Genomic DNA, 72089 nt, shown 5'->3' with positions numbered 1-72089 from the left:
CTCCATCCTGCCCATTGAGAGCGATCTGGAGAGGTAGAGGTGTGTCTTCACAGGCCAATCTGCAGCAAGAGACGCCCGAGTGCCCCAGCTCTGAACAAACAGTGGCCACAGAGGGCTGACGTCAGCCACCGGGTTGGCACGTCAGCCAGGTGGGCTAATCTGCGGGGGCAGATAACCTTTGCTGCAGGCCAAGCCCGTGCCAGCATTCAAATTGGACCGCCCTGAGCTCCTGCACTCATGTAACCTCTCCAGATTTTTATTTTGGTTTGGTTAGCATTGGGTTGTTTGTTTTTGTTTTTTGGTGTTTGGGCTTTTGTTTGGGGGGGGGGGGGTTTGTGGGGGTTTTTTGGTTTTTTTTTTTTTTTTTAATACCCTACAGTAACCTCGCTAGAATCCAGACAGGAGCACAGCCTTGAAGTCCACAGGCAGGCTCTAGAGCCAGACCACCCAGGAAGGAAGTTGGCTCTGCCCTGCCCCAGCTGTGTGACCTTGATCCAAGTAACTGACCTCCCGGGGCCTCAGTGCCCTCACCTCATCTGTGAAATCTGTGAAATGCGGGTAACAGTAGCACCCAGCTCGGTGGGGTGTCTTGAGGATGAGCAGGGTAAAGAACAATGGCTGGGGCCCAGCAAGCCTGAGCTTTTATCACCCAGAGCGCCACGGGACCTGTCACAGCCCATGACACTGTTATCAGTCCTCACAGTGGAGGAGCATCCGGGGTGGCTCAGTCCATTCAGCGTCTGACTCCTGGCTTCAGCTCAGGTCCCCATCTCAGGATTTTGAGATCCAGCTCCTTATTGTCAGGCTCTGCTCTCAGCAGGGAGTCTGCTTGAGATTCTCTCCTTCTGTCCCTCTCCTACTCTCTAAAATAAATCAATAAGTCTTTTTTAAAAAAAAATTAAAAAACATGACACACTGTACGTTAACTTTTTTTGAGATATAACTTGCATAGAATAAAATTCACCATTTCAAAATATATTTACTGCATTGTGCAATCATCCCCACTGTTTAATCCAAGGTGTTTTTTTATTTGCAAAAGAAACCATCCCCAAAGCAGTCACCTCCCATCCCCCTTCCCATTATCCCACACCAAGGAATCCACTTTCTGGCTCCATGGAGTTGCCTGTTCGGGATATTTCCTATATATGGAATCTTAAAACTTGTGGCCTTTGGCAAAGATGATTTTATTTTTTTTTAATTTTATTTATTTATTTGACAGAAAGAGAGATCACTAGTAGGCAAAGAGAGGGAGAGAGGAGGAAGCAGGCTCCCCACTGAGCAGAAAGCCTGATGCGGGGCTTGATCCCAGGACCCTGGGATCATGACCTGAGCCTAAGGCAGAGGTTTTAACCCCCTGAGCCACCCAGGCACCCCCAAAGATGATCTTTTAGAAGAAGGCTTTATACTTCGGAAGGGAAAGAAGAGGCTCCCACCAGCCTCCCTCCCCACAATAAGGAAGTGTCAGCCACATTGGCTTGCAGTAACAGCTTCTCAAAGGGCTGCCAGGAGGGCACTCAGCTTGATGCGGGGATCAGAAATGGTTTGAGATGGAAGCGCATTTTCCATTCCACATCTCACAGCAGAGACATGAGTCAGCAGCCCCTTTTATTGTGCCACCCGCTTCTTCCCTAGTCCATCTGCAAAGATCAGCAGTGTTCCCCAGACAACCCCAACTCATTACCAACCAACTCCCTCCCGTGACAGGAGGCCTACTCCCCCAGACCTGACCTGGATGAGCAACTTGCGATAGCTGCATAAGATGAACAACTGCTCAGGTTCAAGGAAACCCAGGCTGAGAACACCCACGGGCTTAAATACACTGGAAGCAGTTCTTCCTTTAAAATATATTGAGGCCAGAGACACCTGGCTGACTCAGTGGGTTAAGCAGCCAACTCTTGATTTCAGCTCAGGTCATGATCTCAGGGGTCTGGGATTGAGTCCTGAGCCGGGCTCTGCACTCAGTGGGGTATCAGCTTGAGGTTCTCTGGCTCTCTCAAGCAAATAAGTAACTCTTTTTTAAAGAATAAAATAAAATATACTAAGACCTTCCTTTGGCCTGAGGGGTGCCATTTATTTAACTGCATATGAGGAAGAAAACTCCAGCATTTCTCTCAGACAGAAACAAATAATACAGAATAAAGGACGCCCCACTCTCATTTCCAGTTTGAGAAGAAAACAAAGGTACATTTCATTAGTTTCTCAAACCTTTGAGGTTTTGTGGCAGAGAATCCCAAGACTGAGGGAGGTCATGGAGGTACGCGTCCAGCCATGGGTTCACAGAGGATGACAGCATCAAGGTCTGGGCTTTCTCAATCTAATGGGGATTGGTGGGGCTATTTGCGTTTCTCCGTCTCGCTCTTCTTCAGATATAAAACACTGGACCCCAAGACCCCTCCAGCTCTAAGAATCAAACAAGTTTCTCTCACTAATTAATTGGCATGATTAATCTTACTAATTAATCTCACTAATTAATTGAATGTAGCACCCACATGAAATCTCTCTGCTAAGCACTTTCACCTAACCAGACCTCAGTCAGGGAAAGGAAAGATTAAGTGGCAACTTCCGGTCTGGGAGCTCCTGCTCATCAGATCTGGCCTTGAGAATTGACTAATCGATCCCAGAATGCCACTGGTGTGTTCAGCCACATGGTGATTTGACTGAAATAGAAAGTGTTTTTGTTTTTGTTTTTTAAGGTTTTATTTGTTTATTTGACAGACAGAGATCACAAGTAGGCAGAGAGGCAGGCACAGAGAGAGAGGAGGAAGCAGGCTCCCCACTGAGACGAGAGCCCGAGGCGAGGCTCCATCCCACGACCCTGAGATCATGACCTGAGCCAAAGGCAGAGGCTTAACCCACCTTTGCATTTTAATGGTTGTCACCACAGCCACATTCTAACATCGCTTTCGGAAAACCAACATCCATCTGAAGTCTGTAAGGTCCATGCCCACTGACAGTCAAATAGCAGAAAGGAGCATGGAACACAAACTGTGGAACTAAGCCCAAGTAACAGAGCTAATTATAAAATGGCCCTAGTAGTATCAGGCTAGTTGCCATCAGTGTCTCATTGCCTTTTCTTATTGGCTGACTTGGAAAATGTTGTTTTGTTACCTGAGTGGACTTTGCCTTTCGTGCCAATGGCCAAGAGCCCCACAGCCTGTGTTGTTTCTCTGATTACGTGATTCCTCAGGCCAACTGGGATTTCTTTCTTCTAGATCAGACCTTTTTATCAAAGGACCCAGAGATGACCTCTGCACATTCATTCCTTTACAGCACTGAGGCCATCAATAAGCAGTGAGGTCACATTACACTCTGGCTGAAAAGGGCTTAGAGGCCTACCGAACACAGTGTACCTACTTCTAAGGCTGGGACTTGCCCCAGTTTCTAACTTCTCTAGAACCAAGACTTCAAAGCACTCTGGACATGTTCGGGAACAGATCTGAATATCACACATGTGTTTAAACCGCTCTTGGAAATTAAAAGCAACTTGCATTTCCAGTTTATAAACAGTGACTTAGAGCAATAGAATTCACAAACTAAAAGCAGAGCCCTAATCCTTTTGGGCTTCTTTTCAGATTTTCACATGATTTTGTTTTCCAGTCCATTTGAGCAAAACAAGAGAGATCAGCTTTCACCGTAGTCAAAATATTTTCATGAGCTGACAGAAAATTCTCCTCATGAGGCAGATAAGAGGGTATCCGTGATGTCCAAACAAGGTCAAGCAACCTTGAAGGTCAACAAATGGTTCTCAGCGGGTTGTCTTCAACCTCTCTCCTCTTTAATTGTAACAAACACAATTTTTGGTCTTCCAAGAGTTGTCTTACTGCAAATGCCCAAAATTGAAAATCTCACTCCCTCTACTCATGTTCATAAGCTTCCTCATCTTGGAGGAACCCAGGGGGACTGTGTCAAAATGATCGTTGTCAGAGGAGAAGGAATTAGAGTCAGAGAAGACTTCATTCTGTCTTCATTCTGTCTGAGTAAAGAAGACTTCATTCATTCTTCAGTCCATCAACAATATTCATTGAATCCCCACTGACTGACACCCAATTTGCCATCTGCAGGGAAGCTGCTGCATTTGCTGCTGGGAAAACAAGACACAAAGGTTCTCCTTGAATCCAGCAAGGACGTGGCTTGGTCGGGGGGGCGGGTATTGCTGTTTACACTGGAGCAGGTGGTAGAATTTTATGTAAACTGGTCTTCCTTTTTCAAGGATTCAGGGTGATCATTTTTTACTGAGTATCAGATCATTGTCAACAATCCTCCAGTAAAGGTCAACAGAGGAAAAGTACGAAGGACCATATTTCGTCTTAATGGACTGATCACGCCTCTGCTACTCTCGTACTTAGAAACTCCTTAATCAGTTTTATCCCTCTTGGGGAGGATGCAAGTAGTGTTACTTGCAAGCACTGGAGTGATTTAATTTCATTATTTTAAGAGTATGTACAAGAGGGGCAGCATTTGTCATCTGAAACTAAGCTAAGTGCTTGTGTGCATGCTTTTCTGCTGAGATTACAGATGTTGCCTTTTGTTTTTTAAAGCAAGGAATACATTGAAAAATGGACAACCAAGCAAGCATCTAAAGTTTTGTGTGTGTGTGTGTGTGTGTGTGTGTGTGTGTTGTTTGTTGTTGTTGTTGTTGTTGTTGTTTTCAATTTGAGAGAGAAAGAAAAAACACAAAACAGGGAGAGGGGGGAGGAAGAGAAGCAGACCGCCTGCTGATCATGGAGCCCAGTGCAGGGCTTCATCTCAGGACCCTGAGATCACCACTTGAGACAAAACCAAGAGTCAGACACTTAACTGACTGAGCCACCCAGGAGCTCTGCAACCAGGCTTCTAAAGCCAGAGGAGACTTGATAGATCCATTTAGGCCAGGCTTTCTCAGCCTGGGAGCTGTTGTCACTTGGGTCCAGATAGTTCTTTCGCAAGAACTCCCCTGTACACTGTGGTCTACTTACCAACATCCTTGCTTCTCTCTGCTAGATGCCCGTTGTGACAAATAGAAATGTCTCTCTCTCTAGACATTGCCAAATACCTCTGGGGGATAAAATCCCTCCTGGTTGACAACCACTGACATAAATGAAAAGTTGTTGGGATATTTTCTTGTTGTTTGTTGGGAGGGAGGAGGGACGGTGTAGAAAAGTAACCTGCTAAAGGATCTGAAACCCATTTCTAGGAATCAAAACATTTTCCATTCTAGAAACAAAAGAAAAGTGCGATTTGTACAGAAAGCTAGGAGTTCTAACGCAGAGCTTCTGTTAACACAACACAGTCTTGCTTCACAAGCTCCTGAGGAACAATGGGCTTATGTGAAAGGATGAAATAAATTGTGCTTATCCTTCTCTAGATACCGTGTTTCTTACCCTCAGTAGTCCACTAAAAAGTAAATCAAGCCAATTCTAGACCAAATATAAAGTTGGTCCATTTTTTTGCTTTTGGCATTCTAGAACATATTGAAGACTGAAACGAGAAAGACTAAATCATTAATTTCTTAGGCTGTTGTTCTAATCCCATACAGCTGATGACTGGTTTGTGACTTTCCAAATATATCTCTACCACTAACAAAATGTATGATTGTGTTTCATTTCATGTATTATAAATACAATAGGTAAGATTCCATATCCAAGTACCTAGGCAGATCAAATTATCTCTTTTTTCACCTTGTTCTCCTTCCCTCCCATCCCAACACAGACACAGGCACTGAGGTGTTTTGTTTTGTTTTGTTTCGAGATTTGTTAATCTAGTTTTGATTTGCTGTAACTATTAATTTTATCCTATGGCAATAGTTCTCTTTTTTAAAAAAATCAGGGAATCTCTCTCTTACCACCTCTTTAGACAGAAACTTAACTTGTGAAATAAGGCTCCTCTCTTCCTCTTCCCCTGGAAGCTGTCCTTGCAGTGTTTGAAACCACTGACATAGAGAAGAGAATTAAACTTTCAAATTTATAGTTACTATAGACAACACAATGTGTAATACTGTAAGTGAGGTTCTTGAGGACTTTAAGTTCAAAAGGACGACTTTTATATAAGGCAAGTACTCAATTAGCTTCAGAAAAAAATTCATAGTTAGATTCTAAGAGAAGGATAGACTAACATTATAAGGAAGAACAATTCTCTGAGGTTCTTAAAAGAGTAAAAATGACTGCAGTGAAAATTCTGTTTATTGTACAGAGCCATTATTCCATGTAGTTTGGTTAGAAGTCCTCATTAAATATCAGTTCTCTGCTGTGAGAAGTCACCTCTCAGTTCAAAACCATACAGGGAGTACACTGAATTCCCATCTTGCCAATCCATGACCCATCAACCTCGTTTTTAGTAGTTTCTCCAGCACCCTACCACCTCGGTCACCCAGGACACGTACTGTGCTTTGGAATTCTCTACAGAGGCTCCATCTGATGTGAATTACCACCTCCTTGTCCCCATCAAGTCAACTGCCATGTTGTTTGGTTTTATTTTTAATTTAGCCTCAAACTTGCCTGATATCTATCCTGAGAATTTCTCTCTGGAAAGAGTTCTGCCTCCTTTTAGGGCCCTTGGACTTTCTGCATTGAGCTGAACTAAAACCATTGTCTTGCCTTTTCATTTTCCTCAAACTTGAGGAAAGTTTCCAAAGAGAGGTGAATCACAGGGTCATTCCTGAAGGACAAATTCCCCAAGGAAAAGACCCTATTTTTTTCTCCTTTATTCCCTACCTTTTGGCTATAAGAGATACAATAACTTTTCAAATAATGCTTGATAAAATAGAATTGCACATATAGTTAAAAAACAAACAATGGATTATTATGAACCCAGTCATAAACAGGCCAGTCATGGTAATAAGAGCTTACTCAGTTGAGAACAGAGGATTTATGGTTAATTTTATGTAACAACTTGACTAAGTCACAGGGTGTCCAGATGTTTGGCCAAACATTACTCTGGGTGTTTCTGTGAGGGTCTTTCAGGATGAGATTACCTTCAAATTGGTATACTGAGTAAAGCCAATTAACCTTCATAATGGGGGCAAGCCTCATCCCAGCAGCTGTCACCTCACTAGAACAAACCTAGAACACTAGAACACTGACCCTGACCCAGGTATGAGAGAATTCTCCTGCCTGATCGACTTTAAACTTGAACTTCAGCTCTGCAGATTTTGGACTCAACAATCCCCATAACAGCATAAGCCAACTCCCTAAAATTAATTAATTAACTAATTAATTAATTAGAATATGAATATGACCCTATTGGTCTGTTTGTCCGGAGAGCCCTGAGTAAACAAAGAAGAGTTACCAACCATCACAGGACCCTAGGTGAGCATGACAGATAGGTCTGTCAACTGACCCAGCCCCTGAGAAAAGAGCAGCAGAAACAGAATGTATGAACCACCTCAGCTTTTTAGCCCAAGAGGGACTGCCGACATCACGGCAAGGAAATGACACACAGGTCTACGGGTCGCCACATCCACAGGGGCAGAAATGGGCCAGTTTTGTGGGACTTGAAGCTCAGACTATGTGTGTTATGGGGGAAGGAGGGTTTTTTTTTTAAGAAAAAGAGTCCAAGGGGCGCCTGGGTGGCTCAGTGGTTTAAGCCCCTGCCTTCAGCTCAGGTCATGATCCCAGGGTCCTGGGATCGAGCCCCACATTGGGCTCTCTGCTCGGCAGGGAGCCTGCTTCTCTCTCTGCCTCTGCCTGCCGCTCTGCCTACTTGTGATTTCTCTCTGTTGGTCAAATAAATAAATAAAATATTTTTTTTAAAAAGTAGAAAAACCATACATAGAGGAAAAAAAAAGAATCTGAAATAACAAAATTCTTCAGAAATATATAAATTCAGTTGAACCCACTATTTGGGGACCTTCCACAGCCTTGGGGGGGGGGGGGAGCTCACCTAAGGGACAGGCCCTAAAGTTTCAGTTTCATTTAGTTGATGGTAAATCCATTTCCAGATGGGAAAATTGAGCTGGATGACCCAGAATCCTCCACCTGATAATTCTGGCTCAGAGCTTACCCAGCTCCAAAGTTGAGAAAGAAAGAAAAACAGAAGGGAGAATGAGGGCCACTGACAAATGTTGACAACTAACTTTTGAAATTATTTCCAGACTTCAATGAAGTAGCAGATGCCCTCCTAAAATAAAACCAAGTCACAAGTAAAAAAGATATATGCATTTAAACAAAGAAAAAAAATCCCCTAAATAAATAAAATATGGCTCATAGATACAAATGAAATGGCAGCTGCTTACAATCCTGGCAGATTGTCAATTTCCAGTCAAATGAATGCTAGGAATATAGATAGTGACTTCATCTCAACTCTGAGACAAGGGCACTAAAATTGGCTCACTTCAAAGTTGCTCAAGCAAACCTAATCATTCACACACTGTATGTGTTGATAAATGCAAGCTGTGGAGGTAAAGAATGCTAGTTTCTTGTTTTTAATTCTTGCAATGAAAAGAATGGATTGGTTTTCTGGAATGTCTTAAGAGCCAATAAATGTTACATTTATATCATGAAAGATAGTTTCAAAGTTTTGTTTACTGGAGACTGGGAGTTCATTTTGGTGAAAATTGATCCTACCTCTTCAAGAACCAGCATGCTTCCATCTAAATTTCTTTTGAATTGAACGCAGGTTATTTGAACTGCGATGGAGAAATAGTTATTCTGTTCTCTGCTACAGCCACAGAGCTTCTTGCAGATTCCATTTCTTCATCTTGACCCTCAGAATCTTAATTTATGAATGAAAGATTCACAGCTACCAAAAATAGTCACAACTCTCACCTTGATTCCAAAGATAAGGTATTCTGGGTCAAGGGAAGACAACATGGATTGTTCCGAGAGATCTTGTTTCTCTGCTCTTGTTGATGAGCTAGTACAGAGTGGAAGATTGCCAGGTCCTCTTCTCATCGGCCTCAACCAACACAACCACCATCACCAAAGAAGAGCAGGCAAGCCCTCCTTCTCTCCAGAGGAATGTAAAAATGGTGGGCCCTCTCTTGGGAAAAGTGATACCATTGAGGAGTGAGGTGTTTATCTTTGCTATAAACCTCCCTGGGATAAACCTAACCATGGAAGGCTGGCCTTGCTTCTGTGCTCATTACACACTTCAAGTGTTCTTTTCACTCATTCACAATTACAGAACCTAACGGAAAAAGCACAAATATGCAGACCCAGAGCTTCGGGAACAGGAAGGAGGGAGCGAAGGAAAATACAAGTGAACTTTATGACAGTGATTTCAAAGCCATTAGAAATAGTGACATGTCATCCATTAGAATGTCCTCTCACTTTAGTGCCATTACAAGTCCCTTGCTTGAACCAGTCCTTCCCCTACCTCAGAATAATGTGCATGGTGAACTTGTAAAGGAATGAGCTTGTTCCATACACTCCACAGACTGTATGTGTGTGTACACACGTGCAAGTGTGTATATATACATACATGCATATATATCCACACACATACAGACAAGAATACGCCATTGATTCTCATTATTCATGGTAATGATGCTCTATAAAATCACCTCCAGCACCGAATTCCTGAATACCGAAGCATTGATCCAAAGGAGAAATACACGGTATACAAGGTTAGATTCCTGCAAGCTTCTGGTCATATTTTCATCAACATATCAATATATAACTTTGTTTTATGTGTGTATCTGTTTAAAAATGCCTTATTCAATGTGTGTTGTTGACTCATTAGCATTGAACTCACAGCCAACAGCACTATACCTCATGACGAGGCTTATCAAATGCATGTATCTTCTCTGAAAGGCACTTCAGCTTTCTTGTGCTTAGAAACATTAGCACTTTAGCACTAAGTTTGGGAACTGTTTTAAACAGCGAAATCATCAACAAAAAGCACAAAAACATGGCAATAAACAGAGCATGCAAAGGACACTTATTTATTGTATTAGAGCTAAAACAGAAGGCAGAACATTGCCTTTGTTCACCCTCAGCTGGGACATGAACAGTGAGCAACTCCAATTTGTCACCCCTCCATGTATGTCCATAAATGAGAGCAAAAGCACTGTGAGTGTTAATTTTGGGGTTACCAATAAATTTTAATGAGTAGGTGAATTCACAAATACAGAGTCAGCAAATAATAAGGGTTACCTGTGCATGTATGTGTATTCATAAAGTTGGTGTCGTTACTTTACAGTTTTATTATGATTTAATCAATATTTATTGATACTTATTATTAGCTACAGGGTTCTGTGGTAGATATTCAGAGTACAAAAACATATATAACTTACAATAGCTTTCCTCAAGGAGTGCAAAGATTATAGGGAATCAAACACTTATGTATAAATGATAAAGCCAGAAGAAAGCCTGAGTGATAGAGATAATACATGTTATAAAAAGTTACACAGACTTTATTGCTGTTACAGGTATTTCATTAATTATTTTCTATATAGTCTTTTTAGGGAAAATAAATTAAGAGTTTAGATCTGTACCGTCCAATTGTGGTAGATACTAGCCCACTTGTGGCTAAATTTAAATTGAATTAAATTAAAATTAATTAAATTGAATATTCGGTTCTTGAGTCTCACCAGCCACATGTCAAGTGCTTAAGAGTGACACACGGCTAGTGATTACTGTATTGGACAGTGTAACTACAGAACATTTTCATCAACACAGCAAGTTCTGTTGGAAGGAAGGAAGGATGGAAGGATGGAAGGAAGGAAGGATGGAAGGGAGGAACGGAGGGAGAGAGGAAGAGAAGGGGAGAGGGGGAGAGAGGGAAGGAGGAAGAAAGTGCTGCTGGACAGTGCTCATTCAGGTTTTCTAATTTGTATGTGCGGAAAACCAAAGAGGGAAAAATCACCAAAGGCACAAAATTTCCCACTTGAAATTACTGAAACTATAAATTATATAGAATTTTTACACAAAGAAAAGAAGAGTTTGAAGCTTATCATTTCTTATAAACCGGCAATCTTTTATGGTAGCAGCCCAGAAACATTGTGAACTATCTACAAGGTCTTCAGATAACAGTTAAATAAGCAATTTCCTGACACAGAGTCCTCAAATGAGGGCTTATTGCATATCAAAAATAAACATATTCCATGTTTCTGACTGTCTCCCTCATTTGTTAGTGAATTTTCTCAGAGAGGCGCTGAAAGTTCGTATGTCCTGGGTAGTTCCTGGAGAATGAAGCAGAAGACACATGTTTAACCACAATTCTATCCATTTCTCACTTTAAACTTTGCCACACAACAAAGTTGTGTGGGGATAGAATTGTATTTCATTCACTTCTGTGAGTTTCCCCCCAGAAACTTCCAAAGGTCTTCCCACCTTTGGGTCTCCAGGAACCTCAGTAGCAGTAGCTTCTCCAAGACATATTCCTCAGGGTTCCAGTGTTGGAACGGCCGCCATCTTATGAAGGCATGAGAATGGTCCCCTCAAGGCCATAGGGCCTGGGCTTTAACCAGAAGTAAGACACAGATCTATTACATTTTTACAAATAAAAAAGAGCGTTCCGTAACACTTCAAGGTCCAATTTCATTTCCAAATTCCGTCCTCATTCCCACCCCAGGTTCAGAGGTATTTCTCCATTTCTCCTGTCTGGGGGAGCTGGGGGCGGGGTGCATAATGGTTCACTTCCAGTATCTTTCTATCCTGCACTTGGACCTTTAGCTTTAAGTTTAGAAGATCAAAATTTACTGTCTTTTTTCTCAAGTGCAGTCCTGACAATTTCCCCAAATCTCTCAACCACAGTGAGATATGGGCACAAGAAGAAGAAAAGAGCATCTCAGGTTTATTATCCCACCACAGACATCAACCTGCAGAGCGAATGTTTCTTTAAACAAATTAGTTTTCAGTTTTACTTGATACCAGGTTGTCCCAATTCCTAAGCAATTTCCTACCCCGTTATCATCAGCAGCCAGAAAGGATATAAAGAAGGAACTAACCTGGAGACAGAAATGCATATTGGATCAGATCAATATAACAAATATGCCCATAGTCTATAGTTCAACCTCGGATACTTCTTTCATTGCCCTGATCTACACTACACTTCTTTTAAAATAAATAAATAAATAAAATTACTTCATTTTGTCCTGAACTTCTGAATTTACCTTCAGAGACTGCTGACAAAAAAAAAAAACTAGAGAAATGGAGTTTTTATTCCTGAAACTTAGAAGAAATATTGCCTTCCATTCACTGCTTTAATCTGAGGGGCACCTGGGTGGCTCAGTGGGTTAAAGCTGCTGCCTTCAGATCAGGTCATGATCCGAGGATCCTGGGATCAAGCCCCACATCAGGCTGTCTGCTCAGCAGGGCGCCTGCTTCCTCCTCTCTCTCTGCCTGCCTCTCTGCCTACTTGTGATCTCTGTCTGTCAAATAAATAAATAAAATCTTTTAATAAATAAATAAATAATAATCTGACACACCAAGAGGTTGAATTTTTTTCTTAATCTCTATTATTCAAGAGATGTTGCCAACCTCTGATAGATTTAGTTTTTAGAAAGAAAGAATGCAGATTTCAAATGTGATTAAATTAAAGGATATTAAGTTAGAGACACAGGCAACCTGCCTCAGCTAGTAGTAGGAATTTAACATACTGCCCTAGAAACAAGTCTTCTTCAAAAGAAAGAATAAAAATTTTTAAACTAAGTCCTGAGTATAAACTTTCTGGGCATGACATTTTTTGTTCCGAAAAATGCTTTTCAGCACAACTAGTGTTTTTCCAGTAATGGAACATAGCTATACAGCTATAAGCCCTCACCTAGGACATAAAAAGTGGTTATCATTCAAAAATAGAAGACAGCAAATTGAGTAAGCAAGTTTTAAAAGATGATAGTAGCAACCCTTTCATTTTACTGGTACCCAGTAAGAGGATTCATTCCGAGGATGAATTCCATCTCCAGGTATTGTATCATGCAGGAAGCAACAGACTGAGGTGTGATCAGTCGTTTCAGGGGTGAGAGAGTCTGATTCTTCATTTTCCTCTCTTGTAAATTACAGATGGGCAGAGTGCATTTCAGGTGACAATGCTGTCAAGGGAGGAAAAGATGCTGTCCTATCCAAGAAAACATCCAAGATGTTTTCATGTGCTCCTTTTTTTCTCAGACTCCAGCCATGCGGCATTGGGTTTACAGTTTGAGGGACGTTCAGTCTCAGAGCCTGCAGTGACCACTGTGTGCAGGAGAAGGAACTCAGGTGCTCCCTGGTCTCTACCAGACAGTCCTGGGTGTGCATATCATTTCTACATCAATGCTGCTGGAGTCTATTATACTTGGCATCCTTTAGATTAGGATCTTAACACCTACTATGGGTGATTTTCTCTTAAAGAATGTATAAAACATTATAGTAACAAGGCAGATATCTTACAGGGTGGGTTTTTAAATGATTTTATTTCTTTATTTATTTGACAGAGAGAGAGGAGAACATAAGCAGGGGGAGGAGCAGAGGGAGAGCGAAAAGCAGGCTCCCAGCTGAGCAGGAAGCCTGAGGCAGAGCTTGATCCCAGGAATCTGGGATCATGAGCTGAGCAGAAGCCAGATGCTTAACCCACTGAGCCACTCAGTCACCTCTAGGGAGTGACTTTATACTGATACAAGTCTCTCATATTTACCTAGCATATCTACTTAGTGTACACACTTAGAGTATTTAACTCTCCTCCCCTACAGGACGATATTACTTTGAGTACAAATACAAAATGAAATAAATAATAATAGTACTCAGAAAATAAATCCAGAAGCTAAATATGTCTTCTATTGAACTTTGTATACATAATCATGCCAATAAACATTAAAGAAGTGATTTGGACAAAGCTGAAACATCCATAGAAGTTCAATTTTTGCTTCTAAATCATACCATTAATGTTTTATTTCTTCATTTGGGGGTTTAGTTTTAAACAATTAACAATTAAAAAGAAGAAGAAAAGTCTATTTTAAAGCTCTTTGTCAAGTTCAGAAAACTATATCATGTAGGATGAAATCTGTACTAACCAAACAAAATGATTATACCCTACACCCAGCACTGTTTCGCTGTTTCTCATTTAAACATAAATAAAGACAAAGTGGTGACAAAGGATAAAGAATTGAAATAATTCAAGTTCTGTTTCTCCCTCTTTATAACCTCTGTACCTCATTGTCTATTTCAAATCTACTACTTCAGTGCAACGAGCGTTAGAACCTCAGGGGTTGGAGACAGAAACTTTGTCAGGAGTGAGCTCAAACAAATCCAAACTATTGTGAACTTAATCTAGAAAAAGCATGTGTGCGGAACCCACATATGTTGGGGGCCAATGAGATCACTGGAAATTCTCCAAATTAATTTCTATGTACAATGTGAATGTTTATTAAAGGACAAGTAATAAATACTTGTGAATTTAGAGCTAATATATGTATATATTATTAAAATTTAGTAGTAAGCATAAAAATTGTTTACAACTTAAACCAACAACAGATTTTTTCTTTCCCAAGGAGCATTTCATCACTGATATTGTTTAGAATTGCTAGCACATGGTGGTGATAAAATGCAGGCTGACCTGCAGTCAGTTTTATTACTGTTTTTAAATTCTCTATATACAATGGACTTCCATATTGTTGCACAGAGACCTGACTGCTCATAGCACCCCACACTGGCTTCCACTAATGGATTTTTAAAAGATTTTATTTATTTGTCAGAGAGAGATAGAGAGCACAAGCAGGGGGAACGGCAGGCAGAGGGGGAAGCAGGCTCCCTACTAAGCAAAGAGCCCCTTGCTGGACTCCATTCCAAGACCCTGGGATCATAACCTGAGCCGAAGGCAGACCCTTAGCAGACTGAGCCACCCAGGTGTCCCCCACGAATGGATTTGAAAGAGCATGTACCTACAGAAACTGAATTTGCACGCAAGTTAAAAAATACCGGAATAAATTCCCAATGGGATAAATTCCCATTGGATTTTTACAGTTTCATTTAATGATATAACATGTAGGGGATCATGGCATGTACTTCAGGAGGTTTGGAATCAACTGAAAATTTAGCTAGTTTCCATAATAACTTACTCCTTTCATCCCAGAATTTCTCCAAACGTTTTTGAAACCTATTTATATTTTCATCAGGGGCCCCATTAGGGGGTCACAAGTACTGTACTTTTATACCTGCTATTTATTTACTACTTCTACTTATTGTTTTCTTTGGACTTTATTCTTTCAAACTTTAATGGCCAACTTGCGGGTTCTGGATTCCATCATTCAGTTATACAGTCTTGGTCACATTTTACAAGTATCTTCAGAGAACATCAAGGGAAACCAAAGAGGTTGTTCTCTCATTTTTAGATAATATTTTCACCTTTTCCTCACGTCGCTAATGAGACATAAAAATGAACTGAGAAAGGAGAAAAGCCAACCCCCTCCCCTACCCCTCGGCTATAACTCAGGTTTATTTGCAAGAGGCCAACACGTTCAATAGTTTGGAGACTGTGACTAGGATCCCAGAATCACAAGGCTGCCTCCAATTTGCATTTTAAACCTGGAGTGATCACACGACAATTGTACCTTCCACCAAAAACACAAACACACCTGCTATGTTCACCTGCTAACTACTTAGTATCCCCATTTTGTCGCACAATGACTCTACTGATAAACAACTTTACTATGGCTAATATTTTAACCTATTACATTCCCACCGTAAGACCAATGTGTTCGTCCAATCTGTCTATAGCTGGATATAAACAGTGGGTTGCTGGAGTCAGCTGGTACCAGCACCCAAGAGCTGATGCTTAGGGAGCATCTCTCCCCAATTTATATTCAGTGAGGTCAAACTGGTGGTTTGAAATTGGCCGTGGTGGAAATAGTTACACCACAGAAAATGACAAATGCCATAAAACAGCCACCCCCACCAAGAGGGCTAGTCTTAAAACACTGGCCAGCATACCCTTGCAGATACATACATACACGTCTGTGGTTTTTGTTTTTATTTTTGTTTTGTTACATCTGTTATTATGTCTCACAGGGAACCTCATTCCCATCCATCCTAGCCTAGCCTGCATGCACCTGGTGGAAACCACAAGAAGGCACATGCGTGAATGATTAAAAAGGTACAAGAGTCCACTGAGAGATGCACAATGGTGACCTTGATTACTTCCTCGCTATACAGTAGCAGAAGAAGAGAGGATGCCAGAGTTTTCCAGAATACATGCTATTGCTTTAGTTAGCCAATATGAGAAAGCAAATGTCCTCTGAGCTGTGAGGATGGTGAAGTGAGGATACCATTGGCATATTCAAAGGTTTAACTGAGAGAACATTTCAATGAAGACTATTTGCAAAGCGGTAGGCAGCCCTGAAAGAAATAATGAGCCATGATGAAGCAACAGAAGGATGGGAGCAACTACTACTCCTAAGCCTGAGGGGAAAAAGGAGGAGATACACGTCCTGGAGCCAACCACAGACAGAGAAATTTCCAGAACTGTGGCCAGTCGTGCAAGGGCAGGGGGAGATAAATGCCCAGACCTCTCTCTCTCTCTGCCTCCCTCCCTCAACCTCTCCATGGCTCCTATTAGCCAAACCAGCCAGACAGCAACAGGCAAGAGCTCCAGTGACAGGGTCCACTGAGGTCATTTCCCAAAGCATAGGGCACGGCACCCAAAAGCAGAGGGTGAGGCTGGGGAATGGAGGAGAAAGCAAATAACCACCACCACCACCCCCAGGCTCCTAGGCTTTCCTTTCCTCTCTTCGTTTTGCATTCCTTCTCCTACCTCCACGTAGCCCCCAGACAAGTAGGGAAGGAATCACTTAGCCATGCACTCTCATGTTTTCGAAAATAAAAAGATCTGTTTTTCTCACTCTGATGAAAAGAAAGACCCTGAGAGAAAGAAAGGGTTCGGAGGAGCTTAGCCTACCATGGCTGTAATTCCAAGCAACTCCAATCCCAAAGCACTTTTTCACATTTTACTTAGAAAAGCCATATAGATTTCAAAGTGCAGAGTAGAAGGTCGGTGTCCACGCTGTCAAGGGGAAAAAAAAAAAACATAGGACTAACATGGCAAGAATTTCTAGAACCGTCTTTAACAGGCGAAAGGAAGCTAAGACAAACCCTTCCTTGACACAGAAGTTTTGCGGGGCCCGACAAATGGACCATTATTCCGGCGTTTGGATCACTCCGCAGGGATGTGTTAAGGGCGTTTTCTTCACTCCAGCTTGGCACGGAATCATGGATGAGCCGCTACAACTTTCACGTCCCCCCTACAGGCACAGGGATAAAGAAAATGCATTTTAAGATTATAAAAGCTGTTACCATGTGCTAGCCCTAACACTCAGTAAATGCTCGGTAAAATTATAACGGCAGCCAATCTGGTTTAAGAATCGGTGCAGACCACGCAGACTCTCCCACTCACGCCTTTGGGTCGTGTTTCGGTTGGCTAGGGCGGACTCCCTAAGTGCTACAGGCTGGGGGCTTCAACAATAGAAAAGTTATTTCCTCAGAGCTCTGGAAGCTGAAAGCCCAGGTCTGGTTTCTTCTGAGGCCTCTTTCCTTGGCTCGTGGGGGGCCACCTTGTCCCTGTGTCTGCCCACGGCCTTCCATCTGTACTAGTCTGTATCCTAGTCTTCCTATAAGGACACTAGTCAGGTTAGGTTAGAACCCACTGGTCTCCTTTTGTCCCTCATGGCCTCCTTTTAACTTAATCACCTGTTTAGAGATCCTGCCTCCAAATACAGTCACGATCTGAGGTACTGGGGATTAGGACTTCAACAGAGGAATTTTAAGGGGGACACCAGTCAGCCCCTAACCTTTAATATTTATTTCTTTTCTCCCACCCCATCCTGCCATAGCCTCCTGCAGAATGGACCTTTTTTGCCCTGGTCGCCCACTCAAAACGTTCGGTTCCTTGGTTCCTGGCTTTCAGTCCACAGTTTCTGCTTTCAAGCATCACAGGGAAACTATCTAAGTTAGAAACTGCTATTTGATTTTTTCAGTTGGTAAGTAAGTATATCCCAGGTTAACGGAAACCTTCTGAGGACAATGTCGTTATGAAAGGGAGAAAAAAATCTAGGACTAACATGGCAAGAATTTCTGGATTCTTAGAAGCTGGAACTGAGAGTGTGAAGGACAGTGAAGATTTTACTTTGGATTCCAATAAATACATGGATGGAAGGTCCCAGTGCAGCACCTGGGACCAGCGAGCTACCTCCTCTCTTCTCTCTTGCTCAGGGGCAGATGTCCGTAGACCCACCTGCCAACCAGGATGGTCAGTTTCTAGCACCTAAGAAGGGTGAGAGAAGCACTCACACCGCATGCCAGCCTGTTGGAGCGCCCTGGTCCAGTGCCAGGTGATGCCCACAGCAGAGCAGGGCTCCCACGGGGTCAATCATGTCTCCCATTCCTCCGTGTTTGGGCTCTGTGTATGCTCAGCTGTCCTGTGGTCCTTATGGTTTTCCTTAGCCGTAGGAGCTTCCAATGCAAGAGCTGCATATTAAACGTCCTGAAGGGTGAAGAGAAAAATTAAGCATGGTCTTTGAATGATTGAAATGTTATGATTATGATAAAGACTGTGGTGTGTAGTGCAATCCAGATTGGTAACAGTGAGGTCTTCCGGGACTTGCCTTTCTTCAGGCTCAAAGTCATTCATTCATCCCTAAACTGAAAATACACCATCCTCACTTGCCACACACTCACATTTTCTTCTACACACGCACACATGCATCTGGTGTAATTCCGATTCCCCCCATGGCTACGTTCTCTTGTGCCCTTCGTTCTACCTGTCTGGTTTCCCAAATAAAACTGGGAGTCACCCTGGATCCTTCCCTCCCCCGACTCCATCAGCACTGGCCAGTTACCATTGCTGTGGTCTATCTCCTTTCCGACCCTGAAGCCCATCCACTTCGCTCCCCACTGCCAGCACCCAGCTTTGTGCAACTGAATCACTAAAATCCTCGCCTGTCTCTTCCCTCAAGGTACAGACCTGCCTTCACATAATCTCTGTGCCTTGGGCCCTGACAACATAGTGCCTGGCACCTAGCGGGTCTTCAATCACACTTGCTAAATGGATGATTTTCTGATACAACCTCTTCATGCATTTGCAGGAACATATGGCTGCCCAGGTGGTAGGACTGGCAGGCAACCAAATGGAGGACAGGAGTGATTTAAACCCACCTCCCTCCCAACGTGATCTAATGCCAGAAATCTCCACTGGCAGAAGAGACGTAATTCTTGAGCTAAAACATTATGCTTCCAGGAGGCCTGTGTTTAAAAATCAAATCTTGTCCTCTAACACAAGAATTATCACATCTTATCAGTTTCGTTGGTCCGTCAGTGAGGTTCTGAAAGGGACAGGAGACAGGCGACTTCGGACAGCTGGTTAGGTGAAATGAGATCCATGGCGTAAGACGCTACCCCATGGAGGGACTGGGCCTGAAGGAAAAATCACAGAAATAAAATTCAGCATTTCGGCTTTACCTCTAGAATTAGATACATCATAAGAGAGAAAAGCCGGTCGTTCTTGTTGGAGTCAGACACAGAAGAGCTGTACTTCCTGTCTCGGGCATCGCTCGTGGGCTCAGATTCTACATACAGAGATAATTCTCCTTCTAAGCAGGAATCTAATAAAATCATGGGTCTGGATTCCCTGGAATTTTTCTGACTCTGAATATGGACTCATTCCCCAAAACGTTCATGTTCCATGTGGCCTCACGAATGGGTCATTTCTGTGGTGTCTGCGGAGGGAACGCAGGGAGGCAGTGCCCCCTCACTGCTGTCAGACGCGACGGCCGTGCTGGATCAAGAGTCATCCTCCCCAAGGGAAGCAAGCATTGAATTCACCTTTTAATATATGGTCTGAGTCCAAATAGGCTGAAACGAGAGTTAATAAAATAATCGAGTTGGCCAGAAAGTGTTTTACATCTTATTTCTGAAAAGTGCTCTAAACCAGGTTAAATCACCTCAGGATCATCTGCCAGATGTCGCTGGTGGTTCGAGACCCTGCACGTGCACTGGGCTTCCTCCCCCTTCCTTCCCCCACCTGCTTCCTCCCATTCTTTCCTCACTGCCCCCCCTTCCTCTGCTCCCCCAACTCCTTCTTCCTTCCTCTGGCCCCCCTACCCTTCCTCCCTTTCGCCCACCCTCCGCTTCCCCCTCTCCCTCTATCTCTTCCTCCCTCCCCCTCCCCCATTCATGCCTTCTTTCCCTTCCTTCTTTCCCTTCCCTCCCTCCTTGCCTCCCTTCCTTCTTCTCTGTTCCTCCTCCCCTCTCTTCCTTCTTCACTTCTTTTCATTCTTCATTTTTCATTCCCTTCCATCCTTCATTTATTAAACAAATGCTTGTTGAGGGCTTACCTCAGGACAGATGTGACAAAGAAGAATGAGAGAAAGATAACCGTACACCACCTGTTACACTCACACACACACTCACTCGCACTTGCTCACACACTCTCCTATTTGCGGGCTGGCCCTGGCAGCTTCTCAGATTGAAATCGATGTTGCCTGTTGTCACACTGCAGTTAGCGGCACGGCATACCTGATATCGAGTGGCTTTCTAAAGACCACCACAGGATGGGACAGCCAAGATGACTGGGAAGACATCTGGGTTTGACTCCTCACTCTGCCTGTGACTTTATGAATGACCTTGACCAGGGATCTGGGCTGAGAGATCCTCACTGAAGAGAGGAAGGGTGGACCTAGATGCCTACTCATGCTCCTCTGCTGACTCTAAGATCTGAAATATCCTCTCAGTGTGTGAAGGGCTCAGGGATCACCAGGAACCCGGTCTTCAAGGTCAGAAATGGGAAAATGAAAGCCATAAAAAAAATAACTGAATATAGACCTGGCTCTCTGAAACCCTCGCCTATCAAGGAATATATAACAAACGTAAGCAAATCTTATGTCCACTAGCATAAAATATTCAAACTGCTATTCTGGGTCAGGCCTTTGCAGGAATCAGGTGAACGAGCCAGAGGCTAGAGAGCAGATCACGAAAAATTTCCGCAGAGAAGCAGCGCCACCTGCTGCTGTTCAGTGGTTCTGCACTTCGTCAATACAAATCACCAATCTCCAGTCCCGGGCTTCAGTGAATATGGAATCAGGAGTATCAATTTTAATCAGAAGTGAGCTTTTAAACTTTGACAAGACTATCAGACTTTGGAAAGATTTCTCCACAGGTTAATTTGAGCCATATTTTAGGTTTACTTTTGCATCAAACTCTTCAGACATGCTACATATCTTTATAAATCAGCCTCAGTGATGTGTGCTAATAAAAGCCACTCAGGCAAAAACTGTTATTCCGAGTGCCTGCGAAGATCTGAACTGTCCTTTAGTTCAAACTCCATTAGTTATTCAACCAACGTGGTCAGATCTCTAAATCTCCCACCAGCTCTAAAATTCAGCCACCTGGAGAAAATCATGTTATCTGTTGAGTTGTATTGGACCTGGGACATTTCATATACTGAGGGATAGAGAGACCAGTAAGACACATTCCTGATCTGTCATTGTGGAGAACTGGCATGAAAATATACACACGTAAGTAGCAATTATAACAAGTAAATAATCATGATGATCAACAAAGAAAATATGTCCCAGGGTAGAATGGACTATAGCTGCTCAGTGAGCCAGGCTTTGAACAGGCAGCCGGAGAGGCTTTAAGAGAGAGGAAATGTGTCTTGAGCTGCAGCTGCAGAATTACTAGGATTTGGATAAATTCAGGGATTATGGAAAAAATGGGCATGCACAAAACAGAGAGGCAGAAAACATGTTAAAAGTTCTTGGCTAAAAGGAAAAGGAAAAATCATGAAATGTCATATACTTGAGAAACACCAGAGAGATTAACTCAACCTGAGTAAGACTTTTCAGAATAGAATGAGATAAGGCAGGAAAGGGAAATTGAGACATGATTAGATATTTTGTAAATGCGAGGATAGGGAGTTTGAGCTCATTCCTGTAAGTCACCGAAAAGCACTGTAGATTTCTGGGAAATAAAATAAAATGATCAGAAGTGTGTTTTAAGAAAACCCACCTGGCAATCAGATACAGGATGAATGATTCAAAGAGGTGAAAAGATGCCCTGAATGTGGAAAAAAAAAAAAAAAAAGCTGAAGAAGGAGGGTTTTCAAGGTCATAGATGTGTACCTAAAAGCAGAAAAGGAATCTGGCTCTCTGAAGGTTTTCTGTATTAAGGAATGCATAATAACTTAAAATTACTCTGAATATCAAACCCAGGGAATGCCCATTATATGGTAAGGAAGAAGAAAAGGAGTTACTGTGTACACACACACACACACACACACACGCACACACAGCCAAAAAGTAGCTACTGAGGGAAAACAATCCTGACCCAAAGTCTAAGAGAAGCAATAGCAATGTTAAGGTGTTAAGACTCCAGAAATATCTAGAAAGTTAAGAATTGGAAAAGAATTGGCTAAATGTGGTTAAACATGGTTACACATAATAATGTGTAATTATTACATAAAATAATGCGTCAATAATGAATGAGCTAACTGATTGGTTGCTTGTTGAATATTTTTTCATTATTCAGGTTTGGGCAGGAAGGAAGCTTAGAAATATCTCCCTCTTGAAGCAGTAACCATTTGTGCTACATCCTCCCAAATAGATTTCCAATTTCAGGGTTGTGTCCAGTGGCAGGAGCTCACTCCCATGCTAGGTGGGCCATCCAGAGATTTCTGTGAACACTCAGACACAAGTATTGTATGTCTCTCCCAGCCCCCCAATGCTTGTTCTTTTCCGTAAGGCTAGATAACCACAATCATTCTGGATAGTCTATTTTGCCAATGTCTTTCTAGAATACTGCTCTAGAAATGCCCTGAGCATTTCTAGAGCAGTAAGAGGGCTGAACAGGACAGTAACATCTCCCTCCTTCAGTCCACAGACCAAAGCTGTGATAGACTCAGTCGGAGTCTGCACTGGACTCGCAGCTGGGATTCTTTTTCTTAGCTCCTCCTAATGAGCAAGGTCACTTTAGTCCTGCACTTGGGTCCTTGATCGTGCTAAACCTACAGCATATGCTCTTATGTTATTCCCTATAAAGTTTTTTTTCCTTTTAGACAGCATTTCAGCTCAGACCTACACTGGATTTGGTACTTGGTAAATATTTAATAAATACTTAATGTTCCAATATAGAATTTTAAGTTTGGTTGCTTCGCTATTCCACCAAGAACTAACTTTCTCATTTCTTCCCCTTACTTTTTAGCTCTATCTCCCCATAAAAATCTGTTTAGGGCAATGATTGTGTCTTAGTATGCCCATTTCACCAAAACCTGACACAGCAATTGATATGAGCTAATGAATTAATTTTTTAGATAGTAGTGCAAATTCTTTCTTTTTTTTTTTTTAAGATTTTACTTATTTATTTGACAGACAGAGATCACAAGCAGGCAGAGAGCCGGTGGGTGGGGGGTGGGGGGTGCAGAGCAGGCTCTCCATTGAGCTTAGAGCCCAATGCGGGGCCTGACCCCAGAACCCTGAGATCATAACCTGAGCCTAAGGTGGAGGCTTCACCCACCAAGCCACCCAGGCACCCCACAAATTCTTGATGGATTAGACAGCGTATCATAAAATGAATGTTCTATTTTCATTAGAAATACTATCTCAGATATATTTTTATGGTGCTACTAAATTGGCAGCAGGTAGATTTTCTTCTTATTCGTATCATTTATTGAAACTACACCTGTACTTGAGTCGATTTACTTGTACCTCCATACAACAGAATATGATTCAAGAGTTTAAAAAAAGTACAAACTACAGGTATGTGCTGTGCCATGGACGAATTCCAAAAATGCTATGCTTACTGGGGGAAAAAAAAAAAAAACAGACAAAAGAAACCACAGGTTATGTGGTTCTATTTATACAAAATATCCAGAAAAGGCAAAGCTATGAAGACAAAAAGTAGACTCATGGTGGCTAGGGGTTGGGGTTGGGGGGTGAGGGGGACAATGGAGATTAGCAATAAATGTATATATTGGGGAGATTGAAAATGTTCTAAAATAGACCCATGGTGAGGGTTGCACAACTCGGTAAATTTACTAAAGAATAACTTAAAGGGCATGAAGATACCATATGCAAAATATGCCACGACAATATTTTTTAAGTCAGTTTAGGTCTCTGCAAGTTTTTTAACATTTTTAAGGCTGCATGAAGTTCCAAGCAGACATGAACATCTTTCATGGGCGAGGTAGTTTTTGAATGGAGAGAGTACAGAGGCTTTTGAAGAGCGCAGTACCCCCTAAATAAATTATTAATGGCCTCTCTGTTATACCTAGGTTGAAATTGCCATCCAGCATCTGCAACACTGGAAAGGTTTTGTCTCCACAAGACCCAAGGAAAATGTGCTCTGGGTTTTGGCGCGCTGCCCCATCGCAGATCTTTCCATGAGCACATCAACTGGATTCCTGTGTCAGATTTGCAAGTTAAGAACGCGTGGGTGGCTCAGTCAGTTTAGAGTCCGCCTTCGGCTTATGTCATGATCCCAGGGTCCTGGAATCGAGTCCTGCATTGGGTTCCCTGCTCAGTAGGGAGTCTGCTTCTCCCTCTGTGCTTCACACTGCCCTCTCTCTTCCAAAGAAATAAAATCTTAAAAAATAAATAAATAAATAAATAAAATAAAGATTTGTTAGTTAATGCAGTGGGTCCCTAGGGAAGGAGAGACATAGAGTCTGATTAAAGGTGAGTTCAACATTGACAAAAACAGAAACACCACTGGATCCCTTCCTCTGTCCAATGTGACTGTGTCTTAGCATAATTCTTACTTGTACTTGTTACTGTGCTGGAAAGACTCTTTCTTCCCACTCTGAGTTCCATTATAAGGACTCTCTTCTGTTAGGCTTTGTGTGTATCCTGTCCCTCAGGGGAGACAGACATGCTTCAGGAAGAGAAAATTGGGGAGGAAAAGCCCAAATCATCATCCCACCCACATAAGGAAACTTACGGTGTTCACACCACCTTGTTGTCTTTTTCACTTTTCATATCACATCACAAACATCTTTCCTTGAATCGGAGCTTGTGTTTTGCTTTAGCAGTAGAATTCACACCATTTTGCTATTCTGGATGGAGAGGTGTGTGAGGTGCTGGGAGCCCCCACCCTCATGCATGAGAGCCCTGAGCTCTGCAGACACAGCTGGAAGGGCCATGATCATGACATCCACATTCGTGGCCGAAGAGCATTTTATTTATGGATGAACTGTGACTTTTCAAACGTATTTCTTCTGTAGGACGTGGAGTTTACGCCCAGTTTTCATTATTTTAAACAAGACTGTAGTAAGCAGCAGGTAGCTAAATCATTATGCAAATTTAGGATATTTTCTGAAATAAACTCCTAAAAGTGTTACTGCTGGTTCAAATACATGCACCTAGATACACAGATTGAAAAATTCCACTCTTAAAAACTTTGTGCTGATCAACTCTTAGCAGCAGAATATGATAGTGTTCGCTTCCTTAGTCATCAGATAGTATTTTTTAAATTCCTGTCAAAAACTAAACTAAACTGGGACGCCTGGGTGGCTCAGTTGGTTGGGCAGCTGCCTTCGGCTCAGGTCATGATCCCAGCGTCCTGGGATCGAGTCCCACATCGGGCTCCTTGCTCAGCAGGGAGCCTGCTTCTCCCTCTGCCTCTGCCTGCCATTCTGTCTGCCTGTGCTCTCTCTCTCCCCTTCTCTCTCTCTCTGATAAATAAATAAAATCTTTAAAAAAATAAAAAACTAAGCTAAAATAAAATAAAATATAAAAAATAAAAAATAAAAATCCCTCTCAATTTGAAAGGTAGAGAATTTTTACAACTGTTCATATACTCTTGAGGCTGGATAATTTTTCCATATCTAGTAGCCATGTGTGTTGTCATGTTCTATCTTTAGTTCTTGGTTTTTAATTTTTTTTCTTATAATCTTTGAATTTTATTTTAAGATTTTATTTATTTATTTGACAGATCACAGAGAAGCAGGCAGAGAGAGAGAGGAGGAAGCAGGCTCCCTGCTGAGCAGAGAGCCTGATGCGGGGCTGGATCCCAGGATTCTGGGATCATGACCATGACTGGAGCCGAAGGCAGAGGCTTTAACCCACTGAGCCACTCAGGCGCCCCTAATCTTTGAATCTTTGAAAAGAAAGCTTCAGTTCACATTCCGCTCCCTTGGAGCTCAGGCTCAAAGTAGAGTTTGGAATCCAAGTACCCGCCAGCAAACCAGACCAGACCGCAGGATTGTGATTCAGGCCAGAGGAGGTCTGGATCATTCTCCATCACTTCCAAGCCGCTGACCGACTCTTAACACACAATCAAATTTCTTGGACCATATCCTTGGACACATAATTTCATAGACATTTCAAAGAGTTCTGCCATTTCTGAAGAGAAAGACAAGCTCAGAGGTCTTAGAGGTTGTGATCAGATAAGGATCTCCCTATCAGGCTTGCAACAGAATCTTTGCAAGATACATTTAAGTCACAATGAAGTCTTGTGTAAAGTGAAAGAGGAGGCTGGAGACTGTGGCAGCCGGCTCACCTCTGAGCGGTCCTCAGGATTCCCTTATCGCCGACTACTCCGTTTCCTTCCTCCTTCCTGGCTTCCGTCCCTCTCTGCCTCCCTCCTGTCCTCCTTTCCTTCCTTTCTTTCCGCCTTTCGCCTCCTATTTGGGAATACCCGTGCAAGGTACTGTGGGGTTTCGAAATAACAAAACAATAAGCCCTGTTCCAAAGGTGTGCATAGGACATGCACTCAGAAAATAATTTAAAAATTAGCCCTTTCCTTTTGAAAGAAAAATCTTCCCATGTATGGATCCCTGTACTTTCTACAAGCTAGCAAAAAGATGCTCAAAGGTGAATTCTTAGGATTTAAATTTTTTTACACACGAAAGTTACAAATGTTTGCTTTAAAAACTTAAGCACTATTGGGGCGCCTGGGTGGCTCAGTGGGTTAAGCCACTGCCTTCGGCTCAGGTCATGATCTCAGGGTCCTAGGATCAAGTCCCGCATCAGGCTCTCTGCTCAGCAGGGAGCCTGCTTCCTTCTCTCTCTCTCTGCCTGCCTGTCCGTCTACTTGTGATTTCTCTCTGTCAAATAAATAAACAAAATCTTTAAAAAAAATTAAAAATATAAAATAAAATAAATAAATAAATAAATAAAATAAATAAATAAAAAAAACTTAAGCACTATTAAACTGTATAAACATAGAGTAAAAGTGGGCCACGCATGCACAGTAATGTGGAAAAGACACAGACGTCCCCTTCGCCGCAGTAAGAGCATGAGAGTGCCCCTGCAGACATGTTCCCATGTATGCACACATCCGTAACATGTATGTAGCAAAATGCTGCGTGAGCCTTCTCCTTCAGTCTTGACATCTTGGCTAAAGCTCCAAAGCTAAGGCCAGTCAGTCATCTCAGCAAGTCCACACACCGTAAATTGTGTCGAGGAGCTGCCCCAACTCCCTTCAGCCTTACCAAGTTGGCCAAACTGGTCCTTCTAGACTTACCCCACCACCCCATCCATCCTTCAGAAGCAGAAGGTCAGGCTCATGGCGGGGGAAAAGGAGTCATCTGGGTAGTGAAGTGTAAGCCTGGGGAAAGGTGCTTTGGCAGGAACTGAGATGCTGGCTTCCAGTCCCCACCACAACCCATTCAAGGAGGGTTCCATGGACACCAGTCCTAGGGAAGGAGCATCTCAACCAGCCTGTTTACTCAGCCATGTGACCGCATGAAGGAGCCCACTATGCGTTCCTTAGCATATCAGCACACAAAGCTGAGAACCTGCTTCTCAACTCTCACCTACTGCTTAGAGGCCACTGAGGCCGCCTGTGATGGCCGAGCAAGGGGAGAGGACAGGGTCAGAGCAAGGGGCTCACCCACTGTCAGTGATGTGTGATCTGAGTCCCTGGTGATTAGGAAAATATAGGGGCAAATATTGAAACATCATTGTTTAATGGGTTAGCAGGAAAAATTTTTTTAATTCAGAAAATTTTGTGTTGATGATAATCGGTGGGTAAGGCCATTCTCAGACATTATATGTAGGGGTTACAAATTTAAATATCTTCTTTAGAGAAAAATGGGTAGAATCCATCAAAATTTTAAAGACATGATGCCTTTTCACCTAGTAATTCCACTTCCAGCCCTCTGTCTTACAAAACAACCACAATATTCTTCCAAGGGCTGTTGAGAGACTCTGGACGTATTCAGAGCCTCCCAACAGGGCTTGCACTAAAGGAATGGCAGTGGGGATGAAGGGGAGATGGACATAAGACATCGTTAATAGGTCGAATTAACCGGATTTAGAGGCTGTCGTGGGTTGTATTTTGTCCCTCAGAAAGATATATTGAAGTCCTGAGCATGCATGAATGTGACCTTATTTGGAAATAAAGTCTTTGTAGATGTAGTTAAGTTTAGGTAAGGTCACACTAGTTATGGTGAGTCCTAAATCCAGTATGACTTGTGTCTCATAAGAGGAGAAGAAGAGACAGAAGCGGAGAAGAATGTCATATGACAATGACAAAGAGATTGGAGTGTTGTTTCTATGAGCCGAGAGATGCTGAGATTATCAGAAACTAAGAAGAAAGCATGGAACAGCTTCTCCCCTAGAGTCTTCAGACAGAGCACGAGCCCGGAGACATCTTGATTCTGGACCCCTTCAGATCTGTAAGAGAATAAATTCTTGTTGGTTTAAGCAAAAACATTTGTGGTCATTTAAGGCAGCCGGAGAAGCTAACAGAGGCCAGTTGGTGTAAGTGGTCCAGAGGAGGCAGGAGTCAAACGTGACGTAGTCGTGTCAGGTTTGGGCCACTGTGTAGATGCTGGTGCTGTGAACTGTGGTAATGAGTGCAAAGCACAAACAAGCCAGAGCCGCTGGGTCAGGGCGCAGCAGGAGTAACCGGGTCCATGTTTTCCATAGCTGGTCCTTGCCCTGGGGTCCACCTACTTGGATAAGTCTGGCCTTCATTTAGAAAGACAAGCTGAGGAGATCAAAAAGAGACTGAAGGGACAGGTGAGTGAATCTTGAGAAATGTCACACTTGTTTGAAAAACATCTGTATGCAGACTGGAACCAACACGGGGAGTTCTGGGAGCCAGGCCCGTTTCCCACCTCGGAGCTGATTCTCTGGAGCTGGTAGGGGTCTTCTCTGGGTCCCTAGGTGCACGTGGAAGCCAGTCAGACAGCAGGCACCCCAGAGTGTGTGGAATGTCCTGCAGGGAGAGGCGGCAAGACGGGGGTGAGCCTGTCCTTCACGAGGGGGACACTCACACCACAGAGCCTCCATTTCTCACCGCAAAGCAGCAATGGGAGACTCGTAAAGGACTGTGAGAACTGACGTAAGCTCAGTCAGTTCAAGCAGTTTATTTTACAGAGAAGGAAAATCAGACCCAGAGAAGTTCAGTGATTTATTCAAGGTCATGAACAATTGGGTTTCAGAACTAGAACTGGAAAGTGCTCTTTTCATCACACATTTCTAAGGTCTCTTTCAGCCTTTAGATCCAATGCTTATAAAAGCAACTTATAAATAGAATAAGGTGATAGAAGTTTCTAAATAGTACCGCACAGCAAACATGGCTATTTAAAGAGAGAACTAATTAGAATTAATCAATCTCATAATTCCAAGGTCCCACATTAATTTTGTGCATTAGAGCAAAACCCATGTGGCAGGTCATGTGAAAGCAGATCAGTCAGGTCGATAGCTTATTTGGTTCTTCAGGAGCATCAAGAACATTGTCAAAATCCTTTCATTACAAACATCTGTATGGTGGATTTTCACTGATGTTCCCTGTTACACAGCAAGTGGGTTGGCTAAAAATTTTCCCTAACATGTTCCCATCATATTTCTAAAATGAAAACGGAGTGACAGCAGCCTTGCCCTAAAGTTAGTGCCTAGAAATTGTGAAAAATAGGAGCGGGCTGCTTTCCCAGGGGATGTATTCACTGAAAACAAGCATCGCTCAGGTCAAACTGAAGCAGGCTCCAGGGTCTGAGCTGGACTTTGAGCGTGCCTGACAAATGAAGGGTGCATGCACCTGCCGGCTGTCACCTCCAGATGTGATCACAGACCAAGGCTCAGCTGCTGCCAGAAGTCACGGGGCAGGAAGCTCATCCCTCCCAGAGAGAACAGGACAGAGGAAGGCCAATCTCCACCCCCACTTCTCTTCCTTTCTTCCTCTTTTCTTTCTCTCAGACCGTCCAGTTTCCCCCTCCTCTGCCTTTCCTTTGTCTTCATTCTTCTTCTCTCTCTGCTCCTCTTTCTACCTCTTTCCTAGTTTCCCATGTATCATGCCTCTTTCCCTGAATCCTCAACCCCAGCTCTGATCTATTACTGGATATGTGAAAATGAAGTCACTTTATATCAATATAAGTCAATCATTCCAATGCCTCAAAAAGACTAGTCCCATGGTAATGAGTGAGGTCTGTCCTTTCCTTCTAAAAGGCTGTAGTGCGTCTAAATGGTCATGAGCTGACTGCCAGGAGATCACCAGTGCAAGGAGATAGCAGGTCCCATAAAGGCAGCGCCATCTTGGTCCTTCCTTGGTTCCGTGGATGTCCAAGTATCAACATCATCGGAATCTAGTAACAGAAATTCCCAACTCCGTTCCCAGTTGAGATGGTAAACTGAGCATGTGTAGGAAGTAACCCCTTCTACTGTAAACACATAGAATAGGTAGAAATACCAGATTTTTTAAAAAGTGTCTATATATATATATATATATATATATATACACACATATACATACACACACACACACACACACACACACACACACATATACATCACAGCCAAATTCAAAAGGAGGAAAACCTTGAGAACAAGACCTTTGACGACATAGCTGTGAGAAAGTACTGAAGCCAGGTAGTACTCAGGTGTCTTGAGAGGAGACATGTTCCAGAAGACACAAGTTCTAGACATGAATCCCTGAGCCCCTACTCAGCAGGTGGTTAGAACTAGGCTCCTTACGGACAGCCAAGGGTGAAAAAGCCAAGTGCCTCTTGGTGCCCAGAACACTCTACCCAAAAGTTTTAAGCTACCTACCAGCATTTCTTCCAATAACCTTCAAAGTTGATCAAGTTGTAACTCCAGTGGACTCTCTCTGAAGGTTTTAATCTAGAGAAATGACAGAACCAAAGGAATCTTGCAACCAAACCTGCTTTAATCCTTTTTTTTTTTTTTTACATCTCAGTTTACCCAATAAGCAGTTGGCATAGAAATAGACGATTGGCTTCTAATGCCAAATCTTTGGAATCTGGCCTGAAATCAGTCATCCTTGCATTTGTCCTAACCCTCTACCAGACATAGGTCATACGTATCCAACAGACACCCCCTGTTGGTTTTATGGACATCAGTTAAGAGCTCTATTGTTGGCAGCCTATTTAGAGACTCTCAGCTGGAAACACTGGCTGCTTCGTTGGTTAACGATATGTCTGAGCCTTTCACTGAGGGCTGCGAAATCTTAATGGAGCAGGAGCCCAGAAGGGCGATCCGGGCTCATTTAGATTCTGCAGCACATACATGAACAGCTGTCCTGCTCATGTTTTTATTATAATCCTTGCTTTCCATCTGGAAGAGCCACCTCCAGAACACTTCCTTACCTGAGAAAGTGATGGTCTTCGCTTCTCACCCAGATCGCCGAAATACGGGTTTACAAAGGGCTTTTCGTTCCCTCACATCGTAATGCCGTCATCTCTGTAGAATCTTATAAGCTCACAAAAATACGTTCATGGGATAACCCAAGTCCTATGTGATAGGTAATGGTGCTAAGGTTTTTATCCACCAATGAGAAAAAAAAGGCTTGGGGAGGTTTGGTGACCCGCTTAAGGTTACATAGAAGAACTGGGACTTGAGTCCAACTCTCTGGTCCCTACACCAGGCACCCCAACGGCCTTTACTTCCAAAGACCATGACCTTCCACTCTCTCCCTGTCTTGACACTGGTTGACATTAGCTACCTTGCACTCTTATTTTTTATTGTGGCAAAATACACAAACCATAAAATATATCATTTAACCATTTTTAAGTGTACAGTACAGTAGCATGAACTATATTCACATTGTTGTATACCATCATCACCATTCAATTCCAGAATTTTTCTTCCCACCCAAACTGAACTCCATACCCATTAAACAATAATTCCTATTTCCTCTTCCCACCCCCTCAGCCCCAGGCAACCGTTAATCTACTCTCTGTCTCTATGAATGAGACATAGGGACCTCCTGTAAGTAGAATCACACACTATTCACCCTTCTGCTTCTGGCTTATGTCACCTCACAGAGTGTTTCCAAGGCTTATCCAATTTGTAGCGTATATTGGAAGTTCAATTATTTTTAAGGCTGAATAATAGTGCATTGTATGTAAATACCACATTTTGTTCACACGTTCATCTGTTGATAGTTCTCTGAACTCTTACTTCCTTCTTTAGGAAATAGCACTTTGATTTTCCTTTGTGAAATTTCCTCCTCCCATTGGGTAAAGTCTGCAGGAAGCTTGAAGATGTTCTGGGCCGGGGCACCTGGGCGACTCAGTCAGTTAAGTGTCCCACTCTTGATTTTTCTGCTCATGTCATGATCTCAGGGCTGTGAGTTCGAGCCCTAGGTTGGTTCCACACTGGGCATGGAAACTGCTTAAGATCCTCCCTCTCCCTCCCTTTCTTTAAAAAAAAAAAAAAATGCTCTGGGCTGGGAACAGCTAGCAAGCTGCTGCTCTCCTAGAATTGAAACCCAAGCAATATGATAAACAGAATAAAAATGTGATGGTTTTTTCAAAACACAGCTATTACCAAGCAAAACTAAGTAGTAGTTTGGGCTACATAGAAATGTCTCAGCTTGTATTTATTCCCAATCCCTGCCTTCCAGTTTTCCTTTGATTATGTGACTTACTCAACAGCCAGTACTAGATTCTGCTGCTAGAAATCAAAGAACTCTAACATTCATCAAAACCAAATGAATGGTACCCCACTTCCACAGCCTCCATTCTGGCTATGGGCATGAGTTATTTTCCCCCTAAAAGAATGTGTTCTGTGTTTATTTTTATATTATTTGTTTACATAGATTTGTGTGGAGAGGATACAATGTGTAGGGGATAGGGAGAAGGAAAAATCAGCTGGGAGTTTGCTGCCATGTTTTTGCTCAATGGATGAACTTGAGTTTCCTTAAGGAATCTACTGGTCTTCATTATTGCTTATTTTTATGTCAAACCTGGGCCTACTATGTAAAGACTTAATTGTCAATCATCAGTATTCAGAGGCATTATAACTCCCTCTAATCTGGTGTCCCTGGATGCCCTGAAGGGCACTGATAGTTGTTTACAGAATGATCTCTTTTCATCAGTGAGAATCACCCACAAAATCAAATACGACAGTCAAGCTCCCATTTTTGCCCACCAAAAAACTCCTGTTTCTCTCAAAACAGCCATCCGCTCAATAAATAATTGTTGAATACCTGAAATATACCAGACACTGGATTCTTAGGGTCTAGGGATCCAGAAGCTAACAGGACATACTCTCTGTCCTTGGGAAGCTCACCTTCTTGTGGGAGAGAGACCAAAGGCAATGTACTAATCAAGAAAACTGTAAAATTCTAACTCAAACTCAGCTGAGTGCTCTGAGAAATTCTGAAGGAGGATGTCTCCTAATCAGGTTTGCAGATAAGGCTTTCCCTGGAGGAAAGGGTGATGGAAATGAGTTTCGGAAGATAGAGTACATAGGGGTTGTCCAAGTGGAACAGCAGGGGGCTGAGGGTTTGGGCAGTCGGCAGCCCAGGCAAAGGTACAGGCAAAAGTTGAGATGTTTGGGAAACCCGGCATCTCTGTCTCAGAAAATTGTAGCTCTTCCATTCTTATTTTACCTAAGAGTTTTCCCATGGATTTTTTTTTAATGCCTTAATGTACCCTATCTAATGCACGCTATCTAAGGTACCCTATCTAACAGCAGCCGTGTTAGACCGGTTTTGGCTGGGTCCCAGCATCTGCCGCCCATTTCTCCATCCACTTCCTTCCCTTCTTCCACGCATGCGCCATCCCCTGGCTCTTGATCAACATGCCCGGCCCAGCTGGGAAGAGCATCTTCTGGGCTGAAAAATAAGGGATTAAAGGAGCTTCCGGCTCAAGTCCATGTGGTGGGTAGTTTCACCCTGACCTTGTGCTTGGATTCTGATAACCACGTCACTGAGATAAGACTCTGTTTTGCCTGCAGGCCTGGTGACAGCTACCCCTCTGGGTAACCTTCCTGCTGCTCCCAGCACTGTCCGGCATCAGGGCTCTGTCTTGTTTTTTCCTCTCTTTCTGTTGGGAATCAGAGGCCCGTTTGGGAATTCCAGGAGGGCCCCTCTGTCTATGACAACATGTCCTGAGGCCACTCCCAGCCCGCCTTAGTTTGGGAACTTCTACTTTGTATTTCCAAAGGTAACAGGTGACCCCTGGTAGAACAGGTGCCCTCCGGCTTCCAGGTGCTTGCAGTGACTGCCCCCTGGTGGTCATTAACACACCGCGCTCTGGCCTCCTAGCCCCGCGGTCCTGGGCATCGGGCCCTTCAGCTGGAGCCCCACTCCTTTTGGGAACATGCAGTGCAGGGTCCTGGCTCTTTCTAGTCTCCCGCAGTTAACCAGGCCATTCCGCAGCCATAGCAGACCCCACACTGAATCACAGCCGGACCACCACCCTGCCCTCTAATCAGAGCTCTTTATACTCCGCCCACATCCTGTAACTAGTAAGTGAAACTAGCTCTGTTAACTAGGACTCAGGAACTCTGACTCATATGTAAAAAATAACTTGTGATTAGACAAGGATTTTCTTTTCATTACTTGCAGAGCACTATTATCATCAGTATGCATTTCCTTGGCTGGTCAAAAAGGATTCCTAACGACACCGTCTTCAGCTGATGTCATTCACACCTTCTGCGGACTGACGGAGACCGTGACGGTAAACCGAGAGGCCAGGATCCGTGATGATTAGATCAGTGCGTGCAAACAGATCCCCCATCGCATGTACGCCCCCTTCCAGAGGTGGGGCCAGGATTCCAGTGAGGAAGGTTATAGATGGCTGCAGTTCTCCGCTGAGCACTCAAGGCTCCTGTCTCCTGCCCCAGGCTCTCCCACCCCAGGACACTCAGGGCGGCAGGTTGGGAAATAGCATCAGGTCTTCCCAGTACGGAGCAAGCCTGTGGAAGGAAACCCCTCACTCACAAGGAGCTCGTATTTCCAACCCCCTCCCACCCCCCCCCAACCCCCCACCCATGCCATTTTGCAATCCCTGTACCAGAAGAGCACATCAGCGTGTGCTAGCTCATACACAGTGTCGACACTAAGGATGGCTAGCCAAGCTGGACTTTTCCCCTGTTCCTGCTCCCTGGCACAATATGAAGAGGAGATGGGTGTCCCCTAGCATGTCCCCCTTCCCCACCACCTGAACAGAACAACCATTTCCTTGAACACTGCCCATGCTGCAAGAGAGGCCAAGCTCAGAAAATGTGCCAGGGTACATTAGCTGTCACCCCACCGCACATGATGTCTCAGAACCTGTAACCTAATACACGTCCCCACAATCTTAACACTTCATCTCGCTTTGCAATCCTCAGTGACAGAGATGCCCGCGTAGAGCGCCGGGGAGCCCATGATAGGAGCTCTGAGTACAGGCTGTTCTGACCATATCTGAGAAATACCTGCGGGTGTGGGAGATGGAGGGAGGTGAGGTGGGGAACGTTTGATGATGCAGATATTAAAAAAAAAATCCAGAATTGGCGCATTAATAAAATATATCAAAAAAATAAAAAGAAAAAGAAGAAGGAGGGGGAAGGAAAAGGAGGATGAGGAGGCAGGAAAGGAATGCAAATGAGACAAAGCCAAGTCCCCTTCTCCCCCCTCTCCGGTGAAGGGTCCCCATGGGCCTCACAGTCGCTGTGACACTTGTCACTGCAAGCCTTCAGTCTGGTTCCACAGAGTTTAATAATGTTTTCTTTTTAAATGATCAACCCCACCTGCTCAATTTTGGCAAGCAGATGTCACCAGGATGGGCATAGCTCTAGATGTAAACAAAGATGGAAGCTATGGTCCTGGTCCCCCCACAACACCCTCGGGCCCCTCCCACCTCATGGTTGCAGAATGCACACATGGAAGTCATTCTGACTGGAGAGTATTGGGGCCTGGGGATAGCTAGTCTAACTCAGGATTCCGTTTTCCCTTTAGCTTAAAGCTTGCCCTTTTGCTTCAGCAGTACCCAGACTTGATAAAAGAACTCCCTCTGAGCTCCCGAGGGTCCCAGGCTATATCTCCATGGCAGCCTTTCCCATCCACCAGAGGCACACAGCGCTGACATCCCAGAGTGTCTGCAAAGGCCTGACTAGGATCGAACAGGATTTAGGCAAGGTGTGCCCCCAAATCTGGGCCAGTTCAAATATGTGCATCGTTCCCCACCTCCCTCCGGCTCAAACAGTGGATGGTATCTTTAGAAATATTTGCATTTTGAAATCTCAGGCTGATATTTTTAAGGTAAGCCCTAAAATGTAACAGTTTGCAAATGTAGGCTATAAAGGATTTAAGACATTGTTAAAAGAAAGTGTTTCTTATAAAACATTTGCTTTCAGGGATGTGATTATTTAATCCAGGAAAGCTATGCTTTGTTAAAAATCAAGTCAAGAATACATACCTGAATGGGAAAACTCCATGCTAGAAAATAAATATCTAGTAGGGCAATCAAAGGTTAGCAGGAGGGCGCCTGGGTGGCTCAGTGGGTTAAGCCGCTGCCTTCGGCTCAGGTCATGATCTCAGGGTCCTGGGATCGAGTCCCGCATCGGGTTCTCTGCTCCGCGGGGAGCCTGCTTCCTCCTCTCTCTCTCTCTCTGCCTGCCTCTCTGCCTACTTGTGATCTCTCTGTGTCAAATGAATAAATAAAATCTTTAAAAAAAAAAAAAAAAAGGTTAGCAGGAGATCAGAAATTCCCGGAAGAAAGAAAATAAAGCTGTGAAATTCATGGTGAACCGTAGCTCCACGGAACAGAGTGAGCATGCCCAAAATAAACAGAGACTCGCAGGACCAGGATGCATTGCTTCTGTTACCCTCCCTCAATGCACTTGGCTTCTTTAAGGAGGCGCAATGGCCAGAAATCACTCCTGTGGAGCAACCTCGGCTCCACAGAGACCCAAGACATATCTGTTTAGAGGCAATTCTCTTCTGCAGGTGCTAGAAAGGTCACCTATGCCTAAGGAGTGGAGTCATCCTCCAGGAAAGGGCGACACCATCACAATCAGGTTTTATTAAAAGTGCCTCCATGTTCAAAAATCATTTCATTTTCTAGAATTCAAGTCTGCCTCTTTCCCACCGGCAATGAAACCCTGTGCTCTTTCGGAACTTCCCGACATTATCCCACGAGGGAAATACCAATTCGTGATAATTTCCACCTTGCGTTATATATTATTTATTTACCTGACTTTGTGTTATTTAGTTTTGCTTCCATTCCTCGGTTGTTCTCTCTTGCTCCCTCACTTGGAAACTCCTTGAAGGGACACGCTCAGAATCTGCTTTTCTTTTGTGCTCCATTGTGTGAACCTACAAATATTACGGGCATTTGAAATACTCTCAACGGGCATTTGAAATACTCTCATTGGGGGGCACCTGGGTGGCTCAGTGGGTTAAGCCTCTGCCTTCGGCTCAGGTCACGATCTCAGGGTCCTGGGATCTAGCCCCGCATCGGGCTCTCTGCTCAGCGGAGAGCCTGCTTCCTCCTCTCTCTCTCTCTCTCTCTGCCTGCCTCTCTGCCTACTTGTGATCTCTCTCTGTCAAATAAATAAATAAAATCTTTAAAAAAAAAAATACTCTCATTGGATAGTCAATGAGAGTATTTCAAATGCCCGTAATTTAGGCACGATGTGCCCCCAAATCTGGGCCAGTTCAAATATGTGCATCGTATCACACATTTAAAAAAAAAAGTATCACAGGGGCGCCTGGGTGGCTCAGTGGGTTAGAGCCTCTGCCTTTGGCTCAGCTCATGATCTCAGGGTCCTGGGATCGAGCCCCACATCGGGCTCTCTGCTCAGCGGGGAGCCTGCTTCCTTTCCTCTCTCTCTGCCTGCCTCTCTGCCTACTTGTGATCTCTCTCTGTTAAATAAATAAATAAAAATCTTAAAAAAAAAAAAAAAAGTATCACACATTTAAAATGAAATGCTTGAGGAAACCTTTGTTCTAAGTTATTATTGAAAGGATTCCTTTCAGATACAATACTTTAAGAAAGATATGAAAAATGGCCATCTCCATTCTAAACTCATGACCTGAACTTCCTGACCACTTGATCTCGATAGACTGAGTTGGTAGACTCCTGGTGGGTTAGGGCCTTTCTTTTTCCGTAGACCTTCTTAATATGATAACACCACCCGCTGGAACTTGCCTTTTTCATTTCTTCTCTAGACTAAGCCTGCAACCCCAAAATGTGGGACTTATCCTAGCGCTGCCATTTATCCCCATTCTGTGCTGTGAGTACAGAGTCTTAAGGACCCTCCTGGGGCTTAGAAAACCCAATTACCCACAGCATCTCATCACTTTTCTTCCACCTAGTCATGTTTTCCTCCCAGAACATAGTCACTCAAGCGCAACATCCAAATACTCATTTAGACTGTCATAGTTATTTTTTTTTCTTTCTTTAAGAGCTAATAAAGGGGTGCTGTTTCAAGCTTCAAAAAAATATCACTTCAGGATCATGATTATTGGGGACTGAAAGCACTTGAGAAAAAGAAGACACAGGAAGTGCTCTCTGCCCTATTCCTGTCTACCTAAAAGCAGAGCATAAATTCCCCTTTTGAAGGTGTCCTCTGCCCTCTCCCATCCCAGGAAGACGAGAGCAACCCTTATCAGCAGAAACGGAGACAGGACCTAGGCAAGTCTCTGTAAATGAATTTTACTGAATACCCCTTATCTAACATTAGTTTTCCCCATTTGTTTACCTTCCCACAATTTATCATCCCTAGAGGCTCAAACCCCCTTTCCTGCATATAGTCTCGTCTCCACAATGTGTCACCCTTTATTTGAGTTATTTATAGAACTCCCCCAACCCCAAGCCTAACTGTTACTTGGAGTTTTCATTTTTGCAGAGGTGGGGGCATCCCCCATGCATGTAAAATTAAAAATAAAATCTGGGGGCACCTGGGTGACTCAGTGGCTTAAAGCCTCTGCCTTTGGCTCAGGTCATGGTCCCAGGGTCCTGGGATCGAGCCTCACATCCGGCTCTGTGCTCAGCGGGGAGCCTGCTTCCTCCTCTCTCTCTCTGCCTGCCTCTCTGCCTACTTGTGATCTCTGTCTGTCAAATAAATAAATAAAATCTAAAAATAAAATAAAATAAATAAAAAATAAAATCATAAAATCTGTATGCTTTTTCTCTTGTTAATCTGCCCTTTGTAAGTTTAATTTACAGGCCACAGGGACAGAACATAGAAGGTAGAGGAAACATTTTCCCCCCTTACAGAAATAAGAGGAAAAACACTTTCACCTAATTTTTGTTTCTTGGGTGGGGATCAAGTTCAAAACTTTACACTAGCCACAGTCACAGAACTACCACAGGAATAAGAGAAAGGGGGACCAATGACTTCAGGGTTTTTAAGAAGTAAAGGTAGAAGCTGCAGATGACACGTCCAAGCAGTGGCCCCAGAGACTTTCCTGATAATCATGTCATCTCCTCATTAAATAGCCAGGTTATCCTACTAGAAGGCTTCATTTCGTCAGGTATTAATTCATCACTTTAGTGAGTTTAATCCAAAGCTCTCAAGTCAGTACATTTCTGATTTCAAATTCCTGTAAAATTTTTAGCTCATGTTCCCAAGTGACTTTTTTCTTATTAGATGGATTTATTGGCCCCTACTGTCACTCTCAATTTTTCATCTGTAAAGTGTTTTCTACTCCATCAGACCCCAGACACACACTTTGAAGAGCATTACAAAAAGTCTAGAATTTATTCCAGAAGTCCAGCCACCCTTAGTCTAGATTTCTGGAGAGTGGTTCTCAAGGGGTCACATTTAATGAACTTTGACTGGAACTGTGGGCGGGGCCAGACCATACCTGTCTGAGTGGAGCCTGAGGGCCCCAGCCCCATTCCTCACCACCTGGGCCACAGCCCTCAGCCAAGAAATAAGAACTTGGCATCAGATTCTGTACTGTCTGATGAACCAAGACACCTGCCCTTTGTATTCTTTTTTAATTTTTTATTTTTTATTTAAATTTCTATTTAAATTTTTAAAATAAAAAAATAATTTTTTAGAATGAATCTAACATTTATTTTTTATTATAAAAAACAATTTTTATTTAAATTCCAGTGAACATACAATGTAATATTAGATTCAGATGCATATTTTTGTTTGTGGGGTGAATGTGCCTACTCAGATATCAGTAAAAACTAGCATAATTAGGACCACTTCAGCCTCATCATAAACAAGTGTGTTAATTCCCCAGGACATGAGAAAGCTCATACTGTCGTATGGTGATTTTTATTCTTATTAAGCTCGGTCCAGCAAACACGTATTCAAGTTCCACTCTGTCTACACTGATCTGCCATTGGGATCGAAGAAATCTTGGCATGACTAATATGAGACTCCAATCCCTGATTTCCAGGAGCTGATATTCTCCGGAGAATGGAACTTATTTTCAGAACGCTTTACATGAAGCATGGAGATGAGGTTTATATCAGTTTCAAAATATGTTGATCAAAAAAGAAAAAGAAGACTGGGCCACCCAAAGCCCTTCCGAGCTTAAAAATGAGATGTTGCTCATTGTGTAGTTGACCTCTGAGGCAATCAAAATAGGATGTAAAAAGCTCTCTATCGCTGCCAAGATTTAAATCATTTTTCCAAAATGGGTTTGCCAAAACAAAAGGAGGTGTTTTCTGCAGCAACCTGCTTAGCAATCCCGAGGAATCACGGTATTTTTTTAGGTCTCTGCAGCTATCTGCCCCTTCCACTTATGATAGCAAAGCATAATGAACTGTCCAAAGGCAGAAATAGCAACGCTCACCTTATCATGCCAAGGGATGTCATATTCTTTCTATAAACAATACGGTGCAAAGGTTCAGGAAGAGTGCGAGGTCTGACCTGCAGCGATTTTTCCACGACTCATCAGTTTGGACAGTTACAAGAAATCAAGAGAAGGGATTTTCTTGCCTAATGATTTCTAACCTTAAGTTCAGGGAGTTAGTCTCTCTCAAGATTAGAAGGCACGAAACACATCCTGAGGAAAGGGTGCAGTGCGTTTTCTGCGAATACTGTCCCGGGGCTGTGAACTCTCTCTCTCTTTATTTAGGATATCAGAGGAAGGAGCAGGACAGGGAAGGAGGTTCAGTCTGCTCAGCTCAGAGGAGGTGCCTCAGTAAGCGTTTTCTGTCGCTGCCGTGGGGACCAGGACAATATCCATTCTGATGATGGAGCTCGGTCTGATTGCAGACCACCAACAGCCAGGTCCAAGCCAGTGGCCTCGGGATCCCAGAGGCTTATAAATAACCCCTCAGAACTGCTTTCTGCTGATTTATTACTACAAACCGATAGAGTGCCTTTCCCCGAAGATACCAGAAATTAATGCAGAAAGGACACAAGGAGCATATACTTTGGTACACTTTACACATCAGAGAAATCCAAAGCTTCCAAAGGGGATAAACAGTCTGATCGTCAGGTTTTTACCTATCTCGATGATTTCTACGTGCTTTAATTTCTTAAGGATGTTACATAGAAATCTGATTTCTCCTCTTTAGGAGTTTGTGTGCTCTGGGGCCTTATTTCCCAGTGACAGACCCTGTGTCCGATGCATGGACACCTTGATGAAGTGCCGGCCCAGAGCTCTGCTCCCACTCAGGCAGGTGGCACGTGGTGCTGCGGAAACGGAGCCCCCGACAGGAATGACACAGAATCAGTGACTGCTCCCCCACCTCACACCCCGGACCCCTTCTCAGGGGCACCACCTGTGCTGGGGTCCTCCGGAAAAGGGGTTTCCGCCCTCTTCCACGGCCCACTATTTCTGAGCTTGAAACATTAAAATAAAGTACTTCTAATTTTACGTATAAACTCAAATGGTAATTAAAACCCTTTTCTCCCCAGTATCTTGGCCTCAGTGGATACAGAGGCCAGCTGCTTACTATCTGTGGGAGGCAAGTCCAAAATAGTTACGAGAATTTGCAATTATCTTTCACTGTCCTCAGAATACCCCTCTCTCGGATGCTTGTCTATTTCTGTACCTCCAGTTCCACTTGGAGGGAGTGTTTGCTGTAGGATCTTTGGCAAGCCAGTTAGCCTCTTTGTGCCTCAGTGGTCCATCGGGAAATGGGGAGTGACACAGGGTGATCCCAGGATCCCTGGCAATGCTGCCTCGCTATGATTCAATGACCTCCCCGGTCCTTAATATTCCGAGGAGTATTTTTCAGTGCTTTGTTGGAAAACGTTGAGTCACACTGGAAAGGCAGTTACGAGATGAGGTTGGAGTGTAATGATACCTCCTGAAAAAAGATTGGACTGAGGAATGTGGACGAGGAATGCAATGAGCTGTGGGATGGGAAAGTGAAATTCGAGTGAGGACATGACATATCCTTTGCTAACGGGCAACATTGGGCAAATTCCCGATGCTTGATGAATGGCCAGTTGCAGTCGGAAATAGGACTCTTCCCAGAAAGCCTGCCCATCATATCTTTGGCAAGGCCTCAGAGAAGTGAGTCTGACGCTTTGCACAGGCCCTGGGGTGAGTCAGCACTGACTGGGGTCCTGACGGGCAGAGCAGCCGAGACTGACGATATGAATGCTCGGACCCGTTAGGCTAATGGCCACGAGGACACGTTCTTCTCAGAAGGCTTGCTTTTGACACCCATGAACAAAATGTCTTCCTAAAACTACACGCTGAAACCTTCATCTGAAAAGCCTGAAGTGAGGGTCTTGTCCACGGGACACCCTAGAGGTGGGTTCAGCCCTAATGTAGGTCACAGGCAGCCACACCCATGTCCAAGAAAAGGACATGGGAACTTCCCAGCAGATAAGGAAATCCAAAGCTTTGGCGTTTTCTTTTAAAAGTCTCAGGTCAGGCTTAGGGGCGACCCAGTAGGGATGGCCTGAGGCAGGTGAATTATCCGGAAACAGCCCCTCCTACTCCATGCACAGGCCATGGGAAGGAGGTTCTCCTGCCCTCTTCCTCTCTGGAATGCCGGCTGAGCAGACTGGCCAAGCCAGGTGCACCAGAGGAGGCTTCCTCCCTTGACCTGACCAGGGGCAGATTTCCCAGGTTCTCCGCAATCAGGCTGAGCCTCCAGGACCTCGGGGGAGCTCAGATCTCTTAAGGCAACCAGGGCTCAGAGGGCCAACGACTTAGAATACTCCGGACTGTGTAGAGCCCATTCTTCCCAATTCCCACAAGTATAACCAAGCATCGCTGGGAGAGCTTTTAAATATATATGCTATTATTTACAAAAGACTGTTCAAACATGTTTAAAAAAAATAAAAGTGTACCTCATGATTTAAATGAACCTCTCTCTGTTATGCCAAATACCCCTTTGCCTGGCCATAGTTCTACTCTTCAGAAGCAACTTTGTTTTGTTTTTGGTTTGGTTTTGGGTCACACAGAGAGAGAGAGATTGAGAGAGAGAGAACAAGCAGGGCCGGGAGCCTGATGAAGGACTGAGCCACCCAGGCACCCCAGAAGCAAGCATTTTTAAACAGTGCTGGTTTGAGGTCTTCTCTACCACAGAACTAGTCCATGTGTGTGCACCTGTGCTTCTGGCCTTACCAGCTTCAGAGAATACATATCTGCTTCCTGTGAGGAAAGGTGTGCATTTCACACACTTTGTACTCTGAGCTCGCCTCCTCCATTTCACCTTCCAGTTTTTGTTGGTGACATTAACATTTTGAGATCTTAAATGGGTCCATGCATCACTTTAAATAATCTGCCTCAATCCTTGCTTCTTGATTCATCGTCTTCTGGCATCAAGGACCCACTCCCTGTGCAGTAAGATGAGGAAAGTAGATTGCCACAGGCTAGCCTCTGGCTCACACTTTCCTCTTCCAGACTTGTCACCTGATTAATATCATCATCTGGGCTTGAACCTCTATACTGTTCTGTCATCTTAAGTTTGTTTTCTGTACTTTGTCTGTAGCTCGACTTTAAAAATTCAAAGCCAGTGAGAGACATTCATAATGTTAAGATTATATAAATACTAATTGCAGAACCAAGTAGCATGGGGAGGCCTGGGTGGCTCAGTCAGTTAAGCGTCTGCCTTCAGCTCAGATCATGATCTCAGGATCCTGGGATGGAGCCCTGAGTTGGGCTCCTTGCTCAGTGGGGAGCCTGTTTCTCCCTCTACCTGATGCTCCCCTTGCTTTTGTGTTCTCTCTCTCTCTTTCTCTCTGGCAAATCAATAAATAAAATCTTTAAAAAAAAAAAAAAAGAGAGAGAGAGAGGGGGGCGCCTGGGTGGCTCAGTGGGTTAAGCCTCTGCCTTCGGCTGAGGTCGTGATCTCAGGGTCCTGGGATCAAGCCCTACATCTGGCTCTCTGCTTGGCAGGGAGCCTGCTCCCCGCCCCCCCCCCCTGCTGCTCTGCCTACTTGTGATCTCTCTCTCTCTCTCTCTCTGTTAAGTAAATAAATAAAATCTTAAAAGAGAGAGAGAGAGAGAACCAAGTAATATGTAAGACCCATAAAGATGGAAATGCAACTTTATGTCACCAAAAATATCCATCCAAAAAATAATGGAATAATGGAGTCGCTTTATTTAGACCCTTTCTTTTTTTCCAAGTCACATAGCACTTCAATTCACTTCATCTGATCATCACTTCTGAATAGTTTTTGTTCCCTTTATTGTAATGGAGAGAACAGACTTGGGGGACCTTTTTACAGATTAAAGATCTTCCTGATTGTTACACATCTTTTTAACCAGGGTTCGTCAACCACCACGTCCTGTCTACAGTGTTCTACTTCAGGCCAACTGCTTTCTAGGCCTGTTTGCTGCTGCTAATTTGAAATTTCTTTTCATTTTGTTCCTCAGAAGTTCTGCTGTGTGTTGGATTCGTTTTTTCATTCTCCTGAGGTACAACCCAAATCACATCGGAAAGAGAAAACTCCTGGGACATGGTCTTATTTTGCCTGGATCCTTGAGTAACAGGCTAGCTGGCTACAAGATTTAGGTTCAAAATAGCGTTTCCTGAGAACTTTGAAATCTTGCTCTGCTGTCTTCCAAAATCATTAATTACTATTAATGGAAAATGTATGATGACCACCTTATGCTTGTACTTGTGGGTTTGGGGGCTTGGGGGCAGAGCTTGTAGGTATCCTGGTAATTCTCACTGCAAGATTTATGTTAAGAATTGTTAAATTTCAGCAGAATAGCTCCTGGCACATGGTGAGTGTTTTTCATGGGGACGTTTTTTCGTTCAGAGATATTCATTTTTATCATGTATTTGCTTCTCCACCTCTGTTCTCTCATCTCAGATGAATCATCAGCTTTCCGGATCGATCCCCCATTGCAACTTCTCTCTCATATGTTTCCTTTCTGTCATTCTCTGCATCCTGAGTTACTCTCTCAACTTGACCTTCCAGATTAATACTTTAGCTGTCAGCCAAACCAATGGTTCCATTCTATTGATTTTTCATTTTATCTGGGGAGCCAATGTTTCATTTTCAAGGTCTCTCTCACGCCCCTGCTTCGCTCCTTTGGCATAGCCACGCTCTGTGGTGACTAACGTGCTGGGTGCTCAAATCTCTGAGACAAATTCAATGTTCAACAACCTCTTCTTTTATCTCTTTCTCCTCCAGTTAGTTGGTCTTTTATCCAAACAGTTCATGAGCCTTGACTGACCCATAATAATGTTGAATAAAAAGTGTACTGGTTGATTATTATAGGTAGTGGGCAAACTTATCTTTTGGGGTTTGGAAAAGCAGTTTACTGGTAACCCCCTCCCCTGGATGGAGGGGCTAACCTTATGTTTCTGCGTTCAAGGGATCAGAGACAGGCTTCTTTTGGGGCTGCATAGACGGCTCAGTGTGCACCTTCCAAAGGAGCCATGGAGGGAAGACCTGCTCTACCTGGGCGAGGAAATGCTTTGGTGGATGTCTCTCCTCTGCGAAGCTGCAGGGTCCCACGTTATCTCAGTCTCCGTGCCATGCACCACACTGGAGACCTTCTCCCAGGAAGGTCAGCTCTGGTGTGTGAGCACTTCCTCTGGGTCTAGGAGGGGACCAGTGCAGGAGGGGCTACTCCTGAGACCCAGGAAGACAGGGAGGAGGGATCATGGATCCGCAGCTCCTACAGAGGGTTCTGGAAGTCCTTGACACTCCAAGTAAAATCAGGCCCTACCCAGACCTACTGGATCTCAATCTGCCTGTGAACCAGAGACCTCCCGGACTGGGGAGAACTGAAAGGCACACTCAGAAGCTGGGCTCCTCAGAGTCCCTGTTCCTGCCCGCCCAGCACCTGCTTTCCATCTGGGTCACCTCTTGATCAGCCCCCCACGGTGGCTCTGTGGGGAAGAGGGGGCTCACTATGCTGTGAGCTCCCCCTGTGCAGGCGCCAGGCTGTCCCCCTGCCACGACCCACAATCCACGATCCACTTTTTCCTTTCAGTATGTAGTTCCTATGTGTGAAAGAGCACAGCAAACATGCAAGCCCCCATCACCCAGCTCAGAAATAAAACTCAACAGATAGGATCGGAACCCTCGTGAGTCCCCTTTGAGGGTTTTCCGGAGTGGCCCTACGTCCAGCAGGCGGGGGACCTGGCCTCCTTGCAGCCACAGAGGTACTGCTCTGTGGGGACTCTGTCATCACACTGGTGCAGACCCACAGGGGACCCGAAATCAAAGCCACTGGTGTTCACAACTGAGCACTGGGCCCGTGTTGGGGTGATAGAGAATGGGATCTGGTCCATGGGACCACCTCATGAGCCCAGGAGAAGCTTCTGACGCTCCAGAGAGGCACAGAGGAGGGAACTGGCATCCAGAATGGCTGTCCGCAGGAAGCACTCCTCTCACAAGACAAGATCCAGAGCCCAGACAAGAAAGCACAGGAGCAGGGCCAGCTCCACGTCCTAGAGAACAGTCTTGGAGGCAGAACACAAGCAGGGTGGGAGGTGGGTCTTGAGGCATGGGGAGCAAAGATGTTCAGTCACCAGAATGTGGAATCAAGATGTGGCTTAGGTTTCAGAAATAAGGACGAGCTTGGGCTAGACCAGGTACAAGACCAAAGATGTGGGTCTTAGAGACTAGGAGCTGCTGAAATCCCTCCTACTGCCTCTTGGAATTGCTTCTAGATTTAACTAATGAAGACTCCAGGGCGTGAGCTGGAGAACAGGGCGGGTGAGAAAAGGAGAAGGGAGCGGAGGGAGAAGCTGGGAACCAGATATGATTCGGCACCGCTGCTTGGCCTCCAAACGGCTTGTGTTTTTCAGCATTTGAGAACAAGCCAACATATCCGAAAACCTACACAAACCACGAAGACTATTCTGCCCCACTCTGGCCCAACCCACATCCCAAAACACCATGCAACGAACACCCCAGAGCATCAGGAAGACCTCATTCCATCCCTGGAAGTTGTTTGGTGCACCTTCTGGGTGCCAGGCCCTGTGCTGGGAATGGAGACTTTGGGGGGCGGGGGGGGGGGGGGTTGGGGAGCAGCACTGCCTGGGCCTTCAGGCAATTCCTCTCCAGCTGGGCAGTCAGACATGCAAATGGTTGGTTTCAGTTGGTGTAGGAAGGGCTGTGCTTGAGGAGTTCCTGAGTTGCACGCCTGAGACGGAGGGGGAGAGGGAGGGAGACACGGAGAGGAGACCCAACACAACGTGTTCCATGAACTGTAAGACTGCGGCTGCTGTGCAAGTGTGAGTGGTCAGAAATCATGGCTTTGGAGACTGAGAGCCAGCCCTGGGTTCAAATTCTTCCTCTGCCCCTCAGCATTCGTGTAACCTTGAACATGCAACTTTAATCTCTGTAAACCTCAGTTTTCTCCTCTGATCATTAGGAGACCAAAAAAAAAAAAAAAAAAAAAAAAGCCATTGGAAATACCTCTATCACTTTGCATGAAGTCCATACCCCTAAGAGGAACAAAGGATAATTCAAGAAGAAGACATACGTCATACTGGCTACTAAAATTGCTTAACGTTTATTCTTTTAGGATTAGTGGGTTCTAAGCCTCATGGGAAACAGAACCGAAGAACTGGAATTGATTACACTCGAGTAGAAATGAATCAAACTATTTCCTCTTCTTGCTTCAAATTTCCTCCAAAAGTAGTCATTATTTTTATTTTTCCCTGTCCTTTTACAGATGTATTTAGTGGGACCTACCATTTAGGTCTGCTCGGACAAATTCCATGCTATTGACATTCTTATATATACTTAAAAATGGAAAAAAAAAATGATTATCTGTGAATTTCCAAGAATTCAATCAAAACAATGAAAAAAACTACAGCGAGGACACAATAGAGAAGGAACCTGACAATTACTTGGCTTCCTTTTTGTGCATTCCTGCTCAGAAGTCTCTTCTTTGACTCCACCGGGAAAACAGTCAGCCTCTCTGTGACAACGAATGAAAGTACAAACTGCTGAGCCTAAGGTAGAGAAACCCCACTGAGCAAAGATGTGGCAGAAATTTATGCCGGGGTATCTGCTCGCCGCACTGGACTACTGATTCTCTGCAGCCAGCCGTGGACCACGGCTTCTCCACTAGCCAGGGTCAGTGTTTAATGGTGACGGTTTTGACTTCAGTGAAAAATTCGTAAGAGTCCTTGGCTCCTTCTCTACCTACCCCAGAACTCTTCATCCCCCCAAAAGGAAGGTTGAGCTCTCTGATGAGCCAGCAGTTCGTCCAGACCAAGCCGGACTGCAATTTCTTAGCCACCCGGTGGATACGGCCCACGTTGCTGGACCACACCGTGGCCGCCAGCCCGTATTTAACACTGTTGGCTCTTTGAATCACTTCCTCTTCGCTCTCGAAGGGGACGACACACGTCACTGGACCAAATATCTCTTCCTTCATGCAGCAAGATTCATCCTTAATGTCTGTTATCACTGTGGGAAGCATAAAGTATCCTGCACGATTCCTGGGGGGGAGACTCAACGTCTCCACCCCCTCACCACACAGAATCTGGGCCCCTTCCGACCGGGCTCTCCTGATGTAACTTCTGACCTGGGAGGGTGAAAACCATGATTAGCAACATCTTACCATTTGCCTTGACACAAAGCAGCAGAAAGTTCAATATTTTTGAATCATCTAGGAAATATGGATAAGAAATCTAAATATTGCTAAGAAATCTAAAGTTGATTGTCTTATTGTTCAGCTGCTAAGCCTGAGGGTGGAAGTGCTCTGACCATCACTTGGGCAGTCAGCCTCCAGACGGAAGAGGAGGGGTGTCATTTCTTTACTGTCTAAGTCCGAGGCACATAGATAAATGCTTTTCATACATTCTCATTTAGTTCTCTCAAAACTCTATTAGCATTATTACCACCTATTTGCTGATGATAAAATTGATCTCAGAAAAGGTAGATGGTTCATAGCACTAGTAAACAGGAAAGCTAGAATTCACACTCAGGGATATTCAGTAATTAGATACACAAAAGAATAGTTACTCCTTGTGTGGGGTGGTGGGGGAGGTGGCTCTGTCCACTGCAGAATATGGGAGATTGAATGGTGCGTAAGACCAAAGACCAAGAAAGGCTTCCGGAACAAATCATTTCTAACTTCTAGTCTCATTACTGATTACATTCTGAAAACACATCTAGTTAATACAGAATAGCTAACTATAATGGGAAATATTATGTAATAAGTAAATCCAGTAACTTCGAGATAGTGACAGATGTTTATTCACAATGGTTGTAGAAATGACTCCTTATAAAAGGATACATATGTTTATGTATGGAAATTTCATTACAGTCACAATGATAACATTATCCTACCCCTGAGCATAGGAGAAGTAGAAAAGTGATCTCAAAAATTAAAAGTATAAAACAACGGCTAAGCAGTACATCAAAGGCAGAGTAAATTTTGAAGTCATACTTTGGATCCCTATGTATCATATATTACTCTGAGCATTCTGTCCTGTATTAGGTAAGTACTCCATTGTAGAACTATACTCAACATAGAGTTATGTGTTTGCCATACAAAAATTATAAAGTACTGTTGTCTTATTTTTAACTTTGCTCTAGCTTATAGAATACTTAATAAACCATGAGGTCAAAGACTTCTAAAAAATAGAATATTTGGAACAGCTTCGTATTCCCCTCTGCTACACATTTGCCCCCAACACGTGCCCTGATCTCGAAGCTCTCCCAGAAAAAGCCCTTGTCTAGTTTGCAGATGAAAACTAAATTACGTCTGGACTTCTCTTTCCCCTATTCTCTTACTCCTCTTGAAACAACCCACTTAGACTAATTAAAAGATGTCAAAGACAGCATAATGCGTGTACAGGGGAAGTTGAGGCAAAGATCTCCAGGAGCACCTGCTGAATGCAGGGCCAGAACTTTTTTCCATGATTAAACATGGAGTGGCTTTAGATCATCTCGTCTACATGGAATATCATGATTATCTCTGAGACAGTCTTGGATAATAAAATATGAAGGAAAGTGTCTGTTTTCAAAATGCAAACCTTTCAAAAATTTTAATATATAAGATATATTAAACTCACACTAAACTAAATTTATTTTCTGGGTGATAGAATGATATTTCAACTTGCAGCTCAGGAACTGAGATTTTCAGGAAAATGTGAAAAAAGAAAATGTTGTGACCACTAATATGCCATAAAATGTAATAAATTATAACTATAAAATTTTCTCTAAAAGCAGAGAGTAGCTAGTACTTGGTAGCTTTGCCCATAAAATCCTGGCGCAGAGGTCAGGTGGGTAGGCGGGGAGCCCCAAGAGTTCAAATCCCAGAGCCTCCACTTGCTCGCAGAGGGATTTTTAATGCTCAGTTTCCCCTCTGAAAAATGGGATTAACACTCCCATCTATTCATAAGCTTAGATAAAATATATGTAAAATATTTAGCATAATGTCTGGCACGCAGTAAGTCTTTTGAATGCCAGCCACCACTGGTGCTGTTGGTGAGGAAGGTGATGATATCACACACCATCTGAGGCTTACGAGCAGGGAGACTTCAGAGACATGCCCACCCGGCAAGTCGATTTTGTTTTGTTTCTTTCTTTGTTTGTTTTTAAATCTGACAGAAGCAGCTAGCAAACTGCCAAAGTGGACCTTTGTTAACAGCCTGCAGCCTGGCCCTATAGGGGAATGCACCTGTGAATCTGCCCTGCGCTCCGCCAGCCTCACTGTTAACACTCAGAATCCCATCTCTGATTTCCTGCATCTTTGGGCAGGCTGGCATCGAGCCAGATTCTCTGGACAGTCGCGTGGAAAAGCATTCGATTGGGGGAGGGGGAGAGAAACAAAAACAAAAAGCAACCTGCGAAACAGGCAGAACACCTTTTCTACCCTCCTTGTGGACAGTCGCCTGCATCCCTGGGAGGCAGGTGAGTCACTCGTCCACTCGGAGCAAGCTGCGTCTCTGTAAGGTTCTGAGCCCTTTGCCGTGACCGAAAAGCTTAACAGCTTCTGCATATTCTAGTTGGACTCCTGGGTGACTGCCTCGTCATCTATCCTGACAACCACAGAGAAGCAAGATGGACACAAAGATCCCAGACTCTGCAGGGCTAGTTTGCTTCAAAGCAGACACAGACCAGCTGCAGAAGAGAAGCAGGATAGAAGATGGCCGCCTGGCCTCCCCTGGGACGCAGCCTCCACAGCTCTCTGGTGAGAGGCGAGGACAGATGACCACTGGTGGAACGTCAGCACGCCCTTCTTGATCTCCGAAGAGGCATACCCAGCTGAAAAGAGTCCCACTGAAGAGGCCACATTTACACTGCCCTCGCTGCTTCCATTATCTCTCCCTCTCTCTCAAGATACCCAGCACCTCCTCACAAGAATCCATCTGCAAGCCCCCCCATCATGGGTCCACCTGGTGGGAGACTCAGAGGGGGACTTCATGACTCCTTGCATCTGGGCACCTGTGCTCAAGGTGGAGCGGTGAAGATGACAGATGTCCAGGAGCCACTGAAGTCTTAGTAGGACTGACCCGTGGCCTCACATGGGGGAGGCAATGTAAGCCCACCTGCGGGGCGCTCTGCTCTAGCAGGGAGAGATCTAGTCTGTAGGACGACAAAACAAGAGGGCTCCACTGATCGCAGCAAGTTTATATATGGTGCAGTAATGGGAATACGATCTTTAGTGTTCTTCCCTAGGAAAAAAAAAAATGAAATAAAATGGCCAGGGCGCCTGGGTGGCTCAGCCGGTTAAGTGTCTCCCTTTGGCTCAGGTCATGATCACAGGGTTCTGGGATGGAGCCCAGCATGGGGCTCCCTGCTCAGCTGGGAGCCTGCTTCTCTCTCTCCCCGCTGCTCATGCTCTCTTACCTGCTCTCTCTTTCAAATAAATGAAGTCTTTTAATAATAATAATAATAATAATAATAATAATAATAATAATTGGCCAATGATTTTAAAAAATTTTTGAATTTTTTTAAAAAGATTTTATTTATTTATTTATTTATTTGACAGAAATCACAAGTACCCAGAGAGGCAGGCAGAGAGAGAGGAGGAAGCAGGCTCCCCGCTGAGCAGAGAGCCCGATGCGGGGCTCAATCCCAGGACCCTGGGATCATGACCTAAGCCGAAGGCAGAGGCCTCAACCCACTGAGCCACCCAGGTGCCCCAATTTTGAAATTTTTAACTGTGTGTACAAAATCTTTCTCCCTAAAAGCAGCAGAGCCATGCAGCTTTCTGAAACAAGTACAGAGTAATTAATTGTACTTTGTTTTAATAAGCAAGTGCCTGAAAAATTATTTTCTATAAGGATCAAGTAGAAAGTCAAGAGAGGTTAATTGAAAAATCTGCAGTTTGGCGCACAATCATGTGCTACATTGGTTTCTTAGTGTGGACAACTGTATCGTGGACTTGGAAGATGTTAGCAAACGGGAAAGCTGCGTGAGTGGATATAGAAACTCTCTGCCCTGAGATTCTGAGATTTTTCTATAAATCTTAAGTTATTCCAAAATAGAAAGTTTATTTCTTTTCTTAGTTATTTGACCGAGATAGAAAATATATCATGGTAAAAATACAAGGGAGTTTTTAAAAACTTCTGTTTGAAAGATAAATTTGGGCTTATGTTCAAATGTGGTCAGGAAAAAAAAAAAACTGCTAACTGTAAGCTTCACCATTTTCAGAGTTATTCAAGACACTTAAGTACACTACATTGAAAGGACAGTAAGCAAACAAAATCCAACAAACATGTTAAATAAACACTTGTCTTTACAGCATAATTTGGTTTCATAGAAGATGATATTTCTGGGCTAGGATTTGTGAAGGAGTGGTTGACACCAGGCCTAAAACCTCATCAATGTTTCAAGTCTTAAAAAAAATCAAATCTCATTTGTGGTTTAGATCTATCAGGGTTCTTGGCTTTTGTCCACATCTTCTGTGGCTACAATGCTAGAAACAACGGGAATCCCTTCTGATGTCCTGCAGGACTGTTTCAAACCCTCTCCTCCCTCCTGAGCCCTCAGCACCTTCTCCCCTCTTCACCCTGCTTCGTAGTTCACTGGGAAAACCAAAGAAATAAGAGGAGACCACTCAGATGCTATACCCTTGGCTAAGAGCCTCTGTGCTTCACAGTGCTGTAAAGGTCAAAGTTAAAATGTAGTTAATCTCCCAATTGTATGCAGAGTCAAAGATTTCTACAAAATTAAGTAAAGGCTCTGTCCCTCACTAGCTAATGGACAGGGGTACATCTTCCTTGGTGGGTCTCAGTTACCACAGCTGAAAATAAAGCCTCCTGGCTCCAGCGTTCTGTGACTTATTTTGGGAGTCACATCAGGTAATACATGAAGATGGCCTTAAAGACCTAAATTCCATAAACCACCCAGAGACCATCAATGACTTCTCCCACATAGACCACCACTAACTCTATCCACTAAGGACCACATAACCAGCAGACATGGCACGTCTGGAATTGCATCTGCTGTAAGCCACAGGCAGAACCCATTCCACTGGGAACTTTTATCGATGGAAATTCCTGCCACCCTTAATCCACGTCATTCTTATCCACTGACCATTATGTTTCAAATTTTCTCTTCCTCGCTCTCTCCAATTCATTTATTCCGTGTAGACATGGCTTTAACCTGGACAACATGTGTAGACTCTGTATCCAGAGGCCATTTCCTACAGGTCAGATTTTTTTTAAGAACAGGAGAGTAATGAACAACATTTCAAAGCAGGAATGTGTGCTATGCCTGCACTGGGCTTCTCCCCAAACTCCCATTGCAGAAAATTGACTTACTTTCTCCAAATGAGCTTTACTTATCAGAGCTCCCATGCTGGCCGATGGATCGGAGGGAATGCCAACTTTCCACATTCTGGTAGCTTGTACAAACTTCTCCAAAAATTCACTATAGATGCTCTTCTGGACAAAGATTCTGCTGGTACAGAGGCAGATTTCGCCCTGCCAAGAATGACACATGAGGACAATGACAAGACACACTCCTTCATGGGTAGGTCGCCCTGCATCTCTGATCACCTACCTGACAGATGCCAGGCACTGGTCTAGGCCATGGGAGACACTGATAAACAAAACAAAGTCCCACCACCACGAACACACACTCTTGTGGGGAAGTCAGGCAACAGCACAGGTCAATGAGCTCAACCAATAATATAATTTCAGGTCATGAGCAAAACAATACAAAAAAACTAAGCCGAGGATGGGAACAGAAATCAATGGGAAAGTGCCGCTTTTAGTCCCTTGGAGTAAAGGGAGTTCTGGAAGGCCCTTGTGAGGAGGGGCTATCTGAATTGACCCTTGGTTGGTGGGGAGGCGCTGACTGGGCTAGATGCTGAGGAAGGCAATTCTCAGGAGGCAGGGTGGACCGGCTTCTCGCTGCAGGAGTGTGCTTGCAGGGGTGTGGTGTGTGAGGCAAGGCAGAAGGCAGGCAGGGCTGAGGCTGGGAGTGGAGGCAGGAATGGGGGCAGGGAGAGTAAGAAAGGAGGGCAGGAGGTGAGAGCAAGGCCCTACCATGCGGAGTCCCACAGACTCACAAGGAGTTTGCATCTTGCTCCTCGGATCATGAAAAGCTGGTGGAAGGCTTTAAGCAGCAGCATGATATGATCGATTTCCATTGTTAAAGAGTCGTTCTGGCAGCCTTGGGGAGTAGAATGGAAGAGAACGAGAGTGGGGTCAGAGGAGAGTTCACAGAGTATTCCAGAAGTCCAGGCATGCAGAGGTAGCTTGCACCAGGGCAGGACCAGCGGAGCTGGGTGAAGTGATAGGTATCCACCGACATCACCAGATTCATTAAGGGACGTGGGACCCCCAAGTGCAAGAAAACTGGTATTGATGCTCTGCGGAAGCAGGGGTTCCAGGATTTTTAGAGTAATTGAACCAACGGGATGGGTTGATGGATTAGTGAGATAGGAGGTTGGGATAAGAACAAGGTCGAGTCCCAGGTTTTTGATGGAACCTCGGATGGTAGTGCTTTACCCCCCAAAGGCAAGCCTAAGGCAGGGAGAGGAGCTGTATTGCAGGGATAGGGATGAGGGAAAGCAAGCGTTCTGCCTGGCGTGGGTTAGGGTTCGGACGCCTACGAGACATCCAAACAGAGATACTGCCTGTTCGGGGCAGAGGTGCTAACAGGAGCCTGAGTAAAAAATGATCCTTACTGTCGTCTGAATATAGTGTGCAGTCACTTACAAACCACAGTCGAGACATCTCAAATCATTATGTATGTACGGTTAGTACATTTCTGCATAAATAACGATTTTCACATTTATATTTGATCTTCAAACCATCCTAAGGATGGAATATTTCTAATTATTTTGACAACTGTGCAAAGGTGTATTGTCCAAGTCAAATAGTCACTGTTTCAGAAAAAGAATTCTCTCTGCCATCCAACATCACTGTAAGAACCATCTGTGTATCTGGCTTGGGAACTCTCCAGACACAAGTGTCCCCTGCCATGGGGGGAGGGAGGGTGTGGTAAAGAGAGTTGGGGGGTTACACAGTCAGGGTTTTCCTGATTACTTAGTGCCAGGAAAGCCTAGGTAATGCCAGGATCTCTGGTAGCATGACTTTTGAGGAAATGAGAAAAGGGAAATACTATTTACTACATTCCAGAGACCGCGCAGGGTGCTTTTTTCATAATAATTCTACGAAGCCATAGGTTTCCCAGCTTACAATTAGGAAATGGAGCTTTGAATGAACCCAAGCCCAGGGCCACCAGGCACAGGAAGTTTCAACTTCAGGCCAAGTGATGCTGAAGTCCATTCATTTCTTCAGTGTCTCACAGCTTGTCGAAGTGTGAGTGCACCCCTGGCCTAAGGAGACTACGTGTGGCAGAGATGTTTCAAAGGGCCCCATTATGTTCAACTGAGGAAGAAGTGTTCACTACATGGGACTCAGCTCTTGGTTAAGGAAAAAGCAACCAGCCCCAGTAGTTCGCCTAAAATCTGCCTATTATCTTGAATTAGTCAGCTGGGTTCCTGTCCTCTTCCCCAAGGACATTTAAAATACCTCCCCGAGAGGAAGATTCTCTTAGCAATTTCAAGTTCTGGCACAATCCTGGTAGCCAAGAAGCCACAGTCCATCTCAGCGCTCAGAGTACGTTTTTGTTTTTGGTTTTTGGTTTTTTGGGGTTTTTTCATGCAGAGTTCACCTGATGTCCTCTGGGCTGTATCGCAGTCCACAGCTTGTCCCTAACCCCGTGTTGTCACTTAAACACCAAAACGCTTGATTTCATTGTTCATTTGGATACTTGTTTACCTTAATGATTGAAATAGCTGTATCATAAAATTGCAAGTCTATTTTCTAAAATCTTAAAATTTAAGTCTGTTGATCCAGAAAAATGCTCTCTACAGACACAGTCAAGCCACTTTCTCTAAGAATGACTGTGAGAGAAATAATTACAATGATAACAATCACAAAAATAACCACTGTCAAGAATGGCTTTCATTCTACAACTCACAAAATCGCTACTAGAAGACATCATTACTGCTTCCGGGAGTTTCCAAGCAAGGAAATGAAGGTTCAAAAGGTTACGTAAAGCAACTTGGGCAAGTTAAATAAAGATATATATCATTTCACTCATCTTTCTTTCTATGGCAGTTCTAACTCTTCAGTGGATTCTTTGTTCACTGCTAAAATTTTTAAAAAGCAGGCCTTTGGAGAAAATCATTCAGTATTTGTGCACACCTGCTCTACCCAAGACCTGATGCTGGGGTGTTTAAAGTCGAATGTAGCCCCAGAGCAGACTCTGTGAGGCTTACCATCTGGTTTATCTGGGTCAGTGTTCCTAACCCTTTGGGATGCCATCGCATCGAAGAATCTGCTGAGAACTCTGGCTTCCAGAAAAACATCTCACAATTTTGGGAGATACCAAGTTGTCCATGACTCTGTGACATCAGCAACATCTTCTAGACAAGTTTAGACATTTATTTCTAAGTGTGTGCTACATTTAGGATGCTTTGGGGAGCACAAGGTTTACTGGAGATAGGACATTCAGACAGCAAGAAGAGAATGGGGGCGACTCTATGAATACAGGGATGAAAAAGCTTAGAGAAGCAAACAGTCAGTCCATAGCTTATACCCGATAAAGCTCAAGAACAGGTGTTTGCCCAACAGAAGCTGTGATTCCACAAGAACCACAGATCGACATTGAGACAAAACAGAGTCGATGGCATAACACAATGTCAAAATCTCCTTTCCCTGAAATAGCCCCAGATTGACCCACTCATTCCTGGCTTGGCACTGTGATGAAACAGATCCAGGCTGACTGGGTCACAGAATTTTAAAACAAACAAACAAACAAACAAACTCAAAACAAAACACACCAACCCAGAGGACATACCTGGTTGGCAAAGCTGGACCTGACAGTCGTTGGAATGCACTCCTCCAGGTTGGCGTCCTCAAAGATGATAGCGGGGTTCTTGCCCCCCAGCTCCAGGGACAGCTTCTTGCAGTGCGGGGCACTCAGCTGTGTGATCCGCTCGGCCGTGGGCTGGCTCCCCGTGAAGGAAATGAGGGGTACCTCTGGATGGGACACCAGGGCCTCGCCAACCCTGGGCCCTGTTCCAAACACAATATTTACCACACCTGGTGGGACACCTGGACAGGAAACAGAACAGTCTCCAGGTTTGTATCTGGATGGGATACAGAAACAGTAACAGAAATTACAACAGTAATTCTTCTCCGTGTGTTGAGAACTTTCAGTGACAAGGAGGTTCTCCTTGAAAGTGAAGTAGTTCGAATGGAGGGGAGCGTGTTTTATGGCTGTCTCTAGTTTAATGGCAAAGCAAAGACTATAGCGCAAATCCAGTGTGCCCTAGGTGGGATATTTCCAGGTGCTTTGCCTTAGAAAAATGAAGAGTAGAACCTTCTAATTAATTCATTCCATTGACTAGGCATCAAGGGCTCGGGTCACAGAGATGTCCTCAGGCAGGTCAAGCCCTGTAAGGTAGAAGAACCCTGCTCCACATGGCATTGAGGAGTCACGATTCAGTGTGAAAATGTGAAGTGGACAGAAGGAAAGATTGACTGGCTTGGCCCAGGGAAGGGAGGGAGGGCTCCCTTGGGCTCCCTTGGGCTCCCTTAGACTCCTCCAAGAAGGTGAGTATTGAGTTAAAGGTCCTGTGTCCCATGGTACAAACATACACTCTAGAACTGACTTAAAGTGCCAAATACACCCTAAAACGAGAGCCCCATCTTTCTAGCATGAGACCCTACTGCTCCCCACTGGCCCCCCTACGCTAAGGCCCTAGTTTGCCAGATAGATTAATACCAATAAGTGCCCGCATTCACTGTGGGCCAGTCACTGCTGGAAGCGATCTAGATCTTCCAGCTACTGGATGAGGCAGGGAGGACTCATATCCTCACCTCAACCAAACTGAGGCAGAATGAGGCTAAAGGGCAACCACTAGGAGGCAAAACCAGGGGCACGCGGTTAACAAATAAATACGTGAATGAACGAATGGAGACTTCGTGTACATTATCCAAATCAGAAATGGTCCTTGACTCTGGAAAGCTTTATGTGTCCAGAAAGAAAATCTAAGTGCAAACGTGTTGTGTCTTAGGATTTAGGAGATTAGCTGAGTTTCTTTCCCTATTTCTCCAGCCTGGAAGTACAGAGATGCAGAAAACCTCCAACGTATAAAGTTTTTTAACTACTTCCCTGCTCCCACTATCTTTCCCTATCCAGGTTAGACATTCTCTTCCTAACAGAAACATGCTCTGTTGGATTAAAACCATCTCTTCCAGAATATGCTTTTAGAGTACAAATAACAAGTTGGCGTTGATGATCCACCATCAACCAGAATACCTTCCCATCAAGCCAGAGCCCAGGCGTGATAACCTGAGGAGATCACCCCCTTCAGGTGAGCCTCGGAGACAGGTGTGGGGAATCAATGACTCCTGGTGGTATCCGGGGGAGCTTCCCCTCGAATGGCCTCTCCTTTACAGGCAGGTGCACACATACTGAAATCTAGCTTGGGTTGGTCCTGGATCACAAGTCACTGCCATGGAGAGCAGGCCCAGAGTCAGACACCATGTGACAGCCGCTAAGCCCGTGTTGGGGCAGAGAGGGGGCTCAGGAGAGAGGCCCTCACGGTGGTTGATGGGGGAGAAACAAGGTCAAGTTTCCCACCATTTGCAGGCTGGGGGGTCCTGCATCTCCATCAGACAGTGAGCATGTGAATATTTGCCCAATACTTTCTGATTGGGGGTGGGGGGCAAGAGAAGGTGGACTATTGGGCTTTATAAATCCGGAAGGCAAAAATGGATCAAATCACTGCTAATGTATACAACAGCATTTTAATGAAGAGTGAAGAAAACTCAGAAACACCACGTATTTATCATCCCAGGAAAATGAGTTCACTTCAGCAGGCCAATTGCCCTCTCTACAACGGCATTAACACTTTACATTCCCTTGAACTTTGGTGTTAATGTGTTTACCTACTGGCCAGTAATTCTCAGCACCACTTTGCCAATTTGATCAAGACAGTAATGAAATGTTTCTAGAGACATTGACCCTCTACCCTTAAGATATGCCAGTTACCAGAGAAAGGAGGCACTACAATGGCAAAGAATAATTCGGTAAAACTCAGAATAGGTGGCTAACAGACAGCACGGGGCATAGATTCCCTGCACCAGGGACTGGGATGGGGAAGGATGGCAATAAGCTTCCACTGGGCAGAACAAAACCAGGAAAGGACAGAAATCTGCTTTCACTGGACACTCCAGGAATGAGGCATGCGTCTGGTGCTGCCAAGAAGAAATAACTGTTCTAGAACTATAAAAGGGGTACTCACTGTATACTTTTTAAAATTGCTTTACGTCACAGGAGGGTCAACTGTCAAGTCTGTTTGAATGCTCCAGACCTGAGGACTGGCTCTATAAATATCAAGAATGCACCAGCAGGTCTTCTTAGTTTTCTTTTGCGTCAGTATTCAACACGTCCCGTACAGATTCTTAATCCAAATGGAGAAACTGAGGGCTTAAGACAGGTGCAATTTGAGCCTTACACTCTCCGTGGTGCCCAGAGGAAGAAAGTTTAGCAAAGCCAGCAGAGGCAGGGAAGGAAGGAAGAACTGTCTTGGTATAACAAGCTTATTCATTCACAAGAAATAAGATCAACACTATGCGAATTCATGGAAATGTAGAACTCTCGTGTAGCCCAGGAGCTGGGCATATAGAAGGGGAGAGTGCTTAGGGAAGAGAAATCTTCATAGATCAAGATGTGGTTGACTTCAAGAGAGAGTGGTTCTGGGAACACAGCTCTGTGGCTTCGCCCCACCTGCAGGGCTGCCCTCCTCAACATAGATCACGGCACAGCATCGGCCCCTTCTCTCCACTCCAGGAAACCTACAGCCAACAGAGAGGGAAGAAAGGCCTTGGAACTCTGTAGATACTAAGCACTTAATTTTGCAAAGAATGGCATTAGAAAATGATCCCTCATGTAAAGAAGGAATGATACCCTTGGGACGTGAGAGAGATAGGCACATTTCTATCATAACCCTCTAGAAGCCTAGAGCATCCGTAAATGTCACCCCAAAGGCTGAAGCTGGAGGCCTCATTCCTCTGTACAATACAAGGGAAATGGGCAGCTAGACTAGGGTCATAAGGCCACACAGTTCACCCTGCCATCTAAATCCTGGAGTAAAAACTGGCTCAACTTTCTTGGAAGCCAGTATGTATGTTTTTGCTTAGAGAGATAAGGTATCCAGAAGAGGGAGGTATGGGTTCTTTCCAACCACCTACTTTATGGATATGGGTGAGCCCAACACTACCTTCTCTGTGAACTTGAAGGAAGAGCGCAGAGCAGGGTGCGTATGGAGACCTGAGCAGAGGGACCTAACAGCAAAGGGCTTTCCTGTGGGTTACAAGCTAGGCTCTCCTGACACAACCCTGGTGCAGAGTCAGACCATACCCATGCTGAGTTATACCCTAGAACCAACTACCCAGGAGCATACCTTGAACATGGCCAGGACACTGTTGACATAAAGAGGCCAAGGAGCCGTATTATATCAACTTTCACATGGTGGCTCCAAATGTAGAGAAAACTGAGGGAGGTATATTCAAATCTCTTAAAAATACCCATTTCTAGCAGGTATCGTATAACCATAAAAACCAGGGAAGTACTTAAAGGCAGTCTTATTTGCATCAAGATTAAGAAGTGGTTCAAATAGAAGATTTAAACCATCCACTGAAGACATCTCTGGAGCAGGCTGGTGTGGGAGTTGACAGGGATCTTTAAGCCTTTCTCACTTACAGGTGTGCAATCATGCCACTGCCTGCCAGCCCCTCCCCATCCCCGACACCGGGAGGACACGGGTGAAGAAGAGGAAGGAGTGTGATCCAACCCTGTGTGTGAAGGGGATTTCTCAGAAAAGGCTCAGAGAGAGGAAAACCAAAGACGTCACTGGAATCAATTTTGGTGAGCAGATTTCTAGTCAGAATAACTTTTCACATGTCAGAGACGCTGTGGCGGCTGAGACCCACAAAACTTGCAACCCCAAAGCCAGTCCTGCACCTCTCCAAAGCCACCGCTCATTACCTGCTTTCTCCAGGAGTTTGCACATCATCCACGCCGTCACTGACGTCAGCTCGCTGGGCTTGGCTATCACGGTATTGCCAGCCGCGATGGCCGGCGCCACCTTCCAGGTCAGCAAGTAGAGTGGCAAATTCCAAGGGCTGATCAGACCAGCTACAAGAGGAGAACAGAAACACGGCCACCAAAGGCAGGACCCTCAAACTAGACTGGCCAGACTGGGTTTATTGACGTGGAACACCTCCACCCTGCGTGAAACTTAGGCTTACCCTTCTAAAACCCCCATTTTGGCTTACTTGTAGCCAACTTTGGGGAAATAACTCTAAAATGTATTACAAGCAACTGTGCCTCTTAAAACTATAAAGCAATACAATTTACTATTTTCTTGTTGATGTAACAGCGTATTTATGAACAAGGGCAATGTAAGCTCCAGGGCCAAGAGGCTGTCACCTGCTACTAAACAGTTCCAGAACGTGATGAGTTTTGAGATTTATAGACTGGCCTTTACATTTTTTTTTTTAAACTTCTCTCTCCTTCTTCATCATCCAACTGTCTAGCTACTATTTCTTTTAAGTTTTTCCATCACTGTTTCTAACCTGTTGTGGATTAAGGCATAAAATCTCAAGCTTTTTAGAATTAGTGGTAAAATAAGAGCAAATACATTCTTAGTCTGCCATGTGGGGGCCTTCTGATTAGTAAAGTCAGGAAAATTTGATGCATAGACTATGAAATCCATCTTGGCCAGCCAGAAAACTTTTTAATAAAAAATTCTCTCTGGGTTATCACCTGTTTCATGACCAGATAGCATTGCTAAATAAGTAACAGAAGCAGCATCTAGAATGTGTCTCCATGCAATGTTCTGAAACCATAAAACTTCCAACCATAAAACTCTCAAAAAAAAAATTTACTTTATGAATTTATAAATGGATTCATCTTACTTATACTCTTCCCTTAAACCTATGCTGTGAAAGTCAATATATATTTTATCTGATTATATTTCTCACTAGAAACTCTTTTCTTTATAGGATAACAGTTTTTTTCAGCATGATATATCACCATACTTCTAAGACAGAAGTTTCAGTTTTTCCTAATTCCTTCAAAATGTGATTTCCAAAGAGTTCAAATAACCAAAGTGGTAATGTGTCCCATTTTCGTTCCTTTAAATTTATTTACTTTTATCCCATCATAAAATGTAACTACTAAGTATGCGTATTTGGTGGTTGGAGGAACAGTGACATCTAGTGGATAGTTTGAGCCATTGCTCAGGTTCACTTATTCTCTAAAAGAAAGCAGGAAGCCGTTAATTCAGAGCGCCCTACGCTTACTAATTTATTTAATTCACACTAACATATATAAATATAAAATTAAAACTATTCTCCCAGCTTTTAAGACAAGAATCCTGAGGTATACAAATGTTATGAAATTGGCCCTGCACATACCCAAAATCCTTGCTCTTGACTACAAAACTCTCTGGGGGTAAAAAAAAATGTTTTTTATTGTGGGGTCGGGGGGAACCTTCGTATGTGAATTTCCTCCCGGCATCCTTCTTTCCCTGCTAATTTCCCAAGAACAGTGTTCCAGGAATAAGTAGGGAATGTGAGACAAAGAAAATAAACTAGAAACAGATTTTTGAGGCCCATTCATTTTCGGCCGAAGTAGAAGTCATCTCTTTCCTTCCTCTCGGTCTGTTCCTTTAGACCAGTTCTACAGAATGGAGGGAGCATCCCTGGGCACCCCCGCAGGGCAGGCTTTCCCCGAGCACCCACCGATCCCCACCGGGGCCCGCACGGTGTAGTGCAGACAGCCCAGGTGGTCCATGTGCGTGCACTCGGACGTGTGGTGCAGGACGGAGGAGGCGAAGAACCGGAAGTTCTGCACAGACCGGGGAATGTCCATGGTTCTGGCCAGTGTTATGGTTTTCCCTGAAAGAAGCCAACAACAGAAAGCACAGTCCATCTGCTTCCCCGGGGATGGAGAAGACACGATCGTACACTATCCCAGCTCACGCAGACGGAACCTTGGTCCTCTCCAGCCTGAAACTTCATCCCCTGACGACACAGAGAGCTGGCCGTGGTCTCATAGAACCGTGAAATAATTAGGTATGAAGTTATCAGATGATTTTCACTTAAAATTAAGTGAAACCATCTTTGCTTTGCGGGCTGAACAATTCGTGGCTATCATGAATCTATCTGCCAGATGCTACCTACCACTCCATTCACATCAGCTTTTTCAAGTCAAAATCACCAAGCTTCATACCTGCTAGGAGGGCTTGGAGTAATGGGTATTAAGACAGCTGTAGCTGCACGACACAATGAAACCACTTTGACAAACAGATGATATATACTACACGTCTCCCCAACACGTCCTTAAGATGGGAACGTGCCAGAAAGGCTGAGGGGACCCCAAGGATGCTGTGTGGCCCTCACTCACTCACCACGTGCCCCATGTATATGCCCTAGCTTCTGAACTGAACAAAAAGAAAAACATATCTTTTCTGGGTTGTTCCTTAGTTGTCTTTGGTGATTCAGGGGGACTCCCAGTGTAGTAGCACGGGCAGGAAGCATCTCCTGAAGAGTTTGGACTCAGGCTGCCTTCTAACTTTAAGCTGATTTATAAGCATCTGTATCATTTTAAAAGATCTCAGGGTTTCCCAATAGATATTACTATTGACATTTAATCCATTACTTACGCTTCTGGGAAGGAGTTAAAATTGGGAAGTTGTGTTGGGAGTTCGATACTGACATACAGATTCTTTCTAAACAACCTGCTTTTCAATTATTTTTGCTTTGAATGGTCTACCTAGAAGGATCCTCTTCTTCCCCTCACCCCACATCTACTCCCCTTGCCAAAAACCCTGGCAGTGCCTTCCACCAAAGGGACAAAGTATATTTATTTCCTTGCCCCTGAAACTTGGGCTCAGCCGTGACCTGGGCAGGAGTCTGCCAGATGCAAGCCTCCTGTGTGGAGGCTTTTCATGGCTTCTGTGCCATGAGAAGCACAGGTGCGGCTAGACTGATAGGCCCGGGGGGGGGGGGGGGGCGGGGCGACTCGGGGGCCTACTATGGAGGAAGTACCCGAGTCCCATCCCTTGTAGTTAAGAGGCTGGAGGTCACCTGACCAGTCGGAAGGAGGGCAGGCATGGCCTGCATCTGAGGATTAGTACTGCACTCTTCCTTAGGCACCGCACTGGCCGGTGCAGGGCTGGCCAGCGGCACTCACCTTGGTCCCTGGATTCTGCCTGGGCCAGCTCCTCCAGGGACTGTTCCAGCAGATCCGCCAGCCGGTGCAGCACCTGCGAACGCTCCTGGGGGCTCCGGGCCGACCAGCCGGGGAAGGCTGCTCTGGCCGCCTCCACTGCGGCTTCGATCTTTGAGGAGCAAGAGGAAGAGGGTCAGTTTAAGACCGTTGCTCCTGAGGTTGGATGAATCCAGAATCCACAGGTCCACCCACACCTAATTCCCTTCTGCCTGATTTCAAATATTCAAGGCCTCCTCATGCTGAGTTATCTGCAAAGTACTGTTTACATGACCAGAGAATCAGGGGCACCACAAAAACAGAGAAGAATGCTCCATTTTGACCAGGGTATTCAGATGCGGCCATCAGAAGGAAGCTATTTGAATTTTAACAGATGCACATTTTTAATCACGTTAAAATACAAAAATTTTTTTCAGTAGCGGATGAGAGAGAAAACATCACCGAGATGTGTAGAATCCCTCAGCTTTTAATCCAGATCCAACATATCTAACAAAGCCTAAAAGTTTATTTGAAATCATATCCTCAGATTGTCATTTCCACTCAAAATGACCACTCAAGGGGCGCCTGGGTGGCTCAGTGGGTTAAAGCCTCTGCCTTCAGTTCAGGTCATGATCCCAGGGTCCTGGGATTGAACCCCGCATCGGGCTCTCTGCTGAGCAGAGAGCCTGCTTCCCTTCCTCTCTCTGTCTGCCTCTCTGCCTAATTGTGATCTCTGCCTGTCAAATAAATAAATAAAATCTTTTTTTAAAAAAATCCACTCAAATTGCTTATTTTTATATATAAAGAATATGCTAAACACACAAATTATTTTATTTCACCTGTTTTAGAATTCTGTATCCTGACTATTGCTATGCCTATTTTGTGGATGAGGAAACCGAGGCACAGAGAACTCAAGTAACTCAGCAGAGGTTACACAGCTAATAAGTGACAGCATCAGGACTCAAACCCAGATCTCTGTGGTTCCAAGACCACAGCTGGCCTGCTATGGCAGAGCCACAGTCCCTGTAGCCTGCCTGGCTCTGCCCAGTGAAAGAGGCCTCTGTGGGAAAGGAGGGCATTCGTATTTGAACAGATAGCTTGGAAACCTGGCTTTGGAGCAAATCTAAAAAGAAACAGTATATGGGAAGGTTCGAGCAAGGCCAATTCCTGCAAGGCAAAATGAGTCTTGGGGTCTTCAGCGAAGTCGAAGCAAAGTCTATCCCGGAGATAGCAAATCCATAGCCTGTGTCTCAGCTTTCTCCCCCCTCACACGCATGACAAGACTCTAGAATTACTCACAGCTTTCTTCCACACCTGGGCCCGGGCCCAGCCTCGGAATCCTTTTCCATAGGCTTCAGGCAACCACGAGCCTCTTTCTCGCGTCACATGACCTAACAGTTCAGCCGCCCTCTCCCCCAAATCTGATCCAAGATCTTTCTCTGTTTCCTTTATAAACAGAGTCACTTCCAGCTGAGCTGAATAAAGGATGACATGATTCTCCTCTTCATTATAAATTTCTGGAAAAGTGGTGGTTTCTGTTGAAAAGCTGGATCTCTACTGTGGACCCGAGGACGGGATGAAGGGAGAAGGTGGGCTGTGCTGTTCACCACCAGAAGCCGCCGCCTCCCCGGGGCCTGGCTGCCAGCCAACAAGAGAAGGGCTCCTTCCTCCCGCGCTCAGTGTAAAATCTCATCTTCCTGAGGTTGTCGATACAAAATCTAAGATTTTTGCTATGCAAAAAACGCAGGTCCAGTCATATGTTCTAAGGTGGCTTATGTCTGTGTAGTATAGAATACGTATTAAATCTATATGAGCAGGGGCGCCTGGGTGGCTCAGTGGGTTAAAGCCTCTGCCTTCAGCTCAGGTCATGATCCCAGAGTCCTGGGATGGAGCCCCGCATCGGGCTCTCTGCTCCGCAGGGAGCCTGCTTCCCCCTCTCTCTCTCTGCCTGCCTCTCTGCCTACATGTGATCTCTGTCTGTCAAATAAATAAATAAAATCTTTAAAAAAAAATCTATATGAGCAAAAGTTAACACCTGGAAAGCATTAACGTATACCAAACACAAAGGGCTTTGCATCAGTCTGTTTCATCCTCAGAACCACACAATAAGACAGGTATTACTGTTATTCCCATTTTATAGGTAAGGAGACTGAGGCACATGGAAGTTCAGCTCTAAGTCAAGACAGTAGATACTGAGCAGTACAGCTGGTCTCCGGAGCCATGGGGTCGGACTCTGGTTTCTGCTTATGATCGCAAAGCTATCATGTAAATACCACCGCAAATCTCTGTGTGTGTGTGTGTGTGTGTGTGTGTGTGTGTGTGTGTGTGTGTGTGATCTAGGCATCAGAGATGAGAATGTTAGCTCACTGTCATCTGTGGGATAAGGGTGATGATAGAGTCTTATTTGTAGGTTGTTATGACTCCCATTGGGTATAATTTGTATTAGAGGGCTTAGTGAACGTGGAGCACACAGCAAAACCTGTTAGCAACACCAGCAGCACTTTCTGTAAGAGACTTTCTGTAAAACTGGGTGTGCAGTTTGTGTGTTGATGATATTTTTCAAGTGAGGAAAAACTGAGACTTGTGGGATCAAAGAGAATATTTGCAAGTTAAATTGCTGGGAAATCCAAAATATTTATTCCTCTCCTAGCTGATGCCTCTGTACTGCATTCTGTCTTCTGAAAAGGCATGAACCATTAGCCGCAGAAAATATTTCAACAACATTTGTCATATTTGTCATCTTTAATAGCACTTTGGAAAACACTTAGAGACCAGGAGGATTGGATAGCACAAAGCTGGATTTCCCACATCTAGACCAAGTCATTTGAAACAGAATTGTGGGTTACAGTTTAACCAACAGATTAGTCAATGTTTGCAAACTTTTGTCCACAAGTCTAAAGGTTTTTTTTTTAAATGCAAGACAGTTTTAAAATATTATTAATAAAAGAGAAATAGTGGCTTAGTATAAGAAGGCTTATTTATAGATACTTATTTGTATATGAAGATTACAGTTGGCTTTTAAATAATCTAGTTCTAAAAAATTGTTTTAAAGAATAAATAAATAATCTAGTTCTTTGTGCCTTAAAAAGTAAAACCTGTTAGGCATTAGATGAGCATACACACATCAGCCGTATTCATCACCCCAGACACTTCTACATTGTCAAAGAAATAACAAATATATCCAACATTTTATAAAACTTCTTAAATAAAATTTTGCATCACTAAAAAAATTTTAATGTTTATACCATTAAGCACTTTGAGTGACAGTGTTAAATTTAAATGCAAAAATACATGGGAATTTGATTTTGCATTTCATCAAACGATCAGTTTCAAATCACTAGATGTTTTAAAGACATAAGGCATTATTAGAGGATAATCTAAAATCAATCCCTGGGTTTTTCACTTTTGCTTTAGTGGAGCAACAAGTTTGGGGGTTTTTTTGTTGTTTGTTTTGTTTTTGTTTTTGTTTTTAGAAATCCATGAATATAGTGGCAAAGTTAGGCAACGCTTAGTAAAGAAAAGGAAACAGAAACATGGGCCATTCTTAACAAAAAATACTTTTTACTAGACCCCTGCTAAGGACTGTCTGAGAAACGCAGCTGTGTATTAAGACGCCTCATTGATCACTTGCGTTCTGGGCGAAGTCATGGGCTTCGTGCCAGGCGTAGGCATCCCCGTTTGAAAGCTCACCAGAGGCCACTCGCTTTTACATTAGCACCTGCTTTCACTCACCAAAAGAAATACGAAGAGGATTTTCACTTCTATGAAAAAAGCCGTTACCATACTTATTATTTCTTTCCCAAAAGCCAAGTTGCCTAACGCGGATTTCCTGAATGGAGGATAGTCTTCACTTGACACCATTTCAAAAGGTGTCATTAGAACGCTTTCGGATGCCTGGGAATCCTGCACCCTAAAAGTCCCATTACCAAGCAGACCTTCCCAGCACTAAAATCGTCCCTCTGCTAGGGTTTAACAATTCTACACCTTTTCCCAACTCCCTTTGATCCTAGAAAAGTGACACGTAATTCATCAGCACATGAGGTATATTTCCATCTTCCCTAAGTGAATATACTCACCTCTTCTCTCTCTCTCTTTTTAAGATTTATTCATGTATTTATATGAGAGAAAGAGGGGGAGGGGAGTGGCAAAGGCGGAGGGAGAAAGAGCCTTTAAGCAGACTCTGCGCTGAGCACAAGCCCAGTGCGGGGCTCGACCCTACAGCCCGGGGATCACACAGAACCTGAGCGAGACCAAGAGATGCTCAACGAACTGCCTCAGCCAGGCACCCCACTCACCTCCTCTTTCCCACTGTTTGGCACTCTGCAATATACTTCTCCCGTGGACGGATCATAAGAATCAAGATAGGAGTTACAAGGTACAAACTTTCCATTAATGAAGTTTTCTAGCGTCAGAAGTGCCTTTGTTCCAGCCATGGTGATCGCGACCCCCGTGCCTTTCTCCTTGGCAGTTGTCTCCTTCGGTTCTCCCTGCACGCTTCTCTACCCTGAGTTAGCCCCACCCTTGCCTCCAGTCCCGAAATCCTCATTTGCCAGTCAGTGAAAGTGGGAGGTGGCCTGACGCTCAGGAATGTTCCAGTCTCCAAACTCTGAGTAAAGAAGATTTAGAAATATTTCACAGACTTCCAGTATATTACGAGAAAGGGATAATAATATGGTAAGCTAACATCAGCTTGTGTCCATGGCCCTTTAAGATGTCAGAAGGCACCTGTGTGACTCCTTTTATTGGGTTCACACTATAAATGATTTATTGTTCAAACATGGAGGGCCAGACCCTGAAGCAAGTGCTTGACATGAATCTATTCATTTATTCCACACAACAATGCTTTATAAAGTGAAGTCATTAAATCCCTGAATGGTACAAGGAATTGAGCCTCAAAGAAGTTAATTTGTCCAAAATCTCTGTTAGTAAACCATGAACTTTAATCTGTTTGTCTTCAAATCATGTGATTTTCTTCAACACATCACTGCCCTAACTCCGCAGTGGTGACTGAAGACAGACTCCCTCTTTCGGCCTCTCGTCTGTTTTCCTACCCTCTTCGTGAACAGTCCCTCCATTCTGAAATCAGCAGCTCACACCCTCCCCACTGTGCCACGCCAGTAAGGGCACAAGCCGCATCCATGCATGGATACAAGTAACCCACAGGGATTTATAGCCATGATGCATGTAAGAATTTCTATAAATTGGTAAGGGAAATGAACAACTCAATTGAAAAAAAATAAGCAAAGTCTATACAAAACCAATTCATAGTAAAAGGGATGCAATTGGCTAAAGAAGGCCTGAAAGATGCTGCACCTCATGTTAATCAAGAGGATATGAAATACAGACAGGTGCCCTGATTCCCCAGTCAGACTGGAAAACTGTAACACCCACTGTGTGGGCAGGTTTGCGAAAGCACGTGCTCTCCCCCTCCCCTGATTCAGGGCAGTGGGGGTGGGGGGACAGGGGGGTAGCGGTGTGGTCATAGAATACCAGTTAGAGCAATCTGGAAGCATCACCATTTAAAATGTGCCCACTTGGGGCACATGGGTGGTTCAGGTGGTTGAGCCACTGCCTTCAGCTCAGGTCATGATCCTGGAGTCCTGGAATCAAGTCCTGCATTGGGCTTCCTGCTCAGCAGGGGGTCTTTTTCTCCCTCTGCCCTTCCCCTCTCATGCTCTCTCTCTCTCTCATTCTCTCAAATAAATAAATAAAATATTTAAAAATAAAAAATTTTAAAAAATAAAATGGCTAGGAATTCCCCTTTTCAGAATCTCTTCCAGAGAATTTCTTGCTTTGGTGCAAGTAGGTAAGTCACAGGGCATCATTTTTTTATTGTAATTTCAAAACAGAAAATAGAAAATACCTACCAACTGACAATTATGATACTGAGTTAAGACAACCAGCGGTCCTGCGTAAGGAATGTGATTTAGCCATTTCACTGTTAAGTGAAAAAGGAGAGCTAGTGGATAATAAGCACAACAGGGTCTCCTGGGATGCTGCTTAAGGGGGATAGAAGGGGAAGAGCGAGGGTTCCTCTTTTCTTTTTTTTTTCTTCCTCTTTTTACTCCATATAGTTTAAATTTCTGGTGAACCTATAGGAATATGCAACTTTTGTAGTTAAAATTTAGTCAAATGTGAGCTACCAATACTCTAAATCCGTCAGTCATTTGGGACTTTTGCTGGCTTGTTTACGTCCTCAGGCCCTCCCCGCTCCCAACTTAATTGGTCTTTCTCTAAACGATCTCCAGAAAGCTTGCAGATCACGCATGCAAACAAGAGGGTCTCTGCTCCGTGTGCAGTGAAGCTTCAGGCCTTTCTGCAAATCTAAAACTGCCCTGTGATGGTCTGCTGAACACAGGACCAAGCCCCCTGGTCTTTTCTCCTTTGCAGCTCAAAGCCTCTGCAGAACCTTTGGCATTAGAACTCATTTTATATAACGTGGCCACATTCTTGAGGCTCCTTCTCCCTACCCAGTAAGAAGCGGGGAAGAAGTTCAAAGATGAAGAAAATTTTTTTCTCAGCCTAAAATTCGTAACCTTTCCTGTTCCAGGTGAGTTTTCTCTTTTCTTTCTCTCGTGTGGATGGTGTCTGGTCACTTGGATGTGCTTCTGTTGAATACCTAGTCACACATAAAGAAAAAGGGACCACCCACATTGCAAACAGATACAATGCTACACACAGAGCGGGTCTGTTCCAGGACACACAAATACTGTGTGTACTTCAAAGTCCAATAGGAGGAAAGGGTTACATTGGGTTAGACAGCTGAGGGAAGGCCCAGTCCAGCAGAGGTACCCAGACAATATTGACATCCAGTAACAGGGAAGAGAGGCCGCCATGCCTGAGACGGGGGTGCACGGAGGAGAGGTGGGTAGCAGCGGCTCCTGCAGGTGTGGGGTTGGGGGTGGACAGGAGGCGGGGGCTGCAGCAGAAGCTACCCGCTGTAGCTGCAGAGATGCTGACAGACACTGGAGACAGA

At 44.2% G+C, this 72089-nt stretch overlaps 1 protein-coding gene and 1 long non-coding RNA gene across 2 annotated transcripts; both read right to left on the bottom strand.

The window, feature by feature from the left end:
- Window positions 1–15735: 15735 nt before the first annotated feature.
- LOC116587769 lies at window positions 15736–20629 on the bottom strand. Its single transcript, XR_004284632.1, has 4 exons — window positions 20397–20629; window positions 19038–19733; window positions 18174–18366; window positions 15736–17128 (listed from the first exon to the last, which is right to left on the bottom strand). It is a non-coding gene; the product is annotated as an uncharacterized LOC116587769 (long non-coding RNA).
- Window positions 20630–47889: 27260 nt separating this feature from the next.
- On the bottom strand, window positions 47890–69633 carry ALDH8A1 (aldehyde dehydrogenase 8 family member A1). Its single transcript, XM_032339453.1, has 7 exons — window positions 69409–69633; window positions 65099–65246; window positions 63646–63801; window positions 61886–62035; window positions 57686–57942; window positions 54130–54291; window positions 47890–48935 (listed from the first exon to the last, which is right to left on the bottom strand). The coding sequence occupies exons 1-7, from the start codon at window positions 69544–69546 to the stop codon at window positions 48483–48485; spliced, it is 1464 nt and encodes a 487-aa protein (XP_032195344.1). The 5' UTR covers window positions 69547–69633; the 3' UTR covers window positions 47890–48482.
- Window positions 69634–72089: the final 2456 nt, after the last annotated feature.

Source organism: Mustela erminea, chromosome 4, assembly GCF_009829155.1.
Source record: "Mustela erminea isolate mMusErm1 chromosome 4, mMusErm1.Pri, whole genome shotgun sequence".
NCBI lineage: Eukaryota > Metazoa > Chordata > Mammalia > Carnivora > Mustelidae > Mustela > Mustela erminea.
The sequence above is the reverse complement of the archived record's forward strand: the minus strand, read 5'-3'. Positions and strand labels throughout refer to the sequence as shown.

What these genes read in the sequence shown, in the direction of transcription:
- ALDH8A1 (XM_032339453.1), bottom strand. Translation starts at nt 69,546, where the DNA reads ATGGCTGGAACAAAGGCACTTCTGACGCTAGAAAACTTCATTAATGGA. An exon ending in CAAACTCCTGGAGAAAGCAG is followed by an intron (nt 57,943 to 61,885) that starts GTAATGAGCGGT and finishes TTTCCTGTCCAG; the next exon opens with GTGTCCCACCAGGTGTGGTA. An exon ending in GTAAAGCTCATTTGGAGAAA is followed by an intron (nt 48,936 to 54,129) that starts GTAAGTCAATTT and finishes TCACCCTCCCAG; the next exon opens with GTCAGAAGTTACATCAGGAG.